At 41.8% G+C, this 72,089-nt stretch overlaps 2 long non-coding RNA genes across 2 annotated transcripts; both read left to right on the top strand.

Moving 5' to 3' along the window:
* Positions 1-6,831: 6,831 nt before the first annotated feature.
* Positions 6,832-24,145, top strand: LOC118566141. Its single transcript, XR_004932837.1, has 4 exons — positions 6,832-6,935; positions 7,128-7,267; positions 23,834-23,950; positions 24,028-24,145. It is a non-coding gene; the product is annotated as an uncharacterized LOC118566141 (long non-coding RNA).
* Positions 24,146-43,466: 19,321 nt separating this feature from the next.
* LOC118566158 lies at positions 43,467-61,749 on the top strand. The gene is made up of 3 exons (XR_004932852.1): positions 43,467-43,498; positions 60,289-60,476; positions 60,679-61,749. It is a non-coding gene; the product is annotated as an uncharacterized LOC118566158 (long non-coding RNA).
* The last annotated feature ends 10,340 nt before the right edge of the window (positions 61,750-72,089 follow it).

The raw sequence follows: 72,089 nt of genomic DNA, 5'->3' as shown, positions 1-72,089 counted from the left end.
ACCTAGCAGCCCTTATTAGAGGGCCCGGTACTCCATACTCCCGGAGTACCCCCTAAAAGGCCCCCGAGGGACATGGTCGAATGCATTCTCCAGATCCACAAAGCACACTGCTCTTCCTGAATCCGAGATTCAACTATCCGACGGACCCTCCTTTCCATAACCCCGGAATAGACCTTACCAGGGAGGTTTAAGAGGGTGATTCCTCTATAGTTGGAGCACACCCTCCGGTCCACCTTTTTAAATAGGGGGACCACCAACCCAGTCTACCAATCCAGGGTAACTGCCCCGATGACCATGCAATGTTGCAGAGTCACGTTAACCAACACAGCCTCACAACATCCAGAGCCTTAAGGTACTCAGGGTGAATCTCATCCACCCCTGGGGCCTTGCCACCAAGGAGGATTTTAACCACCTCGGTGACCTCAGCACCAGAGATGAGAAAATCCGACCCGGAGTCCCTGGGCTCTGCTTCCTTAATGGAAGACGTGTTGGTGGGATTAAGAAGGTCTTCGAAGTATTCCGCCCACCAACACACAACGTGCCGGGTCGAGGTCAGCAGTACGCCATCCCCACTATAAACAGTGTTGGTACTGCACTGCTTCCCCCTCCTGAGAAAGGGGGACTAGGACCCGTCACAGGTTATTTGCATTACAATAGGGACAGTAAGCAAGGTAGAGTGAATACACAAACTTGAGGAGGGGAGGGGGACTTGCAAGAAAACTGAAATTCTCTGGGACTTCTAAGGCCCGTTTACACTACACTTTTTTAACCGAGCCGAGACCAGTCCGAGCTCGGTAACCGAGATAACTCTTGTCTGTAAATGGTCAGCAGACTGAACTGGACTGCGCTAGACATAACCGGACTGCGCTAACTGCAGACCAGTTCCTGAGCAGGTCTCGGACTGTTTTTTTTATCCCGGTTATCTGATAACGAAGAGCGCATGAGCAGACCGCGTCATCCCCTTACAGTCAGCTGACTGTCCACGGTTTTTCCGGCATGTCTGGCTGCACGTCCCGATTCACACTCCATTCAGACAAATTTCAGACATTCATAATAATACAAGCTTCCTTACCATGCCACACATTTTCCAGAGATGATTCTGCTTAGCAGTGTGATCAGCGTCTGTCGTTGTTTCCTGCGTCTGTAAATCCTTATTAGACGTTTGTTTGTCTTATCCACGTCCCAAAAGCCAACTCTGTCTAACCATAACATCCTGAATGTTACGGGCGCCGGCATTTTTATCTGCTCGGTCCCGCCTTCAATCCCAGAGAGCAGCAGTACCGCAGATCGTCACTAGGAGGCGAGGAGCAACCAAGGAACCGGGATAGCGTGGTGTGTAAACAGTCGTCTCGGCTTGGTTAACTGATCCAAGCTCAGACTGGTCTCGGCTTGGCTCGGTTAAAAAAGTGTCGTGTAAACGGGCCTCTAGTGATATGTGCTCTTGGCACCAGTGAAGAGAGGGGTGGAGCTCTCCACCGACCACTAATTGGTGGTGAGCTGGCTCCGATGGTGGGGGAGGAAGCGGGTCAGACCTGGCAGGCTCAAAGGTATTGTGAGGGTTTGCTGGGAACGTCTGGTAGAGTCCCCCATGAGACGGAGCTTTAACTCTCACCTCCTGGAGAGCTTTGAACATGTCCAGAGGGAGGTGGGGGACACTGAGTCCGAGTGAACCATGTTCCGGGCCTCTATTGTCGAGGCGGCTAGTCAGAGTTGTGGCTGCAAAGTAGCTGGTTTGTGTTGCGGTGACAACCCTCGAATGTGCTGGTGTACACCAGCGGTCAGGGAAGCTGTCAAGCTGAAGAAGGAGTCCTATCAGGCTTTATTGGCCTGTGGGACTCTGGAAGCACCTGATGTCTACCGGCAGTCAAAGCAGCAGGTGGCTCAGCTGGTTGCTGAGTCAAAAACTCGGGTATGGGAAAAGTTTGGAGAGGCCATGGAGAAAGACTTCCATTCGGCTTGGAGATGATTCTGGTCCACTATCCGGCGTCAGCCTATTTATATTGTCCATTCACCAACACACTCCTGCAAAGCTCCCTATGTGAAAGAAAGAACAATTTAGAGAATAATTGTATTTTATCTTGTCTCGCCTTTTCATGTCATTCAACATTTCAGCTTAGAAAATGACAAACAGTATGACTTCAGTATTGGAGTAACATTGATTTTACCCAAGGAAAAGCACTACATATGAAGCTACAATTGTCCCATTTAGCAGTTTCCACAAACCCAAGGTGAGTCCTTCCTGCATTTGCGACAGGTATACTTTGTGCAGTGCACACAACGCTCAGTGCTGTGGTTCCTGTTGCAGAGATTGCGCACCTGGCACTGTGTTGTTTTACCATGAGAACGTCTCCTCATCTCACAATGCTGTCTCATCTTTTCTTCTTATATTGCCTTTTCCTGCATAAACCTGTAACGAAGTTCATCAAATTGTCCATAGTTACAGTCCTGCCCTGGACCATAAATGGCTCCATCAGTTTCACAACAACTTTCTCAGACAGCCCTTCTCCTGTGGGGCGGGAGGGATCTTTTCCCAAATAGGGGATAGCATTACACATGTATTTTGTGTCCAGATCCACTGCAACCCAAAACTTAATTTCAAATTTACCAGGCTTGGATGCAATGTATTGCAGAAAGGGACAACAAACCTTTGATGGAAATAACTGCTCATAAACAGTAATAAATTGCCCTGGACTGTAGGTTGGTGAAAAACTAAGGTGGTGGACCTGTTTCTGTTGAATTTGCATTTTATCCAAGCCATTACAAGGCCTTTGTTGGGCAGTAGTATAAAGTTTGATACTCCACATTACTCCAGACTTTTTGAGTTGAGAAAGCTTCCTGGATAGGAAGCGAAATGTCTTCAACTACGGAAAACAAGTCTAGTTGCTTTGTTTTTTACTGTTTTTGGCCTGGACTGTAGGACACACACAGTTCTGTAAAAACTGTTGCCGGATATTTGAAATAGGTGTGAAAACGTGTTTTCACACATTTCAAACGAGTGCCTTTGTTGTCGAAGCGCAGATATTTCATTATCAGGGGCGGATTTACCATTAGGCGCAACTAGGCAGTTGCCTAGGGCCCCCAAGTTCCTGGGTCCAGATCCATTCTGCTGGTAAGCAGTCAGCACAGTGTACTTCCTGAAGATGACCCAGCTTTGGCCAATCAGCTGTCTGATCGTGGAAGCTGCTCTATAGTGCCAAGAAATGGAGACGGGGGCATATTTATTTCCAGCTATTATTTCATTCAAATAAAAAATAGAGAACAGATAAGCAGATCATGGCTTGTCTACTAGAAAAAGGGACAAAAGAAAACATAGAGGAAAACAACAAGAAAAGGAATAAGAGAGGGACAAAAGGTAGAAAAAAATAATGTATATCTATTCTATTAAAATTTCTGTATCTGTATAATGGGTCTGTTTTATGTGTTGTCTTCACAATTCAGAGGGCCCCATGCCTTTCTTTGCCTAGGGCCCCAAATTTCCTAAACCCACCCCTGTTCATTATATCTTGAAACCGGTTTCGAGGCATTGTAGCATTGTATTTTCATTGTACAGATCAGATATCAGCTGATCGCTGCGCGGGTGGCTCTGCTGTCTGAAATCATTCCGGTGTTGGCGACACTGATGACGTAGACCTAGTTATATTTAATTACAAATATAATTTTTCCCCCCTGCTCTCAGGTAAAACACTTGTCAACAGAGAGGTTTGAGCTAAAACCGAAACTGAAGGGGGTGGAATGGTTCGCCAACGACAGGGCCAATGGGGCATTTACATCTGAAAAGGGATTCATGAGTTGTGAAGAACTGTCGGGCGGACTGGAGGCTTACGAAAATTCTCGTATCTCTGGGACGTCTAGTGATATGGACACCCTTCCATGATGAGAGCAGAAGTCCAACAACAGAACACCACTTGATCAGGTGGGCCATTCCTCCCAACCACACCCCTCATTGCCCACGTGAGCATTGAAGTCCCCCAGCAGAACAAGGGAGTCCCCAGGAGGGGCACTCTCCAGTATCCCCTCCAAGGACTCCAAAAAGGGTGGGTAATCTGAACTGCTGTTTGGCGCATAAGCACAAACAACAGTCAGAACCCTTCCCCCCACACATGTGGAGGGAGACCACCCTTTCATTCACCGGGGTAAACCCCAACGTACAGGCACCAAGATGAGGTGCAACAAGTATGCCCACTCCTGTTTGTCACCTCTCACCAGGGGCAACTCCAGAGTGGAAGAATGTCCAACCCCTCTCAAGGAGACAGGTTCCAGAGCCAGAGTCGAGGTGAGTCTGACTGTCTCTAGCTGGAACCTCTCAACCTCGCGCACTAGCTCAGGCTCCATCCCCACTAGAGAGGTGACATTCCACGTCCCAAAAGCCACCTTAATCAGCCGAGGATCAGAACGCCAAGGTACCTGCCCTCGACTGCCACCCGTTACACAATCCACCAGATCCCTTTGGCCCCTCCTACAGGTAGTGAGCCCATTGGAAGGGGGACCCATGTTTCCTCTTCGGGCTGTGCCCGGCTGGGCTCCATGGGCAAAAGCCCGACCACCAAGCGCTTATCAGCGTGCCCCACCTCCAGGTCTGGCTCCAGAGTGGGGCCCCGGTGACCTGCATCCTGAGAAGGGAACATTGCATCCATTTATTTAAATCATCATAAAGGGTCTTTGGCTGCTCTTTGTGTGGTCCTTCACCTAGGACCTGTCTGCCTTGGGTGATTGTTCTGACTGAATGATCACTTTTTCCTCTCTCGTCTGAGTCTGATGAGGAAAACCTCCCCTCTGTCTGGCCACTGTCAGTCAAAAATATTTTAGCGTGTTCTGCCAATCAGCATCAAGCAGCCAGCTTCACGATCCGCCCCCGGCCAGCCCCTGCTCCATAGACACTAAGAGGTTTAATTTCACTGGAAGTGACGGAATTTTGAGTGTTATTCAATTAGGGCCCTACTTTCTTGCTGGTTGCTTCAATTCATGGAGGCTCAACGGGGATTTGACTAGAGATTGGCAGGCAGCGTCCTGCTGCTCCAGAACAGAGAGGAGATTGTGTCTGGGAACTGATTCAACAGCTGATTAATGCGCAACATATTCATGAAATTAAGCGCATTTTAGCGCACATTTAATGCAATGTTTAATGACTACATTTATGACGTTTAACAATGCCTATTTGACCAAATATTTTACTAAATTTACAGGGGAGATTTAGCCCCCCTAGTATTCAACGAGATTCAATTAGATAAGGCTTTAGGATAATGAGCGGTGATCTTGTTGGAGACTTCCTCTCTTTTGACTAAAGTCCGGTTTGCCACGGTGTTGCACTCTAAAATTGCACTGGTGAAGGTGGTTGTATGTTGGAGTAGCAGCATGTTTTTATGTTGCAAATCTTTTAAGAAACTTTGATTCCTTGTTGTTCTCGACTGGTGGTGGATTTGTTTTAGACAAACATCAAAGACGCACACATTTCTCAGGCAAGACATCCTCTTGGCAAATCAGATCACAAACTTTTTTTTATTTTAAAAAAAGTCTCTGGATGCATTCAAAAACATCTTTTTGGTAGGGACTTTTTAGCCAAACCAGAAGTTAATCAGCGGTCGCCATGATGAGCGCTGTCCGAATAGTGAAGTGAGTAGGGAGGAAGGTAGGAAAAGGAACCTGTATGCTTCCTTTCATAGCTCCTTTAGCATAGGAACCTCACAATGTTCCTTACTGGCACTAAGGAGCTATTAGGAATCCCCCAATGCTTTGCATGACATGACATACAAGCACAGCTCACCTCATGGAAATGAACGAAAATGTCCAGAGCAAGGAGAGTGTGCACTTTGTAGTTTTCTGAAGGCTGTCGGCCTGAGTTTGATTAGATTAATCTATGTGCGTTTCCGCCATGTACTGACTTTGGAGTTAAAAGGCTGTACAAAATCGGCACAACAGACCGAAGCTCCTTTTTTTCCAATGCTAGCTCTTATTCTTGAATTCATAAAAGGTCAAGGAAAACAGAAGCTAGGAACAAGAGATAGGAGATACATTTAGAAAGGTTTGAATGCAGCCTCTTAACCTTTTTTCCACTTTTGTCCTTTTTTGATGTTGTGGTATAAAATTGCATAATTACTTATTTAAATAATTTAAATAATAAGTATTATATCTAACTAATGATAAAAAGGTTAAAAAATTTTGATAAATAATATTGAATCAAACCCAGAAACAATCCAGATATGTTTTTTAATAGCTGTTTTTTAGCCCAATATATATGGTAAAAGCTAACCACTGTGTGAGTAATTTTTGAATCAACAAATGCAACTGGAAGACTCCTTGAAACATGTTGAGATGGATGTAAAGTAAGACAGTGAAAGAAAAGGGTGAGGATGCCCGTGAATTGAGAGGAGAGGAGAGAGATGAGGAAAGAAAAGATATTGATTTCCACCTTAAAGAGGCAATCTCCGCTTCTCAGGAGCTCCAGGGACAACGCATGTAACTAGAGCACACATCTGAAACACACAGCGGTGGCATGTTAATCATGTTCAAAGGGGTATGAAATAGAAAATAACTCTGTTAAACTTTTCACTTTTGTCCGATGGATTTTTCAAAAGCAGTCAATTGATCTCTTAATCTCACTACTTTTTTACTGATTTTCTTCTGAATTCTCAATTCTACTTTAACCAAGTGTATACTTTCACTGTAAAAAAAAAACATATCAAGTTAATGTATCTATAAGTGCCTTGTAAAAGTAGAATATTTCCAATTTTCTTACATATGGTCAACAAACTTCTTCATATCCACAGAGCTGTGTACAGGTTGATTCATGCTTGTATGCATCTTTCTCTCCTTTTTTCTCGGCAGGGTGTGACTGGCAGGTGTGGTCCTGCAGTGGTTGCTCATCAGGACAAATGAGAAGAAGGTCAAAAGGAGCAGTAAACCTAGGAAGAAATGCCATATGTTAGCTTTTCAGAGTGGTAATCAGACTTGCATTCTTAGCGCTCATTTCTCTTGTTATGCTCATTCTTAACCTAGTCTTTTTGTCCTACAGCAGGATCTTACCCAGGCCTGAGCTTGTGTTGCTTTGCCCTGCTAATCAGTTCTTTGCTATATTGATCCAAAGGGATAACCTCTGTAAGTCTCACTGTTAATCTCCCCTCTACTCCTAGAAATAACCTCCGAAGACTACAACTGCTCCACCACACGCTTCTTCCTGGAAACAGGAAGGAGACGTTCTACACCAACAAGGCACCAAATACCATTGCCTGTCAACTGCAGATTCTGTGATTTGCTCACCTCTCCCACAAAAGTAAGACAATAGGCTTATATCTGCAGGATTCCTCTGGTATCAACTGTTCCAACTACTTACCACTCTTCCTCAGTCCTCACTTTCTGTGGATCTTTGCAGGTCCTCCAGAGTTAGCCTTATGCTTCTTGGATGCTTCTCTGTACTATCAATTTATGTAGGCCATGTCTTGGTAAATTTAAGTGTGGCATGCTCTTTCCATTTTCAAATTATGCTGACCTGTCTGCTCTGTTCCCTGGTTTTCTTAATGTTGTTTGTGCATTTATGTTTTATAATTAAGACCTTTAATTAAAAGGGGTATAATTACTTTCACAGTGTAACTTTGTTATGAGTGTTTTTCCTCCTGTAAAGAGAAACACATAGGGTCACACATGCTCAAAAATGACAAATGTCTTAGTTTTACTTCTATTTCAGCTTTTATTGTAACATATGAGAGAGAGAGAGAGAGAGAGAGAGAGAGAGAGAGAGAGAGAGAGAGAGTGTGTGTGTGTGTGTGTGTGTGTGTGTGTGTGTGTGTGTGTGTGTGTGTGTGTGTGTGTGTGTGTGTGTGTGTGTGCAAACACTCAGGCTCTATGTCTGTCTCTCCTCCTCAGTCATGCCTGCAGTGTGTGTGTGCTGATAGTTGTGTTTGTGTGTCACCATGTCAACAGCCACTTTGGAGTCTGTACATTCATCTGATCTGACTTGGCAAGCAGACGGAATAATAAGGTTGTGTTGTAGGACAAAAAACAATAAGCTTCTTAAAACTCCCTCTGTCCCATTGGAGACAAAGCTGCAAGACAAAACAGAGAGAATGTTTCCTTGTTTTTCCACCTGCTTTTCCCTCCCTCCACCTCTCGGTATGATGCAGTTAAAGTTCCCAGGGGACCATTACTTTACCTGGCATGTGAAATGGCCTAGGAGATGAATGCTTTTTCTGCATTACCTGGTGGCAGCAGAGAAGGGATGGATACAGTGCATGGATCTTGCAGACGGTTTTTAATCTGGGAAAGAGAGTCCTCTCATCCAAACAAGTGGTAGGATACAAAAAATAAAAATAGGTAGGGGCACTGAGATGAGGAAGTACACGCAGACAGAATGAAGGAGGGCCCACATAAAGAGTATGAAGTGTGATTGTGATTTTAATTAGCACCACTAGGGCAGAGAGTTAAGTATATGCCTTTGGGCAATGCTTACCACTGGAGATGATTTTTAATCTAATGAAAAGACTTTGACTTTTGATTAGGCTCTGGCCCTGATTGGGCTTGACTGCCTTCCCTAACAGCTTGTCTTTATGCAATTTAGGAATAAGGGGTTTGAACTGCATGTGGGTGGTAGCTATCCATGAACAATACCAATCTTATAGGTAGCACGAGGCCTCAGAAGTCAATGAGAAGCTCGACTTGTAAACAAGCAAAAAAAAAGTGTTTGGCCACAGTGTTTTTAGTAACCCCCACTCCCTCACCACTGCCACCAAAAAAGGGAAGTCCCCCTGGCTTTTACAGCCCCATTTACACTACCCTTGTTAAACCGATCCATGCCGAGCCCGGACCGAGCTTGGATCAGTTAACCGTGCTGAGCTTGGTTTTGACGATCATTTACACATCATGCTAGCACGGTCCTCGCCTCCTAGTGACGATCTACGGTACTACTGTTCTCTAGGATTGAAGGCGGGACTCAAGCAAATAAAAATGGCAGCGAAGTTATGCTTGGTTATAATTGTGATATTTTGTTGTTTGCGGAGAGTCAGGCGAAAAAGGCAACCGTTGGTGAATTTACTTGACAGAGTCGGGTTTTGGGAAGTGGATAAGACAAACAAATGTCTAATCAGGGATTACAGATGCAGGAAACAACGACAGACGTTGAGATTCATCACACTGCTAAGCAGAATCATCACTGGAAATCGTATGGCACAGTAGGGAAGCTAGTGTTTTAATGAATGTCTGAAACTGCAAAATTAGTCAGCTGACTGTAAGGAGATAATGCGGTCTGCTCATGCGCTCTTTGTTATCAGAGAACCATGCCACTGAAAAACCGTGCCGAGCCCACCTATCGAATTGGTCTAGATTTAGCTTGGTCCAGTTGTGTCTGGCATGGTTCAGTTCAGTTTGCATTCCATTTACACTCGATAGTTATCTCAGTTACCGAGCTCGGACCGTTCTCGTCACGGTTAAAAAAGGGTAGTGTAAATGGGGTATAAGTCAATGACAGGGGAGCCAAGTGTCCAATTCAGTGTTAGGAAGTGCTGCATCATCAAACTAGCCACCAGATGAAACGATATAGACATGCTGTGTTTAGAACATGAAATCAAGCATTTGGTCAGTAAATATATTACATTTGTCTCTGTTGAAGTTCTCATAAGTAGTCAATTTAATTGAATATATTTTAATCCAAAACTGTGAATTTTCCTGGCACAAACTAAATAAAAATTTCAGCCAGTTACTTTCTTTCTAATGTGTAAGGCATTTCTCATTTAGCAATAAAACTATCCGCTATCAATTCTGCATCAGTACTGAAAAAAATATTTTATCACATCTTGTTGAAAGTGGCTTGTCAAAAAGTATTTATACTCTTCTCAGTAGTCAGTGGAAAAATATGCATTGGCATCATAGCATTCAAACTCTTAGTTTAATGGTTGACTGTCTGTTTGTATATTTTCACTGGAATTTGAGAATTTATCTTTGGTGATGAGCTTAAGGTGTTTGCCCTTTGAAAGCCTCCTTCTCATCATGGTATTCTTTAGGTTACTAATTTAAAAATGACTTTGAACCCAAATTTGCTGTGGGTAAGGATACTTGCATGTTTATATTTTTAACCTGAAAATAGACTCATAGAGCCCTGCTTTGCAGAAAACAAACACAAATTCTAAACACATTTTATACAAGAGGTCTGCTAAATAATGAGTCAAAATCAATATTAGTATTAATATCAGTATTACAAAAAATATTTTTATGTGATGTAAACCTCACAGCAAAAACACCAAAAATGTACTTAAATAATGGGTCGAAACTACAGAAAGATGCCACCTTTTCACCCCATTTGTTCTTCTCGTTGTTTCTGTCCTCCAGCTGACATAGGTTTTCCAGCACTTTTAGAGCACATCAAGCGCCTCCTGTAGCTGAAATGAACTATTGCATGTCACTCAGCATTCTCCTGCTCTGTTCCACTGCTGTTATGATTTAGTGGCAGCAGGATTCAGCCAATCTTGGAAGCACAGGCTGAGTTATAGGCCGCAGACAGCTTGCAGTGTAGTATGTCAGCTTCAAATCGATGAACACATCTAAATATAAACTTGTCTCATGTAACGCTGACAAAATCATCTGCCTTTTTATTTTTCTATAAAAATCTAGCCATCAGCTGCCAGTGTCTACTTCTGTCGCATGTCCATAAAAATGTGGGTGATGATGTTGAGAAGACAATGAGTGTTGATGATGTCCCCGCACTGCTGCTCAGCACCCTAACACACACACACACACACACACACACACACACACACACACACACACACACACACACACACACACACAGAAAGAGATAGATAGATAGATAGATAGATAGATAGATAGATAGATAGATAGATAGATAGATAGATAGATAGATAGATAGATAGATAGATAGATAGAGAGATAGAGAGAAAGAGAGAGAGAGAGTCTGGTTTAACAAGCTGAGGCTAGAGTTGTGTTGTGTTACATTTGCCTTGGCTGTTGGCAGTAAAAAGCTGGGAATTATGTCACAGCCAGCAGAAGGATTTCCAGTTTCTTTGTAGCACAAGCAGATAACATGCAGCATTTTTAGAACACATCCCCAATGGCAAAACACAAATATTATCTTGTATACTATGCAAGTAGATACATAGGTACATGCAATTCATACTTTGACTGCTAATTTAACAAGAACTCTTTAAGTAATCCCAAAAATATAAAAGAGGATGAGGAGATGGTGGCAGGATGGCAGGAGACAATGGTGGGGTCAATTGCTAGTTGCTAATCAAGTATGTGAAAATTTACAAAGTAATGACCTATTTGAATAGTTTCTGTCAGGCTTCAGAGCTCATCATAGCACCGAAACAGCTCTGGTGAAGCTCACTAATGATGTTCTGGTTTATTTTCTTAGTTTTAGTTTTCCTCCTCTCTCCTGTCTTTGATTGTCTGGTTGTTTTTGAGTTCTGTCTTGTCTGGATCCTCGTTTAGTTGGTGTTATGTTTTGGTTTACCTTGTTATTGTCATTACTTTTATTCTTAGCCTGTTTCAGTTGCCTGGGCTTTGTCATTTGCTTTTATTTCAGCTCGTGTCTGTTTAGTCTTGTTTTCTACCTTAGGTTTTTTGTCTATCAGTCAGTGTGCTCCTTTTATTACCTCCACCTGTTTTTGTTGATTAGTCCAGCCCTGCTCTCCTGTTCTGTCGCCTATTTAAGCCCGCCTTTGTTTTCTGTTGGTTGACGGAATATCTCGTCTTGTTCCTTTTCACAACCTCTCGGTAAGAGCCTTGCAGCCTCAGTTATTTTTTGTTTATCTCGTCTGTCTGCCAGTCTGTGCCCGAGCAATTTTCTGCCCTCATGTTTCCTGAGTTTGTTTAGTTGCTGTCTGGTTCTGTTGGCCTGCCTGAAGACCACCTTTTGTCCCTTGGATCTTGTTAATTAAAACTATTTTAGCATCAGCTCCGTGTTCGGCTATCATTGGATTCAACCATAGCTAATCATCACACTCATGGCCTCAGATAATGGACTTGTCATGCTGCAGCCTTGCTTGCTGTACCATGGACATTTCAGGGCACTATTCACCCTCCATACATCCCAGTCTCCTCTACACCTCAGTAATCATCTACACCTGCCAGCCTCTAATCAAGCCAGAACTCATCACACCTGTCATCCTCTCTATTTAAGCTGCCTGCATTCAGTCCTTCCTCGTCGGTTCATTCTGTTGGTTTCTGTTTTTTCTTGTTGATTTTGATCATTGCTGCTCACTTCATCTGGTTCTCGTCCAGCCTGAGTTATCTGCCTGTCTGCTGTGATTCTGGTCCTGCTCTCACTCCAGTCGTGCAAGTATTCATCCAGTCGTGCTGCTAATCAAGCCTGGTTTCCAAGTCTCCATTCTGTCGTGCTGCTGGTCAAGTCTCCATCCAAGTTTCCATTCTGTCGTGCTGCTGGTCAAGTCTCCATCCAAGTCTCCATTCTGTCGTGCCACTAGTCTAGCCTGGTTCCAAGTTCCGATGCTGGAACTCAACCACTGTTCAACCTGAGGCTCAGCTGGTAAGCACGGCTGCGATCCCTCCGCTTGGAGCTGACGTCACCTCCATGTTCCTGGTGAGTCAATCTGACGGCGTCACGGCTGCCCCAGCGAGCCAGAGCAGAAGCCATGCTGTTACCCGTCATCTCAGTCACCACTTCCACGACACCAAGCTGGCTCCTCGGGTGAAGCCTTCAGCCGCTGCTCGGAGGTTCTCGCCTCGTTCGGCCAAAGCGCCTCGGGTCCATGAGACCCAGTTGTGGGACTTCTTTTACGGGGATAGGGATGACCTGATTCCCTATCGGCCCACACCAACGTCAGAGGCTGAGGTTTCAGTAACCCCACCACCGGCTTCATCTGAATACCCAGTTCCTGCTCAGCCCGCAGCCAAGGACCCAGTTCCTGCTCAGCCCGCAGCCAAGGACCCAGTTCCTGCTCAGCCCGCAGCCAAGGACCCAGTTCCTACTCAGCCCGCAGCCAAGGACCCAGTTCCTGCTCAGCCCGCAGCCAAGGACCCAGTTCCTGCTCAGCCCGCAGCCAAGGACCCAGTTCCTGCTCAGCCCGCAGCCAAGGACCCAGTTCCTGCTCAGCCCGCAGCCAAGATTTCAGTTCTCAGTCCAGTGTCCAACGCAGTTGATGAGCCGCCAGTCTGCCGTCTGACGCGGGTGGTGAGCACGCCATTCCAGTGTCCATCGCGGAGACCCAGGAGGGTCCACCGCCTGCCATTGACGCGGGGACCCAGGAGGGTCCACAGCCTGTGAAAGATGCGGGGACCCAGGAGGGTCCGCCGCCTGCCATTGATGCAGAGACCCAGGAGGGTCTGCTGCCCACCGTTGATGCGGAGACCCAGGAGGGTCTGCCGTCCACCGTCGACGCGGGGACCCAGGCAAGTCCACTGTCAACGCGGGGACCCAGGAGGGTCCACCGCCTGCCAGAGATGCGGAGACCCAGGAGGGTCCGCTGTCTCATGAACTCTGTAGCCCGGGCCTTCTTGTAGCCTGCAGCCTGGGGCCTCTTGTAGCCTGCAGCCCGGGGCCTCTTGTAGCCTGCAGCCCGGGGCCTCTTGTAGCCTGTAGCCCAGGACCTCTTGTAGCCTGTAGCCCGGGGCCTCTTGTAGCCTCCATCCAAGTCTCCATTCTGTCGTGCTGCTGGTCAAGTCTCCATCCAAGTCTCCATTCAGTAGCCTGTAGCCCGGGCCTTTTGTAGCCTGTAGCCCGGGGCCTCTTGTAGCCTGTAGCCCGGGGCCTCTTGTAGCCTGTAGCCCGGGGCCTCTTTTAGCCTGTAGCCCGGGGCTTCTTGTAGCCTGTACCCCGGAGGCGTTTCCCGAAGCCCGTAGTGAGGCGTTTCCTGAAGCCCATAGCTCAGGTACTCCTGTAGCTTTTAGCCCGGGTTCTCCTGAAGTTTGTTGCCTGATCCCATCCGAGTTTCTTAGTCTGATCCCGGGGGCGACCCCTGTAGCCTCTAGTCCCGTGACCCCTGTAGCTTCTAGTCCCGCGACGTCTGTAGCCCCTAGTCCCGCGACGTCTGTAGCCCCTAGTCCCGCGTCGTCTGTAGCCCCTAGCCCGCGACATCTGTAGCCCATAGTCCCGCGACGTCTGTAGCCCATAGTCCCGCGACGTCTGTAGCGCATAGTCCCGCGACGTCTGTAGCCCATAGTCCCGCGACGTCTGTAGCCTATAGTTCCGCGACGTCTGTAGCCTATAGTTCCGCAACCTCCGTAGCCTATAGTCCCACGATCTCCATAGCCAGCAGCCATGCTCCGCTCTTAGTTGGTAGCTGTCTTTCCTCCAGGGTGCTCATCCAACGCTAGCCACACCAGATCGAGCCGCTTCATTCAGGTCGCTCTCCGCGACGCCCCTGTCTAGCTCTGCCTCGTCGGGGTCGCCCACCGCGACGCCTCTGTCTAGCTTTACCTCGGGGTCGCCCACCAAGGGCCTTTCCTGATTATCAATTGTCTTCCTTTGTTCGCCCCATTGGGGTAGATTTGTGTTTTTGTTTTTTGTTAGAGACTCTAGCCCACCGTCCTATGCATCCCTCCGCCCACCCTGGGTGGGTCGTTTTTTGTTTTTGTTTTGTTAGAGACTCTTTCCCACCGTCCAGTACCTCCCTCTGCCCACCCTGGATGGGTCGCTTTTTTGTTGGACTTGGAGTTTTATTTTTGTGGTCTGTTCCTTTTGGCCGTCTGGAAGCCGGCCTTAAGGGGGGGGGGGGGTGATGTCATGCTGCAGCCTTGCTTGGTGCACCATGGACATTTCAGGGCACTATTCACCCTCCATACATCCCAGTCTCCTCTACACCTCAGTAATCATCTACACCTGCCAGCCTCTAATCAAGCCAGAACTCATCACACCTGTCATCCTCTCTATTTAAGCTGCCTGCATTCAGTCCTTCCTCATCGGTTCATTCTGTTGGTTTCTGTTTTCTCTAGTTGATTTTGCTCATTGCTGCTCACTTCATCTGGTTCTCGTCCAGCCTGAGTTCTCCGCCTGTCTGCTGTGATTCTGGTCCTGCTCTCACTCCAGTCGTGCAAGTATTCATCCAGTCGTGCTGTTGATCAAGCCTGGTTTCCAAGTCTCCATTCTGTCGTGCTGCTGGTCAAGTCTCCATCCAAGTCTCCATTCTGTCGTGCTGCTGGTCAAGTCTCCATCCAAGTCTCCATTCTGTCGTGCTGCTGGTCAAGTCTCCATCCAAGTCTCCATTCTGTCGTGCTGCTGGTCAAGTCTCCATCCAAGTCTCCATTCTGTCGTGCCACTGGTCTAGCCTGGTTCCAAGTCCCCGTTCTGCTGTGCTTCTGGTTATGCTGCCTCGGTGCTCTGGTTTCATCCTGCTTGCCAGCTCCAGCCATTAACTGCCTGCTGATCCAGCCTGGTTCTGTCTCTCTGGTCTCCTGCTTCCACTACTCATCATTCAATAAAACTCACAAACTAAGCTCTGTGTGTGGTTCAGTTCGGGATCATGACAGGACTTGTGTCAGTACTTGTCCTTTTTGTCATGATTTAGGTTTTTGTTTATTTGTTTAGGACTTTTCCGGACTTTTCTAGAATCAGCCTTGTCACCTCTCAGCCACCATCCTATCAGCTCTGTCCTCTCATCAGCCACAACTCTACTCTTGATCAGATCAACCTGCTGCACTAATTAGAGTCAACACTGCTCTCCTGTTCACATGGCTACTTATACCTGCCTCAGTCACCCACTCACTGCCAGAACATCTTGTCTTGCTTCATGCATACTGCCACCGTGCCTCTACAAGTTTCTGTGAGTTCAGCCAGCTGGATTCTTCTGCCCTGTTGTGTTCAGACTCCACTGCTGTATACTGTCTGTGCCTGCATGCTGCACAAGTCTACCTTATTTTTCCGGTGAGTACCAGGACCTGCTCTTCCAGTTTCTGGTGATTCCTCAATCTGCATTGCCTGTTCTGGTTATCCTCCGCCTTCATCGCTGTGTCAAGCCTGTCACTGCCTGTCATTCCTGGTCTGTTAGGTTCTGCCCGCATCTGATTAAGTCTGGTTCTGTTCACCTGCCACGTCTGCCATAATTCATCTTTTCAATAAACCTCTTAAGAACTAAACTCTATGTCAACTGATTACCGGGTTCACCAGTATTATACTTAACACTGTTAGATCTCAGTGCAGCATTTGATGCAGTTGATCTAAATATTTACCTAGAAAAACTTGGACATACTGTAGGCATTAATGGAAAACATTAGGCTGGTTTAAATATTATCTGACAGATTCCAGTGCGTTCATGTTGATAATAAATCTTCTTCAAACTCCAGGGTCACTTGTGGAGTACCACAGAGTTCAGTCATTGGGCCAATTCTCTTATCCATCTATGCTTCCTATTGGTGAAATTATTAGAAGGCATGAGATTATTTTCCACTGTTATGCTGATGACACTCAGCTATATTTATCCATAAATCCTGATGAATCCAACAAATGACTTAGCATTAGACTACAAGCATGTTTTGATGACATCAAAACTTAGATGACTTTTGAATTTTCTGCTTTTAAATTCTGAGAAGACAGAAATTGTCATTTTTTGGACCAGAGTCCTTAACAATAAACTTCTTAATCAGTCACTTAATCTGAATGGCATTAATTTGTCCTCTGGTATTGAAGTAAAAAAAACAACTTTGTTATTTTTCACCAAGACATATGATGTAAATCCCATACTAAACAGGTTTCCAGGGTTTCCTTTTTCAACCCCTTGGTATATTGCCAACATTAGAAATGCAGCTTTAGCGAAAATTCAGACTGAAGAAACTCTATTGCCTACCTCCATCAATCAGGGACTCATCCGCCTCCGACACAAGCCAATCAGCTTTGAACTGCTCCTCCTCAAAGCCAATCAGCATCCTGGGTTCATCTTAAAAAGAATCCCACATCCTCATCTCGGCCTTCTCCTCAGCGAGCAAGCAGTGGCTGCGCGTGTCCGGTTTGGACTCTGTCGACCGGTTTCAAGAGACAATAACTTATCCTGAAATCCTCCTGCCATAGGAATACCGTCTAGCCGCACATCTTCCTTTCCAACCTCTGTTTTCGTCAGCTCCGATTCCTGGCGCAATGAACTCGCAAGCGACGCAGACGAGTCCCAACTCTGCCTAAGTTCCGGTCAGCTTCGCTTCATAGCGCGCCGGGGTCTTTCTCAAACTGATCCCGTGGGGCTGGCTCTTGGTTCGCGGATCCGCCGACTCATCCGGGACCTCCTCTAGTTTTCATCGGCTTTGCGGCGCCACCTTGCCGCTCGTCCCGGCCGCAACTTTTCAGCCGGTTCTACTCTCTCATTCACTTGCTAATGCGTTCGGAGCCAGCTCAGGTAATATGTATTCACCCATGTTTGTTTTCGTTTTCTTCTTCTTCTGGTGTTGCCGGTAGCCATCGGGCTTGTGGTGGCATTGCTGCCACCTACTGGTTGGAGTATGAAGTGCATTTTAAATTCAGCAATTGATACCAATCGTTATTAAACCGCTGCAACTCTGGTGCAATTTGGCATCCGCTTGGACTGGTCTGTATTGGGTTCAGACTTCTCATTCATGCTGACCAGGCCACTTCTGTCACTCTTGTCATTTCAATGTTTTGCCAATCAATTCTTCAGGTGTTGTGAAATTATACATGTTAAAGTTATTTAAGGTTTTGTTAGTAGGTATTATCTGAATGTCAGCTGGGACCCTACGTACGGATGGCTGTGGGGATGGTTTGAGTATTGGGCGATCTTTAACAGCAACTTGCTCATGTATTTAGGGATTGTCTATTTCTTCTTTTAGGTTCAAGAATTCATTCAAGATGAATACCGGAGAGCATCACTGAAGGTGCTGTTGTCTGGTTGATACTATTTTCAATTACGGATCCTCTCTGCAGTTGTGAGGCTAACTAAAGCTACTAAGCAACGAGATCATCAGTTAGCAGGATGCAGTGCAGAATCTGAATTAAATTATTAAATTCATCCAAATGACATGGAATAAGCTAAATAAGCTAATCGATTCATAACAGCATTTGGTATGTGTTTGGCATTCTACGTATTTATGAGCTAAGCAAACATTATCGATTATGTCTTAAGAAGTGTTACCCGTGTTTAATGGTCCTTCATTTTCTGGATGTTTTCTTATAGATATTCTTTTCACTATTCCCAGTTGTTTTCTCAAACTAAACCTGTCAGCCTGCATTGAGTTCTACGTATTGATCTTAACCTAGTTCCATGATGGTTTTTGCCTGCAGATAAGCTCGAATTCTCGAGATATCAGTTTCATATCAGTTATTTCTGAGGGTCGGCTGCTCTCCTCGCTCGGTCACCTCAATCTCGCAGGTGCATCATTTTAAGAGTCATGTGTTTATTTCCAGGCAGCTTGAGCTCACTAATTTCGTTTCCTTCCCTCCTTGAACAGGATACTCTGGTTAAGAGTTGCCGTTCTGACCTTTCCTTCTGGTCTGGCTTGCTTCTCGTCCGGATTTGAAATACACTTTCTATAGTGTCTTTTTGTCTGTAGATGCGTTAAATTTTACGGATGTGCATCCGTAAGTTTTGGAGGATTCTAAAAACAGTTGGTTTGCAGATTTGTGAAATTGTCAAAGAAATCGTTAATCTTGTGACCTTTCATCTAGAGTTATTTCAGCATTCAGGATGTGAGCTGCGCAACAGCAGACGCTTGTGGAGCCCAATCGTAGGTGATGGCTATCATCAGCATGCCTCACATATCTGCTCTTACTTTTCATTCATCTTAGCCGCCTCATCTTAAAGGTAATCTAACTACGAATACTGGTGGTGGATTCAAGTCTCATTAAGCCCGCGTCCGTCCTGTTCATTCCCTCTTGGTCACTCACTCATTTATGTGCATCATCCCTAAGCATCCTCTGTTATTTATCCTGTCATCCAGGTGTCCTGCCATGCAGTTGTCCTGTTATTCTGTTCATTCTTTCATGGTCATTCATTTATTCATGTTCCCTGCCATGTTCCCCACTACGTTCCCTGCATACTCCTTGCATGCTTCCTGCATGCTCCCAGTGTGCTCCCTGTGTGTTCCCTGCCATGCTCCCTGTCATTGCGGCCTTCCCTGCCATACTCTTTGCCATGTTTCCTTCTATGCTCCTTGCCGTGTTTCCTTCTATGCTCCTTGCCGTGTTTCCTTCTATGCTCCCTGCCGTGTTTCCTTCTACGCTCCCTGCCGTGTTTCCTTCTACGCTCCCTGCCGTGTTTCCTTCTACGCTCCCTGCAACGCGGCCTGCCCTGCCATGTGTTTCCTTCCATGCTCCTTGCCGCGTTTCCTTCTACGCTCCCTGCAACGCGGCCTGCCCTGCCATATGTTTCCTTCCATGCTCCTTGCCGTGTTTCCTTCCATGCTCCTTGCTGTGTTTCCTTCTATGCTCCTTGCCGTGTTTCCTTCTATGCTCCTTGCCGTGTTTCCTTCTACGCTCCCTGCAACGCGGCCTGCCCTGCCATGTGTTTCCTTCTATGCTCCTTGCCATGTGTTTCCTTCTATGCTCCTTGCCATGTGTTTCCTTCTATGCTCCTTGCCATGTGTTTCCTTCTATGCTCCTTGCCGTGTTTCCTTCTATGCTCCTTGCCATGTGTTTCCTTCTATGCTCCTTGCCATGTTTCCTTCTACGCTCCCTGCAACGCCCTCCTCCCTGCCATGCGGCCTGTCCTGCCATGTTTCCTGCCATGTGTTTCCTTCCATGCGGCCTGCCCTGCCATGTGTTTCCTTCTATGCTCCTTGCCGTGTTTCCTTCTATGCTCCCTGCGTTCTCTGCCATGCTCCCTGCGTGTTCCCTGCGTTCTCTGCCATGCGTTCTCTGCCATGCTCCCTGTGTGTTCCCTGCGTTCTCTGCCATGCTCCCTGTGTGTTCCCTGCGTTCTCAGCCATGCGTTCTCTGCCATGCGTTCTCTGCCATACTCCATGCGTTCTCTGCCATGCGTTCTCTGCCATACTCCCTGCGTTCTCTGCCATGCGTTCTCTGCCATGCTCCCTGCGTTCTCTGCCATGCGTTCTCTGCCATGCTCCCTGTGTGTTCCCTGCGTTCTCTGCCATGCTCCCTGCGTTCTCTGCCATGCGTTCTCTACCATGCTCCCTGCGTTCTCTGCCATGCATTCTCTGCCATGCTCCCTGTGTGTTCCCTGCGTTCTCTGCCATGCGTTCTCTGCCATGCGTTCTCTGCCATGCGTTCTCTGCCATACTCCCTGCGTTCTCTGCCATGCGTTCTCTGCCATGCTCCCTGTGTGTTCCCTGCGTTCTCAGCCATACCCCCTGAGTTCTCTGCCATGCTCCCTGTGTGTTCTGCGTTCTCGGCCATGCTCCTGCATGCGGCCTGCCCTGCCATGTTCCCTTCTATGCTCCCTGTGTGTTCTCTGCCATGTTCCCTGCGTTCTCTGCCATGTTCTCTGCCATGTTCCCTGCGTTCTCTGCCATACCACCTGCGTTCTCTGCCATGCTCCTGTGTGTTCCCTGCCATATTTCCGGCCATGCTCCCTGTGTGTTCCCTCCCATGTCCCCTGCATGCTGCCCGCCTTGCTCCCTGCCATGATTATTCATTCATCACGTGCATCAGCCCAAAACTGACCATTCACCTCACTTTCCACCTCTCCATCAACCTCACCTCATCTTTCCATTCATCTTGTTTAATTCTGGTAAGCCTTTGCGGCAATGGCCCTCTTTGCTAAGCTTTCACATCTTTTCTCCTTCATTACTCATCCTTCTCTCTGCCTTCTGAACTTGCTGACGCTCTGGCCTGGACCTCGGCATTTTTTGGGGGGTAATTTCCCTATTCTCATACATCTGCTTATCTATGTTAAAGTATAAATCACCGTTTATGTTCCTGCCAAGGTCCGAGCGCCAAAGTTTAAACTATTGTATCAATAAATTCCTATCGCTTTTCTCTCTTTGTGAGTCTTTAGTTTGAAATGATGCTAAAGCGGAAATACAACCGAAGAACTCTTGCTTACTTCCATTCAATCAGAGGCTTGTCTGCCTCCGATGGAGCATTTGCTTCGAGCCACACCTCCTCGAAGCCCAATCATCATCCAGTGTTCACCTTAAACAGCAACTCCAAATCATCTCTCAGCCTGCTTTTTGGCAAGCGCAAGAACCATTGCACTAATGTCGTATTTTGCTTCAGACATTCCCCTTTGCAAGCCTTTCAGTTCCAAGTATCATCCTGTGACCGACCATCTCTATTCATGCACCTTACCATACACCTCACCTCATCTCCCCATTCATCTCACTCAACTTTGGTAGGCCTTCGCGGCAACCGGCCCTGTTTGGTAAGCCTTCGCAGCACTTTTCCTCTATAGCTCATCCTACTTGTCTCTGTTTTTAGTTTAATCCAAGTCTCATTGTCTTTCAACCATGCAGACGCATCGGCCTCGACCTCGGCAATTTTTTGGGGGGAAATATCCCTATTCTCATACGCCTGCTAATGCATATTCAAGTATAATTCAGCGTGAATTTTTCCTGCCGAGGTCTGAGCGCCAAACTCTTAAAATATTGTATCAATAAAATTCTTCTAATTGCCTTTTCTTTCTGTGTGAGTTTTTCAGATTGAAATGCAGCTTTAGCGAAAATTCAGACTGAAGAAACTCTATTGCCTACCTCCATCAATCAGGGACTCATCCGCCTCCGACACAAGCCAATCAGCTTTGAACTGCTCCTCCTCAAAGCCAATCAGCATCCTGGGTTCATCTTAAAAAGAATCCCACATCCTCATCTCGGCCTTCTCCTCAGCGAGCAAGCAGTGGCTGCGCGTGTCCGGTTTGGACTCTGTCGACCGGTTTCAACCCACCTCCATCCCCTTCTCCACCATCGTACCAAGCTTCGCCTGGCTTTCCTACGGTCCTCCTTCAACCTTGTTCCTATCAGAGTGTAATTCCTCCTGGACTCTTATGGAATTCCCAGTCACTCCTTAAAACGGTCCGGCAGAAGACCGCCATGCTGAGCCTGGTTCTGCCAGAGGTTTCTTCCCAAGGGGGAGTTTTTTCTCTCCACAGTCGCTTCATGCTTGCTCATCATGGACAGTTCATGCAAACCTGTGTTTATCAAGTTGGACATCAAGCTCAAACAGATCATCATATGGACTGAACAAACTTTGCTTATCTCCACTCCACCACCAGTTTCAGACCTGGGGGGAAATATCCCTATTCTCATACGCCTGCTAATGCATATTCAAGTATAATTCAGCGTGAATTTTTCCTGCCGAGGTCTGAGCGCCAAACTCTTAAAATATTGTATCAATAAAATTCTTCTAATTGCCTTTTCTTTCTGTGTGAGTTTTTCAGATTGAAATATTATTTGAAGCCTTCAGCTGATCCAAATACTGCAACAAATGTTCTGATGAAAATCAACAAGAGAAATCATATTTCTCCAATTTTAGTTTTCCTTCCCTGGCTTCCTGTTAAATCAAGAGTATAATTATAAATGATCCTTCTCGCATATAAAGCCCTTAAAAATTAAGCTCCATCATATATAGAGATCTGATTACCCCATATGTTCCTAACAGAGCAATGCACTCTCAGACTGCAGGTCTACTGATCGTACCAAGAGTCTCCAAAAGTATAGTGAGAGGAAGATCCTCTAGTTATCAGACTCCCCTCCCGTGGAACCAACTCCTAGTTTTGATGCCTGAGGCAGACACATTGTCTACTTTTAAGACTAGGCTTAAAACCTTCCTTCATGATAAAACTTATAGTTAGAGTGGCTTAGGCTATCCTGAGCCATCTCTATAGTTATGCTATGTAATAGGCTTAGGCTGCTGGAGGACATCACAATCTATTTAACTCACTCTCCTGAGTTCTTCTGCTGTTCTCCAATTTGCCTTGTTTGTTGTTATTTTAACTCTCTGTGTTTTTTCCCTCTATGCCACCCCTTGGGGGGTTGGGGGTGGCTTAATCATCTGCCATTACCATATTACAGAAAGGATTCCTGGATCATTAGCCCCTTTTCCATTGCCACTCAAATGCCTGGGGATTTTCGCAAATCACGGGTAGCATTTCCATACACATTTACCTGACGAATTTCGTTTACCTGCACTTTGCCAGGGCTTTGGTCCTCCAACCGACCCAGTGCTTCTTGGCTTTCTCTACGCTTTGCTCAGTGGGTGGGGTTGGCTGCAGTAAGAAAAACTGTCCGGGTGGAGTAAGGAGATGAGGAGTTTACAAACCTATTTATAAATTTAATTTATCACAAAAAAGTTCTTTTAAGATGATTTTATGTGAGAAAGTGCACCTCAACATCATCCGTGCAATCAGTTCATCAGGATCAAGGCAGATGACCGTTCACACTGAGCCTGGTTCTTCTGGAGGTTTTCCTCTCCACTGTCACTTCATGCATGCTCAGTATGAGAGTTTGCAGCAAAACCATTGACTATGCTGCTTGTAATGACTCAATGCAATCTATTGTGTGTCCTTAGATGGGAAACTTTTTGACCAATCTGTCTGTGTGATTTAATTGAATTTGTGGAAGTGCCTTGAGATGATGTGTGTAGAATTGTCTCTACGTAAATAAAATGTTATTGAATATTAATGAAATTATATACTGTTTCTGTACAAGGACAAGGGAAACTTCTCTGATCATTAATGGATACTCAGATAAAACATCCTCACTGTTTGTTCATGGGGAAAAAAATCTATGAAATTAGTTTGCATGGAGGGAACAAAACAGTGGATACTGGAGAAAGGTCCTATTCTAATTACCATGAAGGAGTTTTTAAAATTGTTTGACATGGTTTGGGGTTGAGGTTAAGTCCAGGTCAGTGTCCAGAGTGACTGAAGCCAAATGGGGTATCTGACAGGTGCAAGTAAATAACAGGGAAATCCAAAAACTAGAACCTGGTTGGATACTTGGCAAACAGGCAATGATTAAACACTTTATTTGACTCTCCAAGCAGCAGGTCTGAATACCCTCCTCAGCCAGAGGTACATCAGCCTCTCGTCCTGCAGCTGCCTCAAGTGACCTCCACCTCAAAGATCAACATCAACAAGGCTGCAAGTCTACGCAAGGTGTAAGGTCCTATGCTAAAAATTATGTGCTGACCAACCTGCAGGGGTATTTATGGATATCTTTAATTTCTCCTTGCAGCTCTCCATGGTTGCTGCCTGACTGAAGTCATTCACCATTACCTGCCTCAATGATCACCACCATGTTGCTCTGACCTCACAAATCATGAAGTGTTTCGAGAGGATCTTCCTGAAGTACACCATGGACACCATACCTGCTGGCCTGGAAAGCCTGCAGTTTGCCTACAGGGATAATTGTTCTAAAGACAATACTGTCTCAATAGCACTTCACACAGCTGACTTCTCTGCAGCATCCTAAAACCTATGTAAGGTTGCTATTTGTGGATTATTCAGCTCAGCCTTCAACACTGTAAATGACCTGTACTTGTATAGTGTTTTATTAAGACCTGAGAACTCCAAAGCGTTTTACACTACATTCAGTCGTTCACCCATGCAAGCACACATTCACACACTGATGGTGGTAAGCTACATTTGTAGCCACAGCTGCCCTGACAGATTGAAAGAAACAAGACTCCCATGCAGCGGTACCACCAAACACTCTGACCACTGACCAGCAGACAATGTGAGTGAAGTGCCCAAGAAAAAAATGACTGAGACGGTCAGAACAGGGGGTTGAACCATACTTCTGAATATGCTGGCCATGAAGCTACACAATTTGGGATTATCTGCATGGCTCTGCTTCTGGATCAGTGACCTGGTCTCCAACAGGATCCCAGGTGGTCAGGATATGCCCCACTGATTCTCAACACTGGAATGCCACAGGGTAGTGCCCTCAGCACTGCCCTCTTTATTGACACAGTGGTGCTCCAGGAATAACCTCATTCTGAACACCAGCAAGACCAAGGAGGCATGGAAGCACCCTTTCTAGCTTTTCAGGGAGTGAGTGTGCTACAGGAGGTCCAGGAAGACTGAACACTCTCTCCTCTCTGCAACATAAGGAGGTGGTGGAACATGTGCACAGCAGAATGTTCCTGGGCATTTACATTACCTCTGACCTCTCCTGGACTGAGAACACCTCTCACCTGGTGAGGAAGGCTCGACAAAGGCTCTTCTTTCTCGGAAAACCGATATTAACTGGACTTCCTGCTCAGCTGCTCTTTAACCTTTGTAGAGCCACAATTGAAAGCATCCTATGGCTCAGCATGACAGTGTGGTATGGGAGCTGCACGGACAGGAGAGGAAGAATTTAGTATGGGTGGTGCACACAGGGGAAAGTGGGATGCCATCTATAAGATCTGGAGATGGTTGATGCTGTTATGATCTGACGTAATGCTGCAAATCCCACCCAGGCAATGCACTGTTGGTCCCACTTCCATTAAGTCAAATATTCAGTAAGATTGAATCAAAACCTGAGACTTAAAAATAACTTATTTCCTATAGTTGTGAAGGCTGTTACACCCTGCTGAAAGTCAAATAAACCATCACATGTTTAAAAACATACGGCTGGTTCCACCGGCCCTTAATTCGGTTGAGAATAATTTACACTGTCTCTCACATTCTAATATCTATTTGTACATAGTTAGTTTCTCATGGAGTGGTCTGTCCATGCAATTTGCACAGTTCTTTAACTTAAACATTAACATTTTTGCTAGTGACTATTTGCACAGCTTCTCAGGGAGATTGTGTACTACATCCAGGCAATCGCACTGTACACCATCCTGTAAACTAACTGCTACCTGTCTGTTTGGACTTGCACACGTTTAGCTTCTCAGCAGGTGTCGGTCCATTCGACTTGAAAATTATTTCTTGATGTGTGTCTGTGTGCTATGTGTGAATTATGAGCTAGTGTCTCACCAACATTTCATTAATTACTTAATGACAATACAAATTTTTGATGGCCCCTGGTCAGAATAGCTGTGTAGTCCATCCACAGAGTTTTTGATCAGCTCCCTTGGTCTTCTTTAAGTAGAATCTTTCTGGAAAACCTCTAAATTGAGGCACCCAGGAAGCAGTCTCATCCAATGCCTTAATAAGCTCACCAGACTTCTACAGGTGTGGAGAAGCACCAGTTATACTCTGAGCTCCTCAACCTAACCCAAGCACCAGGTGTAGCCACTATAGTCATTACAATCATTATAACCCCTGGAATCCAGGATCTCATTCTTTTGGTCATTATTCATACCTATTGACGATAGGTGAGAGTTAGCCTGTAGACAGAATGACATACTGTATGATGAGAACTACAGCTGAAGCTGTGCCCATATCACTACAGTCAAGGTCCCAATTGTTCTGTCCATCTCCCGATCGAGTTTACCACCACTTTTGAACAAGACAGATAGTTGAACTCCTCCGATGGAGACTGAGCCCTGGGCTGGAGGTAACAGCCTGCCTTTTTCTTATGAGAACCATTTTCTTTGACTTATTGGAGTTTACCTTCATCCCAGCGACTTTACATTACATTAAATGTTCAAAAACCCATCAATTATATCCAATTAGAAAATTTTAAGGATATTCAACTCTTTTCTTATCACCTGTACAATCACCTGTACAATCAAACATCAGCTAAAATCATTAAAAAACATTTTTAAATACCATTCCTCAATGGTTTGTAAAGAACTAGAACTATTAAACAGCATTTCTTTACTAATTTAGATTATTTCAGAAGTTTATTTCAACCTTATATAAACTGCCTTTTTGCCCCCTGGCAGCACATACATCCAGTGTTTTTTCCAAGCCAGAAAGCCATCTATAGACTCTGGAAGACAGGAAAGGCGGACATGGCTTTGGGCCAAATTGCTTTTTTCTGTGTCTACCTGGACTCCTTCTTTAGGCTGAGAATAGCATTGACTTGTCCTTTGTTTCACACAGATATATAACTGTCTCAATGGCAAGGTCATGTGACAGTTTCCACACAATCTTTCTCTATTCCTTTTTGTGTTTCACTCTGCCCCATCGTCCCTCGATATCAGATATGCCATTGCATTACAGCAAGAGAACAACCAAGATGAAGAATGCTAAATCAAAAAGAGTTTCAATTATCCTTATTGTCAGAGCAAGTGTGCCTTGTTTTGCTGCTGTTCTTTGCCATGCTGATACGTCAGTCGGCAGGCCGGAGAAGGGCCGGAGGAGAAGGAGAAGTGGGGGTTGGTAGAGCGGATTGGACCCTCGGAGGGGACTTGGGGAATGAGCCGATGACACATTGATGGATCTAAGTCCTGCTTCGCATAATCATTCTCCTGGCCACTTGAGGACAGAGAGGAGGGGGAGACAGACGAAGGAAAGCAAAAAGACAGAGAGGGAGTGGATAGAAGAGGGGGAGAGTAGGAATAAAAGTATAAAAACTGAACGATGGGAGGGCCAGAATTCCAGGCGTTGCATTTTTCGGAGATAGGAAAATTAGCAGAAAGCTGAGCGATGCAAAGCATTGGGATGTGGAGGAAAGGTAAGGAAGGGAAAGAGAAGCTGCCACCTACTCTCTGAATCTTAGAGAGTGGGTTGTAAAAAAGGGCATGTGGAGCTGAAACTGCCGTGGGGCCAGGAGATATCAGACCTGCAGCTGTGGTCTGCAATAGCAGTATGTATGTTAACACGCTCCCTCACTCCCCTCGTATATCTGTTCATTCACTCCCCTTTGCTCAGAGATGGGCGCCGCCAGGTGATAATTTTCCTTGTGTATTAGGACTCCCGGCACAGTGTAGCCCATTTGGGCGGATCGCTGTGTATCAGTGTCTCAAGCAACCAATTGAGCATGAGAAAGCAGCAACAGACGAACATTTGCTGTCGCCAGGAGCCATCGCTGCATTGTAGCTCCAAATGTGACACTTGTTTCAACATGCAATGCTGTTAACTAGTAAAGACTATCCATTAGACCAATACTAAAAATGTCAAATTTTGCCTCTTCAATTGTATCAATTGCAACCAAAACAAATTTGTTCTTAAAAATTGTCTCTGATGACTTTTTGTTTTGTTCAAACCGTGAATCAAAGCCACAGTGGCATGAGCTAATAAATTATAATGCTGACTATTTTCAATTTCCTCAGCCTTGTTTTTTACTACTAAGGCACTATTCTTCTTTTTTGATTACAACTGTAACTGACATTATTTTGTACTTATATAAACCCATCAGGCTTTAGAGCACATCAAGAGTCTACAGCTTCTGTCTTGGCATTAGTCAATCTAAGTGCTGTATTTCACACAACTGATTATAATGTAAATATTGGTAAACTAGGAAAATGTTTGGGAATGTAGTTGTGTCATTTTAAAATCATGAACATGGGTGAAAAAAGAATTGTGGGTTCATCAAGGATCTATTCTAGTCCCATAATTATTTATGATAAATATGATCCCCAGTTCAGATCAGAGTATTGGAGCATCTCTTTCACGACACACATATTTAAATCTCCGTGACCTCATGACTACAACCAGCTCCCATGACGTAGTGTGTCTATAATATCAATCAATGGATGGGTCAGATGTTTTTCACCCTACTTAAATAAAACAGATGTCTAATTGACATCAATGTTTTGTTTTCTCTGGTAAAGCAGCCGATAAACTGTTAAAACGAGAGTCAAAGAAGTGTAGCAGAGAATGAGGCAGGAATGAAATAATAAGTGGTTTCATTTATAGAACATTGAGAAGGATCAATACTAAATGTTTGTGTATGCCCAAAAGCTAAAAAATGGCGTACGCAAAAAAAATCCTGATTATAAAACCATTTGTATGCACACCAAGCAATTTCTCTTTATAAATTACAATTGCACCTTAATGTTTGTGTAAAAGATTCCGCCTAATGGTCTGCCCTCTACACGCCCATGTTGAACCATAAATGGTTAATGCACTTCATAATTTGCAATGTGTATTTAAATAAGCCAGCTGATATGTGTTACTTTCTGGTTGCTATTTCCTGGAGAAAAGGCTGTGCTATTTCCCTTGCTATAAATAGTTTATATAGTTTCTGTCACCAAAAAATAGAATTATTACCTAGGTGCCACTGTCAGGGTTTTGTGGCGGTGGCGAGGACATGGGCGGCAATGAGACGGACAGTGCATGATGTTCGAGGGTATTTAGTTCAAAATAGGAATTACAGGATGCAGGAGAACAGGCTTAAACAAAGGGCGAAAACACAGGGCAACGTAGGAGTGAACTCAGGAGCTACAACGCAGAAACGCTGAATGACCCAACAATGGGGAAACAAACACGCGGAACTTAAATACACGCTCTGGATAATCAACAGGTGAGTCCAATTAAATAAGCAAGTCCACAGCTCGGAGGTCCTGACATCACCACCCCCGGCCGACAGCTGTAGGCCAGGAGGCGGCCCGACCAACGGCTGCAGGTCCGTGCGGACCCCCTCATCATGGGACTCAGGAGCGTTGGAGGCCGCCGGGTCCTCCTGAACCCCGGGCCTCACGAGACTCGGGAGCAGTGGAGGCAGGCGAGTCCTCCTGGACCCGGGCCTCACGGGCCTTGGGAGCGTTGGAGGCTGACAGAGCAGGATTCACGGCAGCAGCCGGTGAAGTAGAATTTACGGCGGCGGCTGGAGAAGCAGCAGCGGGAAGCAGCAGCGGGACTCTTGCGGGCCGGGGAAGCAGTGACAGAGCTTTCGGCGGCCAGGGAAGCAGCAGCGGGACTCTCGGCACCCGGCATTGCAGCAGCAGGACTCTCGGCTGGGTGAAGTCATCACAAAAACAAACTTGATTATTGGATCTACCAATGCTTAAAAATATGTACTCTCAATTAGTAGCATTTTAGTATTGAGGAATTCTGTGCCATACTAAGGTCTGTATTTCCTGATACTAAGCTAGTGTTTGATGGAATTTAATTTTTAAAACTTTGCCAGCTGCCTAAATTGATAAAATCTGGACTTGGCCACTGCTCCAACCTGGCGATATAGTTTAAGATCACTGTCTATTTTAAGACCCATGTTTGAAACGGTGTGCTTTAACTAAGGCGCCAAGGCCCAAATCAACAGGAGATGATTCACAAGAGGTGCTCAGACAAAACACCATCACCTCTGTTTTCTTGTCATTTAAAGCTAAAAAGTTTAAAGACATCCACACTTTAATGTTAATCAACCTCTGCTCTCTTCTTCATTAGCTTGTCGTTTCCTGTTGCTCACTATCACCTAGTTGGTCTCTTCCTGCTCTTACCATAACCCCCTGTCATTACTTTTATCAATAAACACCTTTTACCATCTCCGTGCCTCTGTGTTTGTTGCTTCCGTGTCATCATGGAAAACCCAGCCATGACACTGTATTAATAACTAAAATATTAATTATGATAGCAGGACAAAAGATTTAAAAAAAAATCTAGGAGAATGCTTATATTTTCCTCTCTTATAAAGAGCAAGCACAACACAATGAACTAAAATTACAGAAATTTTTGGTGCAACAAGTGCGACTGGCAGCAGGAGCCGGAGCCTTCCATATCATAAGATAAATAGAAGTAACAGGAGGAGGAGGAGGAGGAAGAAAAGAGATGTGACCCAGCAGAGATAGATTGAGGAGGTCAGAATAGCTCCTAACAGCCAGGAAAGGAGTAGCCAAAGATGTTAACTAGAAGATTGAATTAAGAACTAAGGATACCGTAATTATCTCACAAAGGAAAATGTATTTAATCAATTTTTGTATTATCCTGGGTTGTTTTTAGCCCTCTGCTCTGTAGCACTTTTATATTTATTTGAAATGTAAAGTGCATTATAAATAACATTTATTATTATTATTATTATTATTATTATTATTATTATTATTATTATTATTATTATTATTATTATCTGTTACAGCAGCATTGGCAAGTGATATGAGTTAAGCACAAGCATACAGTAATAAAAATATACCTTTCCATAAAATGTACCATCTTCCTGCTGTAAGAAAACCACATGTCTTAAGTCCAATATAATGCAACAGACATATATTTAATATAGGGAAGCACAGCTCTCAGTAAAAACAGAAGGCATAAGAGAAACCTTATAAATATCAGTATTTGTTACTCTTCAGGAATGTACCAGCAAACCCAAAAAGACATTTTATATGTGCAGAAAAGTTATGTGTAAGACAAGATGAATTGTGCAAATTATATCTAGCAGCAGGGTGTATTGCAACAATGAGTGGCCTGCAGTCCTACAGAATATCTGTGAAGGAGTTTGAATTTTAGAGTTGCCAAGCAGCAAACAAGAAACTTATAGGATTTTGGCAATTTCTATAAAGGGGAGTGGGCCAAAATCCCTCCTGAGATGTGTACAACCTGGTGACCAACTGCAGAAAATGTCTTAAGACTCTGGTTGCCTATAAAGTGTTCTCCACTTAGCTATGAGTCACGCTTTTATGGGTGATCAAAGACTTATTTCACAATGACATGCAAAACAATTTGGTATTTTTATGTAATGCAGTTTTTATTTATTTTTCATTGATTTTTTTCTCTCTCCACATTTAGATTATACTGCCATTAAATGTATTATATTTTTTATTGTAAATGAGAAAATTTTAAGCATCAGCAGGGGTTCATACAATTATTCCATCCAAAAAATATACTTTTAAACAGTCAGGCATTTACACAACAAAATCCAGAATACAAACTCTGAAATTTTAGTTGACTGGTTCATTGTTTAATATTAAGTAAAGCACATCAATCAAGCCTGTTGCTTTTAAGTGCTGGATAAATCTATTGATACTTTAATTGAAAGGATGATTTAATCGTTTTCAGCCTGGACTGTAATTTTCTGTTTGCCACTGCAGTGATTAATTGTGTTCACCACTACTTTGCTGTTTGCGTGATTTACCTCCAGCTTGTCTAGAGCACTGCTCTCCAGAACACAGCCAGAGGGCAAACGCAACTTCCAAACACTGGCCAATACAAGTAATTAAAGGATGTTCAAGTTGACAACAGCCACATGTTGAGAGGACTTGTTTAATGCTATCTTATTATCTAAAATTGTTTTCTCTCAAATGTTACCATAGTATCCAGATCTAAAGGATGTTTTATGTGTGAATTGAATTAATAACTGTACAGTTATCACACATCTGACTGTGTGTGGCAGGATTGATTGATAAAGTGAGAATGTTTTGCCCTCTCATTATTATCAATTTGTTCCTCTTTCATATACATTTTCTAATATTTAGTTTGGTTTCAACACTACAAATATCTTATAGAGGTTGGCATAGGATCTAAATGTTTGCGTATACTCAACGTATTTGAACGTTTACATACCGCCTCATATTCTGCCCTCAACCATAGTCAGTGCAAACCACCTCATGGATGTTAATGTGTATTTAAATGAGCCACTTGATCATTATTTCACGGTTAACTATGGCAACCATGGAGAAAAGAGCAAAGAACTGGTGAAAATATGTCCCAGAAAGGTCTTTCTTAAAAGTGTAAATCAGAGGTAAAAGCACATACGTCGTCCAGATTAAAAGATCTTGTTAATAAGTGAACCTTTTTGCTGTTTTAAATATTGGATGGCATCCTCATGGAGCCATGCTTTATGTTGAAGAGGGAAAGCCAGGAGAGATGAGGGTTATGGGTGGAAATTATATGATATGGAGGGAAATTGAACGTCTGGGAAGAACAATGATCCACTGTGGTTGTAGTTCACTACTTTACGTTTGCGTCACTAATTTACCCTATCCTTAAAATGAGCACACATTGTTGAAAGGACCACAAATTTTCCTGTCAAGTTTTTTTTTATAGATCACAACGTTTGCATGGAAAGTGACCTACGCAACTTTCAGGCCCTGTTATCTGCATATGCAAGCTTAATAAATGAGGCCCTTGGTCTTTTCTTGACCACTTAATTTTGTTCATTATCTAGCATCAGCTTAAGAGGCCTCAGCCAACAGGCAAGAAGCTGAGGCATTGGCGCTAGCAAACTCTGCACACAGCAAACAGCAAACTCTGCACACATATAGAGTAAATGAGTGACAACTTCTCCTCAAGTTCAAAAATGTATTAACAGAAATAAAATGACATTCAGAAAACATCAGGCCGGAATGATGTATAGAATGCTGTTTATCTAAATTAACACTATATTTCAATCAACAAATCCTATCTACGAGGCTAGTGAAACTTAATTAAAACTATTAAGCAAAATTAAGGTAAAAATAAGCTAAGGAACTATCAGGGGCGTAGGAAGGTTTTAAAATGTGGGGGGGGCAAATAAGATAGATAAGGTGTTATAGCCAAATGGCGAGCGGAGAGAACCAAAAATCTTTTGGGTCCATAGGCAAGGAAAAGTGAAATGCACCCCTATTTAATATTTTTAATGAGCATGCTGATTAAAGAAGCAATCAGTATATCTACATCTATATCAGCACTGTAGGCTTAAGAGTTATTTTTTCGAGGCACATCATTATCTTCTCAACATTTAGGAGGTATTTACCAAACAAAGAAAAACTACCCCAAGAGGCATAGGCAACCACAGGTCATTAAACTTAAGGTTGTGAATAAAATGTAAAAATTACAAGAAAGGCAAAATTATCAGCAGCATTGAAGAAACCTTTAATGCTTTGTGACATACAAACTGGAGTACAGATAAATGGTCTGCAAAATGGCTAATACAGAACTACAGCAAACAGTAATATCAACATTCTTAAGGAGACGACCTGGTTAGTCAAATTTGCCAAAAAACCTGAGGCGAAGGTCATTCTTGCTGGCAAAGTCTATGGCTACTTTTTTCAAATCAAGTTTATCTGTCAAGTCTTTATGGGCATGCAGAATCAAACAATTATTAAGCCTGTCCCGCCCATTGTTGAACGGAGATAGGTCTTGATTCTTCTCAGTGTGGAGAAGCTGCGTTCTGATGTAGCTGTTGTGACAGGGACGGTCAGATAGTTTATAGCAGCTGTGTCCAACAGCTCCTTCAGCTGCTAATGCGCGGCTAACTGCCGTTGGCTCTCAGCTTATCCACGTCACAGGATGTGATGTCAGGCGGCCCCCATACATAGTGATCCAGACGACAATTTATGTGTTTTTTTTTATTATTGATTAACGCTAAATTCATTAAATAACCACAAACGTATTAGTTTTAGGTATAGCTAATGATCCTCTGATTTTTCCTTGTTGACCGGACTTCCCCTTTAAAGTTACTAATATTGATTTCAGAGTAAAATGGTTTTGACATAACAAATGTCCAATTATCCATCCATTTTCTGACCTGCTTAATCCCTCATGGGGCCACGGGGGTTGCTGGTGCCTATCTCCAGTGTTCACTGGGGGAGAGGTGGGGTACACCCTGGACAGGTTGCCTGTCTGTCGCAGGGCAACACAGAGAGACAAACAGGACAAACAACCATTCACGCACACACTCACACCTAAGGACAATTTCGAGAAGCCAACTAACCTGACAGTCATGTTTTTGGACTGTGGGAGGAAGCCGGAGTACCCGGAGAGAACCCACGCATGCACAGAGAGAACATGCAGACAGACCCAGGGTTGGATTTGAACCCAGAACCTTCTTGCTGCAAGGCACCAGTGCTAACCACTACGCCACTATGCAGCCCATAAATGTCCAATTATTGATAATAAAAATAATATAACTTACTACGCTTGGAATCGGTGGGTTCTTGTAAAAATTCAGGTTATCCTAGGTCTTGGTTTAAATCTTGTTTTCTTTGTCTTAATGGTTTTAAAGGAAATGACTATAGCGCATGAGTCAAGAGGTCATAAAGTGGACAGACTCATAAAAGTTGGATACCGAGAAGATGCCCACACATGTTACTTATTGACTAGGTCCCAGTAAACAGCACATAGTCATACAAGATGTAAACAATTTACACATACTAAGAGTACTGAAGCTTAACCCATATTAAGCAAAATAATAATAATGAATTTGAACATTAAAAAGATAATGAATTGAATTAAGAGAAAACAAATTAATTAATAATAAAAATTGAATTTAACACTATCAATGAATTAGGTAGCCAAATACTTCTTGTTGATATTGATAGCTTTCTTATTGTTGTATTTATCAAAATAATGGAAAAAGTTAAAATAAAATTTTATCTCAAAAGTGGGGGGGGAAAACATACCTTTTGCCCCCCCCTGTCCAAAAAGTGAGGGGGCACTTGCCCCCCTTGCCCCCCCCCCCCCCCCTATTCCTATGTACACACAAAAGAAACAAAAGACAAAATAAAGTGGTTGATCATCATCAATAGCATTATCAGAATAATTCAGTGAATCCTGGTTTACTACAGATCTGAGTAAAAGAACCAAAGTTCATCTTAAAGAATGTGAATTGAGGTTAAATTAGCTTGACTAATTCAGAATGTATTTTAACCCATTCACACTGCAATTCCTGAGTTATACAAAACATTATTTGATGAAATAACATTTTAAAGAATGATTTTCTCAGTAAACATCAGTAAACTTCTCCAACGCTTGATTTTATTGATGCGATTATACCTACGCGAGGCTAGGGGTCGCTGTAGCGATCAGTCATTAAAATCGGCTAATCCTAAAGTTATACAAAACACCTTTAAAGGTGTTTTTTAATATGGAATAATAGTCCATATTAATGCAGTAAAAATGCTCATAGCACCGAACGATGGTGGAGCGAAGCCAAACAAACCTTATGTTTGAAACAAACCGTAGTCGCGTATCCAAGAAGGTTGAATGTTTTCCGGAAGCTAATAACATTCGGCGCTGATTTGGAAAATCTTCGGCTTTTTTTTTGTTGTAATGAGCAGACCCGACAACACAACATCAATATCCCATCAATGTATAAGACCCTTGTGGAGATAACATTTGTTATACCCATAAAAACACACTCAAATTACATCACCAATGGCATGGTTCAAAGAATGCTAATGGGAGCTACCCTGTAAGCTTCACGTGTTTCAAAAACGCAGTGAAAAACACATTAAGTAAACCTTTTAAATAAACCATTTAACTTTCCATGTTTATTTCTCTGCCAAACCTGTCGGTGCCTCTGTGTCACTTCGTTCACTTTGGGCATCCAGTTGAAAGCAGTACTCCCAGGAAAAGCAGTGGGCATGCAGCTCTGCGGCTAACCGAAACGTAGCGGTTAGTGCAGGCTCTGGGTCGTACTTGAGTCCCTGGCGTGCAGCAGATGATTTCAGTCCAGATTTTGGTCTCATCTTGGGAAAATAGGTCCTGTGCTGGCTGCGCTGGCTCCGTCAGGAGTCCGTTTCCTGCAACAGCTGAGGAAGCAAAACAAAGCTGGTTTGGCATAGATGAATTCTTTGACTTCGCAGTCTGGTTAAGCAGAAGTGAGACTGCAGACTTAGCTTTGATACAGCCGGTATTTCTCCAAGCCCAGTCAGGTCCTATGGACGAAGAGAAACACCCCCTTTTGTCACCCCAGGTAGGAGCAATGGGACTGAGTTTCACAGAAAGCACATTTTACCCAGCTTGTGAATCTTTGAGCCCAGGCGGTCCACATGGGCTGCTGGTCCCCAAGCGTGGACCCTCTCCTTGAGAGTCCCCAGGCAAGAAGTGAAGATAAGTAGGGTGAACCCTGGCTTCATAGCAGGGCACCCTGCTGTCAGAGGCTGTATCTGCGTGGATGTGTGAAATTCCTTTGCTTACAACCCATTTTGATTTCTCTTCATGTTACATATTGTTCTCAATTCAATCTGATTTTTACCCATTGCTCGATGTCACATCTGTATTAATCATAATTTTTATAATTTTTAATAAAAAGTTTTGAAAACAAAAAAGACATCAGCCTTCATTGAAACAACCTTAATAAATGGGTTATGGGTTAGAGTTATGAAAACTACTGAACAAAATATTATCTACACTTCCTGAAATAATATTATGTACATGTTATGCATACTGTTGCTAGAAATGTCATCAAATTGTAAATAATTGCAGAGCCTGTCTTTAAATGTTGCCTTTTCCTTTATAAATACGGCAGATGGGTTGAGAGTAATTGGAACGTGGCCTGCTTTTACTCAGCCTAGACACAGTAAAACACATGACACTGAACCCTTTGGCAAAATTAATAAATGAAAGGATGTCTACCCTACCTGAACGAATATTATAAATATAGTATGCATACGATTTGCTAGAGATGTCAACAAAATGCATAGAACTGTGATGTTTTTCTTAAATATTGAATTTTATGAACATGGAAATGAGTGCATATTGGTGACGTAACTGGCCATGTCCTTGCAAACTGCCAAGCAATGTGACGTGACTGCTCACATCTTTCTGAGATGCAGTGAAATCGTTGGCAAAATGAATAAAGGAAAGCTTGTCTACCTTCCTTGAACAAAGCTTTTAACATATTATGCATACTTGTTGCTAGAGATGTCATCAAAATGCATATAACTGCAAATGTTTTACTTAAATGTTGTTTTCATGTGTACTGGAATCTTACAGACACTCAGTGACGTAGGTAGGAAACATCAGTTCCTCATGTCTTTCTGAGAAAATCTTCAGCAAAACTAAAAAAGTAAAGGTTATCTACCTCCCCAGAATAAAGATTATGAAAATAATATCCATACTTCTTGTAATCAAAATGCATAAAAACGCAGTTGTTTTGTTTAAATATTTACTTTTCCATGGGCAACAGCAGCCGTGTTCTTTTTTTGCTGGGGAAAACTTCATAGACACGTGACCTGTTGTCATGCCAATGTTAATGAATGGGCCAAATAAAACGTAAGCATGACACGCATTAAAGAGCCAATTGTGACAATACTATGTTTCACCCTGTGGACCACTGTGGATATTACACAATTTTCAGTGAGGCTGAGGTGTAACTGAATACATGTATCTTTGTGTTGTTGTAAAGAAGTGAAAGGGAGACAAGTAAAAGTAGAACACTAATCCGATGATGAATCTGTGTGTATTTTGGTGCTGGCAGCTCTGATTTATCATCAACACTGTATTTGGGGTCCTGAAATTAGTAAGTTGCTCGACAAGATAGAAGCCCTGGACCTTAGCAAAGGCTGCAAACCAGGCGTATGCAGCTGTGTTCTTGCCTGTGTGTGTGTGTGTTAAAGTGTCTCTACAGATGGACGTGTATGTAGCACACTGGATCAAGTAGGAAAAGTGGAAATTTGTCAGGTTGTTGTGAGGTTCTCATATTCCTCCTGCGATATGACAAGATTTTCTCAGATGAGACACTAAAACTTGTGCTGGGTACTGATACAGTATACTGGGTATGAAATGTATGAAAGTGTGAAAGTTGAGAATACAGATGAGTGAATGTGACATAGCAGAGCTTGTATTTGATTTATTTTCTGTTTCAGCTTCTAATGCTTACTGTTAAACTATTTTTGTCAGTCATGAAAAGACACAATCAGAACATTTTTTAATTCTCAATAAAACGGTTTCTTCGAGGAATACTTCAGTGGTGATGCACCAAACATAAGCCGAATGCTAGAGCAGTGTAGACAAACATGAAATAAATCCCGATGATAAAAAAGCTAAAATGTCAGGCAAAGAGAATTTTGAGGAGATTTTGGTTTGTTACAGCAGCTCCTAATCCCAAGAAAGAAAGGCTGAGTAGTAAAATAAAATGAGCACTTATCAACTACCTTCTGGCTTTTCTTGTTAGATGCTTTGCTTATTTTCAGGCTGTCCACATTTTGCAAAACATATTATCTACTTCTTTGCATCTTGCAAACAAGAATGTTTAATGACAAAATCTGAGATTTTTTTTTACAAGTAGTTTCACTTTTAGTTTATCAGCGTATACTTAATAAGACGGCATGGTAGACTATTTTGTGAATACTTACTATTTGTCCTTATTTCAATGTCTAACTAACCAGTTTAGACTCCATTTAGACCAAGCAGTTTAGTTTTACAAATAAAAATAAACTACATTTCCAAAGGTATTTGCTCATTAGCTGTCACACACACACATAAATTTGATTGAAAATCTAATCTTAATCTATGGAGCTTAATATGATGTTGGCTGACCTCCTTTCAGCTGTAATAGCTACAGCCTGGGTGCGATTTGCTGGGGGGATTTACCCCCCCTACTGTTTGTAACGTCCCCCCCTCTAGTCATTCATGTTTTATCCCGGAGGGGGGGGGGAATACACCCCCACCCCCCCCCCGGTTTGAATAAGTAATATTATGGATTTTTTTAAATGTAAATAAATTAGGGTTGTCAGTTTTAACGCGTTATTATTGCGTTAACTTTGTTAGACCACAACGGCAACACTTTGTTTTTTTTTGTCGCCGTTAATTGCGTGTCAAAACACACACACCGTTCCCTAATGTTTTTTACCCGCCGCGCTCTCCGCACTGTGTTTCTTTTATCCTCGCCGCTTTCCGTAGTTTCAAGAGCGCTAGAGACTGTAGCAAAACAGACCCGCGCTCACTGTTGCACTGTTTTTTTCATGCGACTTTGGACTTTTTTTTTTTCTAAAGGCGCTTGTCAATTTCATAAGTCACGGGTTGCGTTTTTTTTGGGCACATTTCTGAAAGTGAAATCGCTTATTTGGGCTCTAAAATAAGTGATGAAACAGCGGTTATTAAGAGACATGCCTTCACTGGACACTTTGAGTGTATCCAGCTGAAATATCCCTCCGCCATAGGAGCCGACGGTAGTAAAGGCAAAGAGAGCAACTCTGCACGTATTTTCTGCAGTTTACGGTGCAATAACCGGTGATAACTGCTGAAAGTAGATTACTTGATGCAGATCACCATTTTGAGCAGACATTGGTTCTGAAGATAAGTTTTTAACATGCTGATAACATTGCAGAAACCCAACCCATAAACAGTACTTTAATGCTTATTAATTTGTTTTCTCTGTATTTGACAAACTAAGGCTGAATTACGTTGCCAAACGAAGGACCTGGAGTTACTAAACAGTTGCTAAACAGTCTCATTCAGGGTACTAAGCTCCTGCCCATTTGCAAGCAAAGTGTAAGACTGGAATAACCTTGAAATTTAAAACATTTTCCAGGCTTAAACTGTATGAATATGGATATAGACAGCATGCAAAAATATTGTTGTTGGTGTGAAAGCTCAGAATTAGATGTGAGAGAGAAACGAACAATAAAACGTATGACTTTATTGAAATGTAAAATGTTTATTAATTTATATGTATATGCCTAATACCATGTCTATCTTTGTTTAACAGCCAAAAAAAATATATCGGCATAAAAATTAGTATTTATTTACAAATTTATTTACACATTGTGTAAACATCAGGGCGTCATGATATGTCATTTAGCCATTATAGTCCACAGTTTAACATTTGGCACTAGGATGTTTTCATTCCAATTCTCAAAAGTGCTTGAAAAATAACAAAATAAAAATATTTTTTGTACAAGCATGTATTTTATTAGTGTCATTTATTGCAAAATTGCATATTAACATGCCCAAACAGGCTATTACACTTTCAGAAATAAAAGGATAAAACGTGCAATTAATTTGCAATTAATCTCGAGTTAACTATCGACATAATGTGATTAATCGATTCAAATTCAAATTTTTAATCATTTGACAGCCCTAATATAAACACATGTCTTGTGTCCTTCACATTTGTTAATTGAATTTTTTGTTGTCTGTGTTTAAAGAGTATTAATACATTTTCTGCTCAAAGCGATTGAAGTAAACTAATACGTACGGTGGCCCTGAGGTGCAAAGCGCTACAACAATAAGGAAAGCGCTACAACATTAATGAAAGCGCTGCAACAATAAGGAAAGCAGTCCAACATTAACAAAAATATTACAACATTAACAAAAGCACTTCAACATTAACGAAAGCACTCCAACAATAACGAAAGCGCTGCAACATTTAGGAAAGCGCTACAACATTAACAAACCGGAAGAGGTACGTCCCAGTGGGAGACCTAAGAAATCGCTGATTGGACTACAGCTCGTTTTTACTTTTGAACCGAAAGTTATTCTGGCTTTACTGTGTTTTTAAAAACCATGAATGTTCTCGGTGATCCAAACCGTAAGATGCAGTCTAAAACGCCACTTAGTCTGTTTATAAGTTTCGCTTTTATTAATTATGCTTTTTTTTTTTACTACGTGCGCTGTGTTTCTGTACCTCAACGCTCTGGTCTGCTCCTCTCCCCTCCCTCCCCTCGGACCCAGGGACTTTTATCAGCGGCAGCCTTATCACTACGTTTAATGTCTCTCCACTCCTACCAAAATGTCCTAATTAAAATCAATAGGAGAGTCCGTAGCTGTGTTTAATGCTATTTTCTTTTTAACGACACAGAACCAGAGGCGCTTCGGTGGGCGTGCTGCCTTGGCTTGAATTCAGGTGCGCAAAATTACGTTACATATAATTTAGGTGTGCACTTTTAAGGGTCATTTCAACAAGCTTGTAACATCAGGAGCTTCAGTTCAGACCCAATATTCATTCTCTTCCCTCTAAAGGACCCCTATACAGTCTTTATTTATGCTTTCCCCCACTGTTATCCCTCGCGCGCAGCGCACCAGGGTAAAATAGAGCAGCTGCGGATCATGCGTAAAGACGCAGCGTGAACGACGCAGCCCTGTATGCTTTAAGGGTTACAGCTGAGGGGAAATGTTGGACCTTTTAGGCTTGATCAAACTCCGCCTCATTCACAAATGAGACCAACATGGATAGATTAATGATAAGCTGTAGTTTCATTATCAACTACGATAACATACAATCTGCTTCTGGGGGGGGGGGCGCGAGGGATAACAGTGGGGGAAAAGCATAAATAAAGACTGTATAGGGCTCCTTTAGAGGGAAGAGAATGAATATTGGGTCTGAACTGAAGCTCCGATGTTACAAGCTTGTTGAAATGACCTTTAAAAGTGCACACCTAAATTATATGTAACGTAATTTTGCGCACCTGAATTCAAGCCAAGGCAGCACGCCCACCGAAGCGCCACTGGTTCTGTGTCGTTAAAAAGAAAATAGCATTAAACACAGCTACGGACTCTCCTATTGATTTTAATTAGGACATTTTGGTAGGAGTGGAAAGACATTAAACGTAGTGATAATGCTGCCGCTGATAAAAGTCCCTGGGTCCGAGGGGAGGGAGGGGAGAGGAGCAGACCAGAGCGTTGAGGTACAGAAAGCATAATTAATAAAAGCGAAACTTATAAACAGACTAAGTGGCGTTTTAGACTGCATCTTACGGTTTGGATCACCGAGAACATTCATGGTTTTTAAAAACACAGTAAAGCCAGAATAACTTTCGGTTCAAAAGTAAAAACGAGCTGTAGTCCAATCAGCGATTTCTTAGGTCTCCCACTGGGACGTACCTCTTCCGGTTTGTTAATGTTGTAGCGCTTTCCTAAATGTTGCAGCGCTTTCCTAAATGTTGTAGCGCTTTCGTTAATGTTGAAGTGCTTTTGTTAATGTTGAAGTGATTTTGTTAATGTTGTAATATTTTTGTTAATGTTGGAGTGCTTTCCTTAAAGTTGGAGTGCTTTCCGTATTGTTGTAGCGCTTTCATTAATGTTGGAGTGCTTTCCTTAAAGTTGTAGCGCTTTGCACCTCAGGGCCACCGTAAATACCCACTCCCGATTCCAGACAGTAGATGGCGCAAGTTTAAAACTAATAGTCTAACCTACTGGATCTAGCTAGCTACCTGAAAGAGCAGCTGCTAGCTAACCAAGTAATGTATAAGAACGTGTGGCAGCATGGACGTCAACATACGACAAGTATTTTGTCATATTTCGGCCATATTTCATATTTCTGTACTGAAAATCAACAGAAAAGGTCAAGAGTAGATGATGGGACAAACAACCATGGTAATGTTACAGGACAAACTTTTTGTGGATGATGAAGATTTGCAGGCAGCGTCACAAGACAAGAAGCAGCAGCAGCAGCAGCAGCAGCAGCAGCAGCAGCAGCCGATTTCTCCACCTTCCCGCCCAGGACAGGTGCATGCCTGCATGCTGTCTTGAGCCAGACAGCATGCAGGCCACATAACCTGGTTGTTATCTTCATTTATAAAACACTTGAAATGATCCCCCCCCTCTGGGTTTTTTGCAAATCGCACACAGGCTACAGCTTTTCTGGCAAGGCCGATCATTCCTTCAGAGGCACATCTATGAGGTCAGACACTGATGTCGGATAAGAGCTTTTGGATCACATCTGCTACTTTAATTAATCTTAAAGGTGTTTCATCAAGTCAAGGTCTAGATTTTGTGCAGGTCAGTCAACTTCTTTATCAACAAACCCTGTCCACTATGTACTTATGGACCTTGCTTTGTGCAATTGTGTACAGTCATTTTGGAACAGGAAGGAACCATCCTAAAACTATTCCCAAGTAGTTCAAGCAGTAGAAGCACAGTTATGTTGTATTAAATTATTATGATGCTGCCTTGGTTTGCAATACTTTGTGTTGTGGAGATAAATCCAGCTGTTTAGAGAGGAATCTCACTATAAATCTGACTATACAGCTCGTTTCCACACTAAGCTCTCAGACGGAGGTCGGGAAGGACTTGACACCTGACAAAGACAGCTTTTCTAGGTTTTACATATACTCTTTAAAACATATGTTTTGTGATTTTTTTAATCTTTTTTTACTTTTGTTCTTAACACTTTGAGACACTTAAAGCACACTGTAAATAATATTCTCCATTGTTATCAATGTTATGCCATCAATCCATTTTCTATACCTTCTTATCTGTGCAGGGTCACGTGTTGGCTGGTGCCTATTTCCAGCGGTGAAAAGGTGAGAGCCAATTTCCGTCCTGGACAGATCAATGTTATAAGTTTTATAAAAATAATTATTAGCATTATGTCCTCCAATTACCATAGGGAAATATTCAGTCAACAGAGGCTGGAGAAACTCCAACCGGTAGAATAATGGAATAACCAGTAGAGTAATAATAAACCGGTTTGTTTTAATTGCCTATGTAAATCTGTTTGGTCAGCCATTTTCTTATTAAACCCAGAAAAGTAGAAATAAAATCAAAGCTTTCTCTCCTGTTATGCTGTGATGTAGTTGAACTGTATTTACAGAATTTTTGCAGACATTACAACTTTTTATTCTTTACATTTTACAATGATAATTAATAGTATTGTTTGTAAGAAAAGAAAAAGTTAAATAACAGAAGTTCCCCATTCATTAAAAAACTGTTTTGTGGGCCCTCGGTGTCTGGAGAGATTATATGACGGTTGCTTTTGGTTCAGAAATTGAAATTTTGCTTAGATCTTCCTCTTTCTTTTACAGTAGCTCCAAAACTGCCAGTAAGGCAAGGCAAGGCAAACTTATTTATATAGCACAATTCAGTACAGAGACAATGCAAAGTGTTTTACATGATTAAAATATATGAAAATAAAACAGAATAAAAGCAAGTAGGGATAGAATGTAGAAACAAAAAAGAACATTAAAAACAGTAAAACAGTTTACTAGAACAGTCAAAGGCAATTTTAAACAAATGTGTTTTTAATCTTGATTTAAAAGAACTCAGGCTTTCCGCACTTTTACAGTTTTCTGGAAGTTTGTTCCAGATAAGCGGAGCATAGGAACTAAATGCTGCTTCTCCGTGTTTAGTTCTGGTTCTAGGTATGCAGAGTAGGCTGGAGCCAGAAGACCTTAGTGGTCTGGAGGGTCGATGCACTGATAACAAGTCTGTGATGTATTTAGGTGCTAAACCATTCAGGGATTTATAGACTAACAGAAGTATTTTAAAGTATATTCTCTGAGATACAGGGAGCCAGTGTAATGACTTTAAAACTGGGGTGATGTGCTCTACATTCTTGGTATTAGTGAGGACGCGGAAAGCAGCATTCTGGATCAGCTGCAGGTGCCTGATCCATTTTTTACGCAGACCTGTAAAAACACCGTTGCGGTAATCAATTTGACTAAAAATAAACGCATGGATTAGTTTTTCCAGATCCTTCTGAGACATTAGTCCTTTAATCCTGGAAATGTTCCTCAGGTGATAGAAAGCCGACCTTGTAATTTTCTGAACTGCAGAGTACATGCAGTTCACTTATTTAAATGGGGCAAAGCAAATTATTTTTGCATGTTTTAGTCATTGCAAATGCAGGTGGATTACAGACTTCCTGTCTGATTGGAAGCAGACGTTCTCCGTCTGCTCCATCACCTGGAAAGAGAGATGCAAAAAGAACCCATAACCCCGGATTCCCAAAGGGGCCCCCAAAGCAGGGTGACAAGGAGGGGCCGACACAGGATATCTGCAACCCCCCCCCCCCCCCTCCCAAGGAAAGAGGAGAGACGACCCCGAGGAAATCCCCCAGCCACCGCAATGCCCACGCCCCCAAGAGCCGCGGGGACGAGCCCGTGGGCTCCGCCGGCAGCCAGCCCCGCTGAAGTGGTCCCGGCCATGGGCCCTGAGGGCCAGAGGCCCCAGGGGCACCCCGCCCCCGCGGCAGGAGACCCCGGCCGCCCCCCGGGGGGCCAGGCCCCGCGAAGCAGCCGCCGGGAATGGGCCGGACTTATCTCTGATGGTGACGAGTCCGCCTGCAGGTGATAGGCTGACCATCTGGTGACCTGGTGCAGGGAGAACAACCTGGAGGTCAATGCTGTAAAAACAGTGGAGATGGTTGTGGACTTCAGGAAGAACTCAGCCCCAGCTATCCCCATCACCCTCTATGACTCCACTATTGACACTGTGGAGTCTTTCCGCTTCCTGGGAACTATCATATCCTAGGAGCTAAGGTGGGAGCTGAACATCAACTCCCTCACCAAGAAAGCCCAGCAGAGGATGTACTTTCTGTGGCAGCTGAAAAAATTCAACCTGCCAAGGACAATGATGGTGCACTTCTACTCCTTCATCATTGAGTCCATCCATCTGGTACGCTGGTGCCACGGCCAAGGACAAGAACAGTTTCTTCCCATCCGCTGCCAGCCTTATCAACAAGGCCCAGAGCCGCGCATGATACTTGACACTGCTTCTCTCCATGGGCGTAGGTTTGTATAGGGACCATAGGGACATGTCCCTACCAATAATTCGATGTGAATAACATGTTTATAATTTACAATACATCGTTGTTACAGCAGTCGCTTATTTTCCTCTTGCAGCTCCGCTGCTTGGCGGCGGCTGCTGCTGCAGCTCCGTCTGCCAGCCTGCGTGTCCAGTCGGTCTTTCCTGTCGCTTTAACTTAGCAGCGCACGTAACTGTGCTGTGTGCTGTTTAACTCCACTCTCATTGGTTGTTTTGCCTTAAGTCCCGCCTTCTCTCTCCCTGGTTGGCTGTTTTCTACTGCGTGCATGTGCGTGCACACAGACATATATACGTTAGACGCGTCATAGGGCGCAGGTTCGCACGTCAACGTCACCGCCATATTGTATGTGGCAGAAAAAAGTTGAGTTCTGTTATTGTGAACGTGGATCAGAGAAGATGCCTCATTCCTGTGCTGCAATAAATACACACACACACACACACACACACACACACATATATATATATATATTTGTGTGTATGTGTTATGAATATAAGGATCAATTTGTTAAATCTAAACATTATGGTCTTCATTATTTCATAAAACCATGTCACATGTGAACCTTTAGGAACAGACTTTTTGGGTGAGTATTAAAGAGGTAAAATTAATAACATGAGGAAAAAAAAGTCCTAGGTGAATAAAGTAAAAATAAACAAACAAACACAAAAGTGATAATGTTATGATAAAAACATCATATTATGAGAATTAAGGGGGAACATTTCCAGAATAGTCACAGTTTGCAGAATTATTTCACTCCTGGAGTAATAGGGCCAGGTTAGATTATTTTAAATATTTTTATTCTTTACGAGAATAAATTCAGGAGAATGAAGCTAAAGGGATACGAAAATAAACTTGTAATATTACAAAAAAAAATACTACGAATACAAAGTATACTCAGAGATTAAAGTCCCTCTGATACTGTTTAAGTGACTGAGTAACTGCAGATTTGCCACATTTAAGATGGCGGACGCTCTGACGCATCGCAGCATAGGCAGAACCCGCCCAATGACGCGTCTACTTTTATATTATGTCTATGTGCGTGCATGCTTGCAGCGCGAAATTTAAATTTAATTCACACTAGAATACTGCGGTTACTACAACGATTAAAAAAAATATATTATCCACGTTATAACAGGCGATAGAAGAAGCAGGAGAGAGTAGTTTTCATTTGTGGAACTTAAGAAATGTAAGTAACCAACGTTAGCATCTTAAAATAATATTTAATTCTGAAGTATAATACATTTTATCAACAAAAATATTCAGTGTCAGGCAGGAGTTCTGAAGACTGCTGGAAAAATCGACAAGCAAAGAATGTAAGCTTTCAAAAAATCCCTTTAAGGCGGTTCAGATATAAATAGCAGGTGTTATTCGTTTTATAGAGTATAACAATACGAGATGGTGCCTAAACATTGCTATTTTTTGTTTAGAAAGCATAATTAGGGTTCAACATAATAATAGTGCTATTTAATTATTTCTACTTTTGGAAATAGGATAAAGTACAAACAGAGGAACACATTGGTTTGATTTTACATAGATTTCCACACAGTCCATAAGTAAACTAGTACAAATATTAGTGTCCGGTAAAAATGCTTGAATCTGGCTGTTTATTTTGGAGATTATTACATTACGGATAAGATAGTGTTATATTTTATTTTAATAATTGTTAAAAGCGATTTTATATTTGAATAAACTTAGGCTCATACTTAGTGTTGTGATTGTAGATGATGCCACCAAAAATGAAAAGAGACATAAGGAGCTATTTTAACACTCAGACAGTAAGTATCATAGGATGATATAAAAGGTTGTGTTACATTTAATCCTTTAATACTAAAAACACACTTGTATAATAGTAACATATGATTATAGGAAACACAGATATCCAGTAATAATGATGCAGGGCAGCTTGGATGTGAAGCAGCTGGCCCTTCAGTGCTTCAGGTGATGTCTAATTTATTTTAATTACAAATTAAGGAGCAGCTTTTTATTTATATACAATATATATAGTGCTTATAAAATTTGTATAAATGTAGCAAAAAATACTGCTTTTCTCTTTAAACGAAATGTCCCCTGATGCTCATGTCAAGTATAAAAAAATAGGGGCATGCATACTGCGTAGGACCAATGACATCAAACCAATGAAACTTGAGACCAGTAGTGTCCCTACCAAAGTTGAAATCAAACCTACGCCCATGCTTCTCTCCCATCCCGTTCAGGACCTACAAGCTACACCAACGTAGCATCTCCAGACCTTCTGCGTTACATTAACGAACTGTCTACTGTGTATATAGCTATAGATTCTGTACAGTACATATATCTATTGTGTCTGCACCATCAACACCAAGTCAAATGCCTTGTAAGTGCAAACCTACTTGGCAATTAAACTTGATTCTGATTCTGAATGTTTGAAGATTGCACGCAACATGGCCACTCATTGCACCCTCAATTTTTTTCTGCCTATGCAATTTAGTGCTCCTTATTTGGAATCTTTTAAGACTAGGCCTATAGTAATCTAGCAATAGTGCTACTCTTGAGTATAATTTTGGGTACAAAATAAACTATTAGATTATTCTGTAAATTCACAAGATTATTTAAACTTTACCTTAAATGATTCAGCTCTCTTTGTTTTCCTTTGTCTGCCTGTCTTTGCATCTCTATTTCTCCCACATTCTCTCACTGTTTTTCATATATTAAAAGGTACATAGCTATGTTATTTGACATTTTTGTAATTTATTCGTTAGTAGCTCATTCTGGTTGCAAATGTGGTGCATCTAAAAATGTCACCACATTGTTTTTAGTTATTTTCGTTATTTTATATTTTCTAAATGTTTTCAATATATATATATATATATATATATATATAAATTTTTATTTTTGACATGTTATTCAGCCATTATTCAGTGCTCTCCTGGGTTTAGTGGGGCAGGGAGTTCTAGTTGCGAGGCAGAACATTTATTGTGAGGCGTTGCTTTAGGTTGGTTTTGCAGTGAACATTCTGTTTTCCTCAAACACAATCTGGATGTTAAAGGCTGAGTGTCCTCTCATCATTGCTCTCGCCTGTTTCTACTGTTTCGCAGTTGACTACATGGTAAAAACACACCAAACGTATGCTGTAAGGTCTGTTCTTATTGTATCAGTAGGTGATATTGTGACAGGGTTGCTGTGTTCGTTTCTGCTATTTGTTAGCTTTTTCAGACGAGGCATAGGTTAGCCGGTTTTCCTGTGCCTGAGAAGTCTCGCGGTATTTTATGGGTGAAACATTGCAATATTTTGTAAACTCCGGAGTTATGGGTTTTATTTTACTGTTACAGGGATTATATTCCCTACACTACATTGTTGTAATCCACATTAGGTAGCTGTAAACCTGAGAGAGAGTCTAGCCAAAGTTAAAGGCAGAGAGAGACTGTTATTTTTTCACTTAGAGTGGGAATTTATGAGTTAGCACAATGCCTAATTAACCTTTATACTTGTTGGAAGTTTTCTGAGTCAATTTTAGTCAAATTGATTTCTGCAACGGTGTTTTCACAGGTCTGCCTAAAAAGTGGATCAGACAGCTGCAGCTGATCCAGAACGCTGCTGCCCATGTCCTCACTAAGATTAAGAAAGTAGAGCACATCACTCCAGTTCTAAAGTCCTTACAATGGCTCCCTGTATCTCAGAGAATAGACTTTAAAATATTTCTGTTAGTCTATAAATCCCTGAATGGCTTAGCACCTAAATACATCACAGACTTGTTATCAGTGTATCAACCCTCCAGACCACTAAGGTTGTCTGGCTACAGCCTACTCTGCCTACATAGAGCCAGAACCAAACACGGAGAATCCAGTTACTCAAGGAGAGTTTCTCCCAAGCACCCATCCTCATCCATCCAGACCCCAAATTTCAGTTTACCCTGGAGGTGGATGCTTCTTATACTGGGCTTGGAGCAGTCCTTTCACAGATGTCTCAGTCCGATGGTCAGCTCCACCCCTGGGCTTTCTTTTCACAACGCTTCTCTTCCCCAGATGTGGGGAACCGGGAACTGTTAGCCATTAAACTAGCCCTGGAAGAATGCCGTCACTGGCTGAAGGGTACTTCAATGCTCGTTATCATTTGGACAGACCATAATATTATTGCTTATCTCCGGTCGGCTAAACGTCTCAACTCCTGCCAGTCACATTGGTCTTTGATTTTCCTCCAGTTTCCATTTCACCATCACTTACTGTCCCACTTGCAAAAATGGTAAACCTGATGCTCTATCCAGGCAGTTCTCCCCAGAGGAAGAGTCCCCTGACCCCAAGACCATTGTGCCCCTGTCCTGGGTTGTCGGTGCAGTGTTTTGGGACCTGGACGTTCAGATCCGTCAAGCACAGCAGGGCGAACAGCATTCTGGAGGAGGATCCCCTGGGTGTTAGGGTTAGGGGTGTTAGGGTTAGGGTCCAGTCATCTGTGTGTTCTCGGATCATACATTGAAGTCACTCTTCTAAGTTCTCCAGTCACCCTGCTCCAACGCTATTTCTGGTGGCCGTATTGGAACAAGAACATCCAGGAATACATTTCTGCATGTTTGACCAGTACTCCAAACAAGAATCCCTACAAACCGCCCTCTAGCCTACTTAAACCCTTATCCATTCCAAGTCAGCCCTGGTCCTACATTGCCGTGGATTTTGTCACAGGTCATCCTCCCTCCAGTAACAAAACAGTCATTCTTTCCATCATTGACCGTTTCTCCAAGGCCTGTCATCTTATTGCTCTCACCAAACTTCCTTTGGCTGCTCAAACGGCCTGGCTCCTTTTTGTTCACATCTTCAGACTCCATGGAATACCCACTGACATCATCTCTGATCGCGGCCCACAATTTGTAGCACAGGTTTGGCAAGATTTCTGTCACTGTCATAGGGCTAAATATTCCAATTCCACTGGTTTTCACCCTCAGACCAATGGTCCGTGTGAGCGGCTGAATCAGGAACTGGAGAATGTTCTTTGCCTCTGCACCAACAACCCCATATCCTGGAATCAACACCTCACCTGGGTGGAGTATGCTCACAATTACCAGATGTCCTCAGCTTCATGCCTGTCTCCTTTTGAAGCTTCTCTTGGCTACCAGCCATCTCTTCTTCCAGTGTTTTTTCCTGACATGGTTCTTCCCTCCATTAGATCTCATTTGCGCCATTGTTGGAGGATCTGGGACCTAAAAGTTAAGCATCAAACGTTCTTCTAAAAAATGGGTCTTAAGTTTGGTTTAGAACAAGACCAGGTCGGATATGGCACACAGCTGAAAGGGTCTATTCCAGGCTGCTGGGCCAGCAAGAGAAAAGGACTGGTCCCTTCATTTCTTGCACCTAGAGTGAGGAACCTCCAGCAGATATTTGTCTGCCAACCATAGAGCAGATATGAAAGGATGGAAGTGATATGTTCATACTTAAGTGTATTAGTCTTCTTATAAGCGAGCAGCAGAGTTTTGTACAAGCTGTAGACAACAGATGGAAGACTGATTGATGTCAAAATATAAAGCATTACAATAATCAAGTCTAGAGCTTACAAAGTCATGGACTGCCTTTCTCCAGATCGCTACAGCTAAGGAAAGCCTTTTTCTTAGAAAGCAGAGTTGAAAGAAACTGAATTTATCTGTTTATCAAGTTTTAAACTACGGTCAAGCTTCACTCCTAGATTTTTTACCACCCGGGAGAAGCGGGAGAGTGAAAGATCTAGACTGGGAGAAGTAATACATGAATTACTGGAAGAGTTAAACAAAAGCCGTTTTGTCGTTATTTAAGTGAAGAGAATTTTGAGATAGACAATGCTTACTGTCTCTTAAACAGCTATCAATGGAATTTAGACTGAGTGGGGATTTGGGCGTGACTGGCAGATAGATTTGCAGATCATCTGCATACAGATGAAATGACGGATTATGACATGCAATGATAGGTCCTAATGGCAGCATGTATAGTGAAAAAAGAACAGGCCTCAATTGATGCCTGAGGTCAGAGGGATTGAAGAAGAGGAGTGCAGATCACCTATAATGACAGAAAAAGTTCTGCCTATTAAGCAGGAATTAAACCACTCAAGCACATTTCCCTGCTGAGCCAAACAAGTGATGAGGAGCGAATGGTCTATTGTGTCAAAAGCTGCCGAGTGGTCTAGTATCACCAGCAGAACATGGGTTTTTGACATCAAGGGACAAAAAGGTATAATTTTGTAATATTCCTCAAATGATGTCAAATTACAACAATATTCTCCTACAAAGACTTGAGCATACTGCAGGGATTAAGGGGAAAGCATTAGGCTGGTTTAAATTTAATCTGTCGGACAGATTCCAGTTTGTTCATATAAATATTCAATAAATCTTCTTAAAACTCTAGGGTCACTTGTGGAGTACCACAGGGTTCAGTCCTTGAACCAATTCTCTTTACTATATATATGCTTCTGATTGACAAAATTATCAGAAAGCATGGGATTAATTTCCACTGTTATACTGATGACACTCAGCTATATTTATCCATAAATCCTGATGAATCCAATCAATTACTTAGACTAGTCATGTCTTGATGACATCAAAAGCTGGATGACTTTAAATTTCCTACATTTAAATTCTGACAAGACAGAAGTTGTAATTTTTGGACCACAGTCCTCAAAAAATAAACTTCTTAATCAATCACGTAATCTGGATGGGATTAATTTGGCCTCTGGTAATAAAGTAAAAAATCTTGGTGTTATTTTTCACCAAGACGTCATTTAAATCCCATATTAAACAGGTTTCCAGAGTTTCCTTCTTTCACGTCCATAAAATCGCCAAGATTAGAAACATTCTGCCCAGGGGTGATGCTGAAAAATTAGTCCATGCATTTGTTACTTCAAGGCTGGACTATTGTAATTCTTTACTCTCAAAAGTCCACAAAATGCAGTTCAAAGTCTTCAGCTAATCTAAAATGCTGCAGCAATAGTTCTGATGAAAATCAACAAGAGGGATCATATTTCTCCAATTTTAGCTTCCCTTCCTTGGCTTCCTGTTAAATATAGAATAGAATTTAAAATTATTCTTCTAACGTATAAAGCCCTTAATAATCTAGCTACATCATATATCAGAGCTCTGATTACCCCGTATGTTCCTAACAGAGCACTTCGCTCTCAGACTGTAGGTCTGCTGGTGGTTCCAAGAGTCTCTAAAAGTAAAATTGGAGGCAGATCCTTTAGTTATCAGGCTCCTCTCCTGTGGAACCAACTCCCAGTTTTGGTTTGTGAGGCAGACACCGTATCTACTTTTAAGACTAATCTTAAAACGTTCATTTTTTAAAAGCTAGAGTGGCTCATGTGACCCTGAGCTACCTCTATAGTTATGCTGCTATAGACTTATGCTACTGGAGGACATCAGGGCCTATTTTTCTCACTCTACTGAGTTCTACTGTTCTCCAGTTTTGCATTGCTTGTCGTCATTTCAGCTTTTAATTTTTTGTTCTCTCTCTTTTTTTTCTTCATAGTATGTACACCTGGTCTGGCATTCTGTTAGCTGTGACATCATCCAGGGAAGACAGATCACCCGCTATTACCATCTAATATAGAACAGATTACTTGATCAATGTGTGCTTCTGTGCTTTTTTATCTCTCTTATTGTGTCTCTGCTGTCTTCTCTAACTCCCAGTCGGTCGAGGCAGATGACTGGGGGTTAGAGAATGATACTGAGCCTGGTTCTGCTGGAGGTTTTCCCTCCCGTTAATGGGGAGTTTTTCTTTCCGCTGTCTCTTCATGCTTGCTCAGTATGAGGGGTTGCTGCAAAGCCATGGTTAATGCTGACGACTCTCCTTGTGGCTCTACGCTTCTCCAGGAGTGAATGCTGCTTGTCGGGACATTGATGCAATCAACTGGGTTCCCTCATATAGGAAATTTTTTACCAATCTGTATAATCTGATCCAATTTGTATAATCTGATTGAATTTGACTTTGTAAAGTACATTAAGATGGCATGTTTCATGAATTAGCGCTATATAAATAAAATAAAATTGAATTGAATTTATTATTTAATTTTTTTATTGTGATTGCATTGTAACTGTTTTTTGTGCTCGGTATTTATTTGTTTTAATTTGTAAAGTACTTTGGTCATTAATTGGATTGTTGGACGGTGCTATTTAAATGAAATATATGTTATCTTATCTAAATGTTGGGGTGTATCTGATATCAGTTTGTATGTGGGACAGAGAAAGAACATGAGCAAGTGGAGGTAGATGATTGGAGAGACAGTACAGAAAGTACACAGAAGTACAAGCAAGTACAGAGAAGAAGAGTAAAGGAAGGTTAGAGGACAAGAAGAGGAATGGGAGGGGATAATCCAGTGTGATGAAAAAGGACAGTGAAAATGGAAAGGAAGGGTAAATGTTGAGGCAGAAAAATAAAGGCGGATGATAGTGAAGGTCTGAACTAGTAAAAACAAGCAGAAACCAGGTAAGTTTTAACTCATCCTGCACTGGTCTCATTGGTTCAATATGATTTATGAGCGCATAGCTCCACAACCCTCTCTGCTTTCTGCAACACTGTTGATGATGTCGATATCTTTGCACATTTCCTGCATGCAGTTTACTATATTCCGGGGTGGGGGTTATTTTGCTTTGTGCACGTGTGCATCACTGCAGATTTTCTCCCAAATTAAGCTGATTTCCTCATATTGTATAACAAGGAATTCAATAAACATAAACCTTTGCAGAAGGTACTAACACACATAACCACACACTCCCACACAAAGCGGCATTGTGGATCATCCGTATTTATCCCAAGGCAGTAATGGTTTTGGCTTGCCACTTGACAGCTTTAAACATAAGAGCTTAGCAGAAGGACAGTATCAGTGCAGGGAGGAAAACAACATTCATTAACAACCTTTAACCTTTTCATAGTCTCTCTGTACCCAGCAAGTCTTCCCATCTGTACATTCTGTTCTAATGTATCCCAGAGAAAGAGTGAACAGAGGACACAGTGAAGTGGGAGAATAATCCCTCTTGGGTAAAGTTGGATGTAATTGCTTTCTATGCATTGAATATTCCTGAATGAAACACAATATATGCAAACATTTAGATGCCTAATACAGAAATCTTACTTTTTTTACTCAAGGCTTAGATTGTTCAAGGAGGTCTTAGGTTTTTTTTCTTATTGCTGCAGACTTTTTATTTACAAAAACCCGGTGTATATTAATATGTACAGTGTCTCTCCAATACACATTTATTATAGATAACCTTACATGGAACTGCTTGAAGAGAAGAGAAAAAGGGAGGGAAGAAATAATTTGGTTGTTAAATGAGTTGGTTTGAGAGAAGTTAGAGAGATTGACTAATTGATTGAGAGAAGAAAAAATTGATTTTGAGTAATGCTGTGGGTATTTTTTTCTACTTTATGTATTGGCCCACTTGTTAAGAAGTGGGCCAATACATGAAGGGGAAAGCCTTTGTTTGGGCCCATCGTTATCAGAAGTTAAATGAACCACAAAATCATCCAGCTGAGAAAGTCATTTAATCATTTAAGCTGTTCTTGATGAAAGGACGTATAGTTTTTTCCTGAGAGTTCTGGGTCTGCCCTGGCATCTCCTCTGAGTGGGACATTCCCAATAAACCTCTAGCGGGAAGTGCCGAGGAGGAATCCTGATCAGGTTTCTTAACTACTTCAACTAACACCTTCCAATGCGGAAAAGCAGCAGCTGTAGACAGGTAAATTCAATTCCATTTAATTTATAAGCGACAATTCACAACACATGAGATCTCAAGGTACTTTACAAAGTTAAATCAAGACATTTGCTGTTTTGCTCATATTTTCTATGCCATTATGGGTCAGAACGGCACCTGCATTGCTGTTGATGAGACCCCAATCCGTCTATGCCTCTCTAGCCCAATCATACCCTCCCTCATGGTCAATACACATTAATGCCTAAACATCTCTTTCTGGTTAAGAACAATGACCTTAGACTGACAAAATAATGATTATTAGTTATTTTAAAACAATCAAAAGGCCTTTTGTACTCCACTTATAGTTTCTAATAGGTTTACTTATACTTAACTAGTCCTACATTTTGATTTGGTACGTTGTTGCATATGAATCTTGCCATTGTTAAACTGGATTGACTGCTATGTTGGGAGAGTAATTACCCTTTTACAACTGTGGGTGGCTGTAGGTAACATCATGATTAATGCATTTAACATAATTAATTTAACACAACATAGTATGAATGCCACCACAAGCGTCTAAATCAGGATTCACAAAATATATGGAAAAGGGTAAAAAAATATTTGAATTTCACCATGGATAAGATTCATAACCTAAGAAAGAGCTTGCCATGATTACAGTTGAATAGAATGTGAGAAACTGAGCTTGAAGGAATGAAGTGAAAGTATTTTTTCTGTTTATGGTTAGGCTATACACTATGTATCCCACTGCACCAACTGGATTCTTGGTGTGTGGGTAAAGGCTATGTAACAGTGGTAAATCTAGAAAGGACAACACTGTGGCAGAGATGTTTCGTCCCTGCAAACCCATTGTAAAAGAGGTGATCACATCTGATGTGGTTAAGATAAAGACTTTCTGCAGCATAAATGCTACATGTATTAGCAGCGTGTTTACAGTCTTCTAAAGTGTTGTTCTGAAAAAAAAAAATAGTAGTGAGTTAGCATTAAAGCTTGATGAGTCCACAAGTGGACAATATTTTATTTGGTGAATGGTGGATGCCATCGGGGAAATACAACTTGGCAAAGCATTGCCAGAAAAAAATGCAGAAGAGGAAATTTTTCAAGTCCCTTAATACTATTTTGAAAATGGGGAACTTAGATAGGAAACTGCTGAGGCACTGGTAGAGCACCAGATATGGTTTGGTTCACCACTGGCTTCCAGATGCTATTATAACTCAGGTACTCATGGTCAAAACCAGCAGACCTCACTCAGTCTTGGATGATATTCTATGCACGTGCGAAATATGTAAAGGTAAGAACTCTTACTGTTGACCCCTTGAAAGGTCACGTGACAAGAGCTAGGAATATGAGCTAGAAGCTATTATTTAGGGTATTTCGATGGAGCCTAGCAAAGGAGTTCATACTGACTGCAGCATTAGAAATGGTTTCTGTCTTGCTGGATGACGCAAGTGGCACAAAAATAAAAACTATCCCTAAGCCCACATAAATGACATTGCTAATGATCTTCAAGAACAGCTTGTTGAGAAACTCAAAGACAAACGTTTTGCCTTATAATTTGATAAAGCAACTGACAGCAACAAAGACTGTATTGCTTATGTACGTTGTATATGACAAATTCCCTGTGTGAGGATCTACTTTTTTGTAAAATGTCAGTATGAACATATTTAAAAGTATGAAGTCAAAAATAAATCTAGTTAATTTTTTGAATTAACTAGATTCTTCTATGAATTCCAAGCAGTTTGGTACTCTTTAGATTTTTTTCTTTTTGATATTAAAAACTATGTTAATAAACTTATTCTTTGTTGTAAGCATTATATTTCTCTTTTTTGTTTTCTTTAATGGGAACAAAGATACAATGTTATGCAGATGTGTAGCCTACTTGCATTATAAGTAGACCTAACACAATTTTTCTAAGTCTTTTTATATATAAATAATAGTATTTGCAGTAACGACGGCCAGTGAGGGGTGTTTTCTTCTCCCTGGGAGTGTGACAAAAAAATTTGAGAAGCACTGAGTTAATAACCTGACACAAGCCAGACGCATGTCGCTCCGCCTACCTCCACTCACATACATCTGGGACATCGCCCATAGAAAGTGATTTCTCCAACCAATTTTATGGTTTGGCCAATCAGGACGCAGGGCTGGCATTTCATAGATGTGACGTAGTGGAGACGCGACCATGACGTGAGACTGTTTTGATAGCAACGGCAGCTCGTCGAGGAAGCAAGCGTTAACATTGATGCTGCTATTTCTTCCGTGTTGTCCAATCTACCTAATATTGTTTAATTAATGCAAGACCTGACACAGTGGGTTCAAACTCAAAGTTCCTTTAATACAGTCCAGGGTCAAACACCAAAAAATCCAGCAGAAGCAGAGGTATCCAAAACAGAGGCAAAGACAGGTCCAAATTCAGGCTGAGGTCAAAAAACACTAGAAAGCTAAGTAGACAAAAGGCTGGAACGCTAGGCTCAAAGAACAAAGACGAACTGGCAAAGGGAAGCTGCATCAGTAAGTATTAAATAGTCTAACAAACAAAAGAGGAGCACAAACACCAGGTGATTGACATTAGGCTGTGGCAGATCCTGATTGCAGGGAGGAAGTGAAGCTGCCTAAAACAAGTTCAGGAAATGATTACAAAATAAAACAGGAAGTGAAAAGAATAGGTAAAACAAGTAATACAAGAAACACATCTAATCAGGACTGCCCCTGACAGTGTCAGGTTACTGAGTTAAACCTATGAAGGAAAATATATCTCTCCAGTTTTTGGCGGCGAAGCCAATTGTATTTTTTCAATAGAGAAATGAGATTACTGAAATTAAAAACACACAAAACTAAATTGACTTTAGATTTATGTTAAAAAATGTCTGCAGAGTTGTGCAGTATTGTCTTGTGTTTGTCACTTTGTGATTTTCTAATCCATTTCTGTGATGTTTGGACAAATGGGAACCCAAACACGGAAATTATTTTGGGACTGGAAATTCTTAGGAGTCCAAGGACTTAAGGATAGGTCAGGTAAAAGATTCTCCAGGGTAGCTATGCGTCCTCTGCAGTGACGCAGAGCTGGTTCTTGGGCTCCCTGAAGCTGATGCCAAGGTATTGGCTGGAACCCCCATTGCTTGGGCCAAGGTGTTGGTTGGACCATCAATGACACTGGGCCAAGGCGTCAACCAGACCCTCAATGGCATGAGCCAAGGCGTCCTCTCGATTCTTGATGGCATGAGCAGATGCTGATGCATCCTCCAGACCCTTAGTGGCATGACCATGGACTGAAGGTATGCGCAGATCCCCAATGGTGTGAATTGAGATATTGCACGGACCCTCAGTGGCAGAAGTTGAATGAAGACCCTCTAGCTCTGTGTCATCCGCAGCAAGCTGATGAGGCAGGGTCCACAGCTGTGACAGCAGCACACTGGAAAGGAGCAGAAAAGTGGAGCCTAAGCGGACCTGTCCACAGAAGAGGGATCACCAGCCTTGAGGCATTGTATTGCGATGGTGGCTCAAACACATAAAGCAGTGTAAATTCTTCTCTGCCTCCTGGAAAAGAAAAAAAAAAGAAAAAAAAGGTCCATGGCATGTCCCTGGGTCCTGGTCCTGACAAATTAATTAAGGTCGGATTGTGTTTCTTGCAGTGGACCCAAGAGCAGACAGGCAAGCAGAAGCAGCACAGTGAGTTAAAGAGTTTTATAAAGAAAAAATAAGAATTTATACATGGGCTTCAGAAAAAGGCATGCATTAGCTTGGCATGACACGGCATGGCATGACATGGCAAGACATGACATGAATAGAAACAGTATTCACCCATGAGGAGTGAATGAAACAGACCAGTATAATTATGGCTTGGTGCAGGTGAAAACAAGGAAACTGATTTTATCTTTTTGCTTTATTACATGTTGTTTATTTAAACCACTCATTTTCAGTCATCTCTTCTTCTTGAATAATCTATCCACATTCTCGGATTGCCATCCAGAGTCCAAGGCCTGGAGGAGGAGCAGGCCACCTGGTTGGGGTTGGGGGCGGGCTGGGTCCCGAGGGTCAGGAGGGGGCTGGGAATGGCATATTTGCACTTCCATGAGATGGGGGAAGCAGCTTTCCCTTTGTTGGCCCCTGTTGGGCACCTTTGCTCTGGAGGTCCCTTCGGGCATCTAGGGTTCTGGTTTCCCTGGCGCCTGCCTCGCTGCTCTGTGGAGCGGCTCTTTGGATCCTCACAACCATTATTAAAAAGTTTTATTATGGAAAAACCTTACATACACAAGTGCACTCTCAGATTCACTTCTATACAGAAAACCCCCATTATTATGTGTAGCGTTCACTTTATAAATTTCATAATAAATAATACTGTATATTCTTCAGTGATGGTATCAAGGAATTGGTTGTTTGTGCCTGTAATACTTTAATTGGTTGGTTTTGCTGTTCTTTTTATGTCTGTCTTTGCAGTGGAGCACTATGGCAAAAGCAGTAAGGCTCCACTTGTGAAAGTAAAATCTGTAAAACCACCTCAGCTACTCGCCTAATGACCAAGCGCAAGCCTGTAGGAAGTAGCTGCTGAGTTCCTGGTTGTTGTAGAAAGGAGCTAGCTGCAGCTACTAACTTCTCTCATTTTGCTAATGGATTTTGAAGCGTAGTAGTGCAGTTAGCAGCAGATTATGAGGGGCTGTATGGGATATTATTCTAATTTGACTTCTCTCACACTCTACTGAAACTTAACAAGCTCTCACACACACTACTGGAATGCTCTCATACAGACTACTGAAAAGCTTTAATATATATTAGTGAAACACTCATACCACTGAAAATCTTTCATACATACTAGTGAGATGCTCATACATATTACTGAAAAGCTTTCATACATTCTAGTGAAACACTCTCACTCATACTCAGAGCAAATTAATAACATAAATAAGTCTGGGGTTCCCCAGGAGGAGCTGACCCAAGTGGCTGGGGAGAGGGAAGTCTGGGCCTGCCTACTAAGGTTGCTACACCCGAGACCCAACCCCGGATAAGCAGAAGATGGATGGATGGATGGTCTTTCCATGGTTTAACCCACCTCTCCCCCTTTGATCGCTGGAGAGCACCAGCTTCCCCGCGACCCTGCATAGATAAGCGGGTACTATCCTGCACACAAAAAATCTTGCAAAGCCAAAGAGGTTACCCTGCATGCGGTAATCATCCCATGTTGCAATGTGATACAATGTATTTTAACAAGTGACCATTCTAAGAACTCAAGAGGAGAGGTGCTGACATATATAATTAAAATCTCAGCAAGTGTCCGATATTAATTCTTTTGCTCTTTTCTCTTTAACTCATAGGATTTCTGTAGGATTAAGATCCAAAGATTGAGATGGGCATGGAACAGGCCCAGAGTGGCTAATCAGGAGGACCAGGACGATTACCGGTGGGCCGGTCTGATATTTGGGCCACAAGGGCCGTTGTTCTTTCCCTTTTCTTTTTTTTTTAGCCGCTGTTCAGTCATGACACTAGAGTGGATCACGTCACTGCGCTGCTACCGCTATCCATGGCTGCCTCCACCTCCACTGACAACTTATGTTATTTTCACACATCCTGATGTTACGTATGTACTCTCGGTCAATGCTGTTTGAAAGGCGTAGAAGGAGCAGGACAGCACAGTGGAGATTGCTTAATTAAAGAGCAAAGCTGTGAAAACATCCACTGCTAAATGTGCAAAAATTGGTAGCTTTTTCAATAAAATGAGAATGAAACATGCAATGAGAATGATTAAATGGGCAAGGAAATATGTTGAACTTTCCCTGCAAACCACCCTACGGTTTAATTACTAAGTCACTGAATTTTGTGATGTCTGGGCACATAATGTAATGTTATATAGTTTAAATAATAGTCTGATGCAATGTCACGTGAATTTTTGTCTTTTAGCCCCTCAGAGTCAAAAGTAAGATACAACACCAAATACCAGCCATGAGTGCACAAGTCCTGAGTGGGCAGGTAGCATTAATCATTAAGTAAATATTTGAATTGTTATAGTGAAGATTATGGTGCTGTTCTGTATGAATAGTGGCGTGTGATGTTAGATGATTCAGCACTACATTCATGAAACTGACCTGAATTTAGCAGATGGCTTTGTAACAAGGAGTGATTTCATTTGTGCTGAGAATTATAACCATTTTCAAAATAGACGTGAGCGATACGGACTTTACATTTTATCATTATATATTGTAGTAATGTGTGATAACAATAAAAGTGATGATAAAAGACTAGCTTCTTGCAGTCTTTTTCAGGTAACTGTGTGGCTTTGACTGCATGTCAATCATTGCCCAATAAGCAGTAATACAGTCCTTAAAAACATTTAAAATGTTAGATATTTTAAAACAAAATTCTAAATATGTTTCATTAAGAAGTGTGACTTTTTTATTACCTAGCTGGACGCAGTAACTGCATTTAATTATATTTTTGAATTTATTTATATTTATTGATGCTCTCAGTTAGACCCAGAGACTTAAACAAACTTCATTGTCACTTAGTATGCACAGAGTGCATACAAAACATAATTTCGTTGCATACAGCTTACGACACGACAAAGTAATGAGGTTGCAATTGAAATAAAATAACATTACGATATAAAGTGCAGCAGAGATAAGAGTGTAGCAGTGCAGGAGAAAAACTGTTTTTCAAAAAGTGTGCAGACGAATTTTCAACCATAAACCAACAGTAGAGAAAATAGCAAAAATAACAATCCTGACAACAATGGCAGTTTTGGGATTTTTCAGACACTACTATTTTATCATTGTCAAGATCAATCCAAATTCTTATCACAATAAGGAATTTTTCAAGATAACGACAAAACGATACGATAAAGGCCCAGCCCTATTTCAGAATGTGATTTAGTGTCAGAAGCAGATCCAGTAGTGATGAGGGGATTGCTCCTGTTAGTATGAAAGAAACAGGTGAGCTGTTGTAACAGAGTGTGTGAACAAACAACCATTAGTTCTAAAATAACTACTTTCTATAGCCAAACAAAATAAGTTACCCGTTACATATATGTTTTTTTTATTAAAAGATAGTAAATACACAAACCCGACAAGAGAAGGGGAATAGTGTAATGAAACGAAGACAGAGGACCCAGTATTCGAACAGATACGAGAGAGTGGCGTATTCACACAGTTTTATTGGATGTGTACTGCTACGGATCAAAGGAGTCGCTGTCGGCAGGACCCAGAGCCACTGGAATCAGAGAAAGCAGATTAGTGACCAGTATTAACAGGTGGAAGAAGTTATGGTAACAGGGTCACTAACCTTTTCATTAAAAGAGATCCAAGCCGAAAAAGGCTCTATGGGAGTCTTTCCAGGGACTGGTCTGAGTACAGCAGTCGAAAGGCAGGCAGAGGGTCAGAACTGTGGTGGAAGGTGTAGGAGATCCCAGGGGTTTATCAGAGTCCGTGAGCAGGATCCGTGTCGAAGCCGGGTGATCCAAGGTCCAGTGATGATCCAAGACAGAAAATCAGGGTCAAAATCAGGGTCAGGGCACAGAATCAGGTCAGATAATCCAGGGGGCCGAAACAAGGACAGGGAAAACTCAGAGAATCGCAAGGAAGGTCAGGTTAGGCAACAGAGAAGGCATCAGGTCCGACAAGGGCAAGGCAGAAATCAGAGAATCCAAGGTCAAAAACAGGTATGGTAACAAGCAGGCGGGATATAAGAAAAATCGCTGGACTATACTCGCCAAGGGCTCAAAATAATCTGGCACTGATGTCTGGTCTGAAGGCTAGTTATATACTGGCAGGTGCAGGTGGATCAGATGAGAGGTGATGAGAAGAGGGGCGGGCTGAGCAGGTGTGTAGAGTGAATGATCGGACCAGCATTGGTGCCGAGATCATGACAAATAGGATGAACTATGGAATGAATCTGCCTATTTTTGGAATAATAATTATAGGTTGTTATCTTAAGGGTGCCAGTCTGAGGCATGAAAGTCCCAATCCGGCCCTGCCATGTAAGAAAGATGGTGTTGTATTTAAATTATCCTTTGATTTGAAAGAGTTCATGATGCCAGCAACTCTACATTTGCACCTGGAAAAACAATTTCCCACTGCATCACAAATTCTCCAATATACGGTACTTCACAGTGCACATTGGGTGCTTTTCGATCTATTTCTGTGCTGTAGCACATTTATTCTCACCTCAGTTCTTTTGACTAAATACTGCTGTTATATTAGTGGAAAATCATCTTGGCCTGAGGCAAAAGGAAAAATTTGGCATGATGCAGGTGCGATTGCTTAGACATATTCAGTGTGAATACAGCGCAATGCAATGAGACAATATAGAGTTTCACTAATGAAATCCATTGGGTCATCAGCCTAATGGACTCCATTGAGGCATCAATTTAAGTATACCAAAATGGCTATCTCCTCTTCTTTCCGTTTCTCAATTAATCCTTAGCACTTTATTGCTATTGTTACAACATTGCATTTCAGTTATTCTCATATTTTAATAACATCTCACACATGGTAACTACTTTATCTGGCTCCAATCTATTATCAGCCACACTCTTTCTCAAAACCATTTCAGGAGCTGACATCCAGCATCTCCTTAGTTTCAGCATCACACACAAAGACATTGTAATACAGTCACACATATGGTGACTTATTGTTAATACAAAACTTTGACTGTACATTGTCGTTCAGGTAAAGTCAGAGGTTTCTGGGTTTTTCATGCAATTTTTTTGTTGTTATTTAAAGCCATGCCAGCCTTAAGTGTTGGTTGCAGAAAAGCGTAATCTTAGAGTGCATTCACACCAGCCCTGTAGAATCAAACTTTTTCAAACAAACTCTGGTCGTTTTGGGGAGGTTTGAATGTGCAATCGAACTCAAACCAGCAGTAATAGTACAATCATAACAGGTTTATCAGGCTATTAGGTATGAAAACACTGTCAGTCTCATTGGACCAAAGTGCATGGTTCCAGTTAAAACCTCAGGAGCCTAAAAAAATGTTGAATGTTTACATTTTTGGTATGACAAGACAAAATATTCTTTCATCGCATGTCTCCCAAACGATTGGCTGGCATGTAGGTAGTGTGTAATAGTTATGGAGAAAGACACCACTCTTTGCTGCAGGTACCCATCAAGGAAATGAGGAGATTTTTTTTTTTTTGTTTTATCACCATTTTGCTGGCTCTGTGTTAGGTTCTCACCCAACTTAAAGGCCAGTGTGCTTGTGTTACATGATGTTTTACATCCAGGGAAAGTCATGGTTTATTAGTTAACAAATTCACTGACAATATGATTAGGTTAACGAGTGATTTTCGTAATAAGATTTTTTTCCCATGGCTGAGTAAATATAAATTCTAAATTAAAGGTCGGATTTTTCTTTATTTTTCAGTGTGAGATTTTTCTGCTACAATAGAAGTTAAATGTTTTTCAAAAGCCTTTTTATCACCGAGGCAATAAATGAATGGTGCTTAGTATAACAAATCACATTTGTAAAATGCAATGACTACAAGCATTTTCACTCTCTTTAATTTCCTCATCACCTCCAACTGGACTTAAATATGACTGTCAGCAGCAAGCAGCATAGCTCTGCTACTGGAGCTTGCGACAGCTGTATGGTAGCTATTTTAGCAAGGACGCTGACAGTTGTGGGCTGTCACACGTAATGGTGAGGGCAGCACTGATATGTTGTAGCAGACGAATGAAGAGAAGTACCTCTTGGGTTTCCCACCTTACTGAGCTGTTCCCACCAGTGGGTTACAGTCACAGAAACACAGGACAAATATTCACTTGTTAATCAGTACCTGACCCTTATTTAGGATGACCATATTAATGCACAAGTGCTAACTCACTTGTTCAAATTCCCACTCACATGCTGTATGCCTGCAGTACATAAGACCAATGTCAAATAGATGTACACAAAGTCTGCAAAGCCACTGTAGAGAGCTCACTATGCTGCATTCACTTTTTCTCCTCCTCGCTTCCTTTTTTGAACCTCACTTTTCCTTTTCTTTCTTCTCAACACGTTCTGTTCTCGTGCTCATTGTCTGTCATTGCTTTGTTTATTCAGCTCAGTGATTTATTCCTCATGACTTCTGCTCTTCTACTCTCTCTCTCCCTCCCTCCCTGACTCACCTTTCAGTTCTGTCTTGCTCACATCCACAGCAGAGTGGCTCCCTTGCTCCGAGAGGATCACATAACCCTTACACGTTATTTGAAGTGTTATGACTCTCCCCTGCTCAGCTGCTGTTGGGTTGAGTCCAGCTTTTCTCGCCTGCAGGGAGACTTGGTCTTGGAGCTACAGCAGCGAGCCCTCTACTAATGTCTGTAACGCTGAGGCAACACTGGATCAGAGAAGAGATAGACCTGCAAGCCCTGCTCATTTTTTGGTCTGCTGCTTCAGGCGTTCACCTGAATGCTGAAATTTTAAAGGAACAGACTTTCATGCTGCAACTGTTCTTACATCACGGTAAATTGCTTAAACAGATGTTTTTATTCAGTCCAACTTTAAATTGAGGACAAACTTCATGCACTTAGTTTGTATTTACTTATGTAAAGGCATCAATTTTGAAAAAAAAATAACTTTTATTGAAAATAAAATAAAAGCAGTTCAGCAACTTAATAAAGGCCAGTTTGACATTTGAACTGGTAAAATATGATAGATAAGAAATCCTTTATTGTTCCACAATGGAGAAATTGGGGCGTGACAGTGGCAAATACGCAGACAGAGTTACACACAGTACTGTAATGAAAAACCAAGCTAATCTGATCTAATGTTAGTTCTAAAGCAGCAGAGGATGCGCGTTATCAGAAACAACAAAATTAACAGTAATAATATGGCATACTCGGGTAACAAAAGATAAAATATGCAAGTTAACGATGGAAAAAAAGAACACCAGCCTATTTACAGTACAATACAATATCAAATAATATGCAATATGCAGCAGTATAGTACAGGACATAAACATTTGAACAGCAAAAGGGTTCAAGTCCTGTTTTCCAAGTCAGAGTCAAATTTTAGGCCACCATATAGAGTCCAAGTCAGGTCTCAAACCTTTGAGGCGCAAGTTCTAGTCAAATATTAAACAACTGAAATAAACATTTTCCCATCAAATCCATGGAATGTAGTGCAGCCCTGCACTCCATGACTGTGTCAATCATCACAGATATCGTTGGTTTTGGAATTACTTTAAATCTTGGCTGTAATATGAAAATTTTATTTGTATCTGAAAAAACAACAATGTCTTGTTTGGCCTGGATCAAAAAAACATCAAGGATTTATTTATTATATTCTAATTGGAAAATATTTCATTCAGAGATGTCAATTTGTTAAATTAATTTCAATTACCTTTATTCCCACACAGTAAAATACATCATTAAAATGAATGGTGAAAAGTTTTAAAATACCAACAGTTATAGACTGCAGAATCCCTTTAATCTTTCTAAGTTTTTATAAGACTGGAGTTTCAGACTGGGAATCTGTCATCACCATCTGTCATTCTGATGGTTCCTCTCTACACATCGCCTGTTCTGGTCAGCCCCTGCCTTCTTCATCTGATTTGTCCTGTCCTCGCCTGCAACCACTGGTCAGTCTGGGTCTGCTTGCCTGCCTCACCTTCCATTACTCTTCCGTCCAGTCTGGTTTTGCCTGCCTGTCTTGTTTACCATTACTCATTGATGCAATAAACTTTCACCAGCATAGCTCATTACAGGAATAAAAGTGAAGTCTCAAGTATTTAGGCCACAAGTCTATGTCAAGTCTGAACTCTTATTTTTGTCAAATTGTAGTCTCAAACATATAAAAGTCGCCATCTCTCGGCCAATCTAAATATTAAGCCAGCAAGTTTGAAGCAAAGGTTAGGTGTCAAAAGGCCAATTAAACCAGGGCAACACAAAAAAATGATCTTATTACAGTGCTGTGAAAAACATATTCAAACAGAACCTGTATGACAATGTGAAGTAACATCCAAACCGCAAGATGGTGTCTATCTCTGAATCTCTGCAGAAATAAAGTCTGGTATTATGTTTGATTTAGATGCTCTGGTACGACATTAAAGAGACCGTTGATGCTAAAACAATTCTTAAAAAGGGAGTGATGTGAAAGACTTACCAGTTACCAAAAACATTTGATGGGAGTTGTTGCCGCCAAGGGTGGCAAAGCCAGTTATTAAGGTAATTGGGCAATTTATTTAGAAATGGGGATACGTGGATTTGGAGACCCTCCGCATAGTGGGTTTTGAAGGTGGGGACAATTTTAGTCTGGTGATAAGGAGGTCTTAACTATGTAAAGCTCAGTCTTGCTGTGGTTTTGCCTTTACAACATCTCAATTGGTTTAAAGTAAAAATAAGTAAAATTTCATTATTTTAAATGGAACTAAAAAAGTTTTGTGAATAACAAAAGATATCTTTTTAGATAGACTGTAATATGTCACACACCATCTCTCTGTGTTGTTCTCCAGTCTCTTGTTTAACAATGCACGTGTGTGCATGTACAGCTGCCACTTTGGGCTTAGCCTCTCCCTGCCCATAAAATGCCACTACCAAGCACAAATGGTGGAAAGCACATCCAGTGAATCAAAACATTATCTTAATTACATTATAAAGTTATGAGTTACCTACTTCTTCGCTTGACATGTTCCTCCGAAAGGTGATGCTGTTTTGCTGGTTATTTATCCTTTGCAAATATGTGCATACAAGGCAACAGGTGAGAAGAGGAGGGAAGTTGAAATGGACACTGTGTTGCAGTTGGAGTGGAGGTAGAGATACACCTAGTGGTGAAGAATCTTTAATGAAATGAGAGACTTCCTTCACTGTTTGGAGCATGAAACGTCTGTAGTGAGATAGTGATGGCTCCTTATTTTGGAGGTAGGACATGTGTTTTGGAAGTGGTTTGGGGGACTTTACAGCAGTATTTTTCCATAATCTGTTGTCTGTATGCACCTGTGTGGATTAGTCCTTAAAGACTCTGAAGCAGGACCAGACCTGCCTTAAAAGCTTGCTGTATGGCCACCTAACCATTTCCACACTGGGCTGGCAGCACTTCAAGTAATGCATCATAACACTTCTGTAACACGGAGTAAAGGGGGTTATAGTACAATTTTGCAATGGTCACAGTGGTACTCTTCAAGCTTCAGTGCCACTGTGAGATCAACTCAGAGTAATCAGAAGAAACACAGATTTTGAATTTATGCAGATGTTTTCTTCTGAGTGCACTGGGCAAGATACAGAGCGTGGGTCCTGGTGAAATTACTGATAGTGTTCCCTTAAGCACATTAAGGTTGTACCTGAAGGTGGAGGCACTGCAACCTCAAATTTTTAATTAGAATTTATGCAGCATTGCACACAGATGTAATAGTCTTGGCAGCAACACTGTGGCCAAAAAAGCTGCCCTGAATCATCTTTGGGCCAAATAAAATATCAGTAGGGTCATGCTTGCCTACATACTGAATTTAGATTTTCTAATTGTGCTATCTGTTGAAGTTTTAGCAGTGTAGCAGATATTGAATATCCTAATCTGTTTTAGGGGGGTTAACCACAGAAAGATTCTGAGAAATCCTGTGGACACAAGTGTGGATTATAGCTTCTCACAGGAAAAAAAAAACATTTTGCACCTTTCAGATTCCCAAGTTTATTGTATGTTACTTGTTGGAAGAAGATATGAAAAAGATCTGCAGTTGACTGAGGCTCCACTGGTGAGCTTTGAAGGTCTTCAAACCCAGCGCTGGAATTAAATTGGTGAGTTATTTGAGTGTGTTCACCTTGCCTGTACTTTTGTTTTATAATAAAAGGACTCAAATTACATGTATTGGCACAACTGTGTAGGAAAGTGAATGTGTTTTGGGGTTAGTTGGGATCACCCTCCCATGTATAACAAGCACACACACCAGCAGGGCCACTCAGCCATCTGTGTTACACACATGTCCGTGACCCGGTCCCAACACATGATTAATTCGGCTTTATTTCACTTCGTGCATTTAAGTCCATTTCAGAAAGGTCAGCAAGGGGATTGAACAGGCAGGAATTAAGCTCCCCCTCCTCTCCTTGTAAAACCATTGTGTGGGCTCAAGGCCATTTTGTTCCTGGTAAGTTCACATTAAATTCTTATGTAGGATTCTTTGTTCCATCTTAGTAGTGGAAAATTATGCAAAATAGTACTAACCATTCAATTATTGTTAAGCCCTACTTAAACAACAAAGAGAAAAGTGAATTCCATGTCATTAGGTGGGATTAAACATCAGTTTAAAAGGCATTTTTGTGTCTGAAACGAGTGCACGAGGTAAGAGGTGATAGGTATTAAGACGATGAGGGGTGTAAGTTTAGTCCTCCCTCCTTTTCTGTTCCTAAATATTGTTCTTTGACACTTCACACCCATTGGGTTGTCTCAGATAGACTTCTTAAAAGCCTGTTAAAAATTAAGGGGTCTACATGAAAGAAATTATTGAGGTCCAACTCCTTAGCACTATGAAGGAGAATAAGGCTAAAGACTGAATATATTTATTTTACATGAAAAAGTGAAACGTTTCCATCAGTCACACTTTTCTAGTAAACAGCTCAGTTCTAATTTTATTCTTAGACCCTTTTCCAAAGCATTTAAGCTACTTTGATGAAATAGTTCAGTTAAATAGAATATGTACTGTATAAGTTAATGTGTGAGCAAGTTAGGCATTGACAATAAGTAGGGGAGAGTGGGATAAGTTGAACCAGTGGGTAAGTTGACCCACCCCCTGTATCTAGGTAACAGCACAAATTTGTGGTCATGCGATCAAAAATCCTGTGACCACCCTTCATTTTGCTGCCCCTATGACTGATAGAAGCATGTGGTAAGTATGCTTTAGAAAAAACATACTTTTTTGCTTGTCGAAGTAGATCTATTACATTTCAGCTATAGTTAATGTTCAGTGAAAGCTAATTTATCCTGATTTTAACAGTGTATACTAAACATGTTGCTGATTTACTAGCATATTAAAACATGTAAACCTTTTAGCTAAAGATTAGCTTGAAATGCTAAGCTAGGTTGTTTTTTCCAAAGTGGTGGCTGTGGGATAAAGTGAGCAAAATGACTTGGGGTAAGTTGAGCCAGTGGTATGAAGCATGAGTAATATTATTTCTAAAATTAAACATTATTTTAATGTATTACATTGCAGTTTTGTCTTCCTAATATTTTACACATTGAAGAAAACTAATTATGCCAGGAAAATACATCAGAAAGACATATTTGGGGTCAAGACCCCTTCAGGAGATCCAGAGAGCAGCCGCTGAGGTCAAGGCAGGAAAGTCTATAAGAACAGCGGTAAAAGAAAGTTAGGGAGCACTGCTAAAGAGAACCCAACTTTTGCTTTCAAGGAAGATGATGTGGCACTTTTCCAAAGTGAAGTGGTAAAGAAACTAACTCAACCTCAAAGAGCTGGATGAATTACACGGAGAAAGCAGTAATTCAGATATCCTGCAACCGTGAGGAATGGAATGTAGAGTAGTTGTTGAGAAAACAATACTATTCTTTGTTGTGTGAGTTCATTACAGTTTATATAAGTTGTTTGATAGTGTTCAATCATATCATCATTTTTATTGAAATATTTTGAACAATACACTTGTATATGAGTTATTATATATAGTTTAAAAGTTTACTTTAGGATATTTCTAAATGATGCTCAGGTTTAAACTAAAAAGAGTAAATAGATACATTGATACTGTTAATTTATACTGTGGCTCAATTTACCCCCTGACTTGACTCAACTTGGGGCAAGTTGAGACAAGAGACTACTTTTTTTTTAGAAGTCACATTTCTTTTTCCTTATGCCATGCATGCATTCTTAGCATTTCGACTGATGGTATACATCTTGAAATAAATGTAAACATTTTGGTTTTGCTTGTGAAATACTTTTTCTTGCCTGGAGGACAGCATAAGTAAACAATGGCTCAATTTACCCCACTCTCCCCTATATATCCACATATCTATTCATTTATCCATATCTGTCCATCATGGGGGAGTGTTGACCTAGTGCAGGGGTTCTCAACCTTTTGCAAGCTGGGCCCCCCCAAAGCTGGTTCATTGCAGTTGGGGCCCCAGTGCCCCCCGCCCAGATCCCCCATCCCCCATCCCCCTGCCCGCCCCGCTCTACCTTGCATAGATAGATAGATAGATAGATAGATAGATAGATAGATAGATAGATAGATAGATAGATAGATAGATAGATAGCCAGCCCTAGGCTATTATTTTTAGGCCCACATTATTATTATTACCATCATCAGTAGCGGTAGGTAGGCCTATTATCATTTCTAGGCTATTGTTATAATTGGCAGTAGCACCAGACTTCTAATGTGAGCTTGCAGGCATTATTATTATTATGAGTAGTATAGGCCTATCACCATTACTAGGCTATTGCTATATAATTGTGAGGTTACATGCTTTTTTTTTTGTTATTATTATTATTATTATTATCATTATCATCAGTAGGCCTATCACCATTACTAGGCTATTGCTATATAATTGTGAGGTTACATGCTTTTTTTTGTTATTATTATTATCATCATCAGTAGGCCTATCATCATTACTAGGCTATTGCTATAATTGGCAGTAGCACCAGACTTCTAATGTGAGCTTGCAGGCATTATTATTATTATTACTATTATTATTATGAGTAGTATATGCCTATCATTATTACAAGGCTATTGCTATATAATTATGAGGTTACATGCTTTATTGTTGTTGTTATTATTATTATCATCAGTTGGCCTATTATCATTACTAGGCTATTGCTATATAA

The sequence above is a fragment of the Fundulus heteroclitus genome, chromosome 1 (assembly GCF_011125445.2).
Source record: "Fundulus heteroclitus isolate FHET01 chromosome 1, MU-UCD_Fhet_4.1, whole genome shotgun sequence".
In the NCBI taxonomy this organism is placed as follows: domain Eukaryota; kingdom Metazoa; phylum Chordata; class Actinopteri; order Cyprinodontiformes; family Fundulidae; genus Fundulus; species Fundulus heteroclitus.
This window is presented reverse-complemented; position numbering and strand designations above follow the sequence as displayed.